Consider the following 72,089-nt stretch of genomic DNA (forward strand, 5'->3'; position numbering starts at 1 on the left):
AGAGATTTAAATCGATTCCATCAACATTCCTACCCACACGTGCCTGCAATATTGCCTGAAAAGAAACAGCTAGTTAGAGCTTACAGCTTACTATCTATATGTTTGACCGTGTATGAATGTGAAGAGAGAGAGCTGCCATAAGCCTACAACCAATGATGCAAGCATCCTACCTCATCATCAGGTTGGATAAGGAGTTCACCAATGAATTGGTAGATAGAACCGACTCGAAAGCTGAGGTCCCTCAAATGCTGAGTGTTGATCTTCAGCTTGGCATTACCATCAACAACTATGGCTATGGCTGTCTCAACAGAATACTCTTGTAACCTGTTGGGATACAAGATATACCAAGAAATCCAATGATGTTATATTATTTAAAAGCAATCAATAATAAAGATAATACATATATATGTTGCAATCATCCAGCCACCGATACAATCACAACCAATGAATAATTGCAAAGGTATTACAGAATTATATGAATCAGTTGACCTTTTCCAATAATTAACATCTGTAAGAATATGAGTCCTATATTTAAGAAATTAGCATCAACAAATGGAATAACCATTATATGCAAGCACATGGAGATTGAAGACACCCATAATTGCTAGCACAGACCAAATAGATCCCTCAATCATAAAGCACACTGATTGGATGGTAATGAGTTACTATTCTGAGAAATCTGTAATTGATTTTCTGATAATTAAAGATCTTACAATCACAATACAAATGACACTACTGCCAAGGATCTTTTTTTTGGTAATTACACACGCATCAAATAGGCCATGAACCCATGATCCCACCCTCACCTTGCTCTTAAATGGAGATGAGGTGTCATTCAGGCTAGAGTTTGTTGGCCATACTGACAAGGATTTTCAATGCAAAAGAAAACTTCAGAATAAGATCTACTGAGGGATAAGATCTATGATGATGAATCTCCAATATTGTACTAGCTTATTTGTTGATGCAGAAGCTCATAGTGTGAAGAATCCCAGATCACCTCAAAAACAGGCGACAATCCACTGTGTGCTGAAGGCAGCGACCGTGTAGAAGGTCCTGATGACTGCTCAGGTTGTTGCTGATGTAATTGATCCGGTGGGGGACCAAGTTGTTCCCTATCTACCTCAAGCTGAAGCGCTTTGATAACAAGATCCTCAAGCCATCAACAGGGCTTCATACTATGCCTTCAGTCACTCAACAGCAGCATTCCTAGCCACCGTCTCCTCTCTCAACTGGGTCTCCAAAATGACAATACAAGCTTGAGCCTGCTCTAACTGAGTCCAAAGCATGTCACATTCCCTCAACCACCAAAATTACTTTGGTGGGCATAATAGTTTGAGCTATTGGACTGTAATGACATCATCCCTCAGAATAAACTACTGGCAAGTTCAAAAAATCCCAATGCACAAGTTTAGAAAATCGAATTTAACATAATAATGCGATAAAGCTTTCCCTCTGGGTACAAATTTAAAATAATATCACAAATGACTAATCTGAACCCAAATGGAAACAAACTATAAATACATTGTGAAGAATGTGAGTCATAGATCTTTTAAAGGATGTGAGTTATGACCAAGAGAACCAAAGAACTCCGGGTGGCTGGCTTTGTAAGCTGTTGCTCTATTGCTGCAACATGCTACATTTAGAACCCCAAACAGACTGGAATCATTAATTGTAAGAAGATCATAGAAATAGTACCCATCTTTTTTCTGTAATATAAGTAAAAACTTTATCAAGAAGCATCAAAAAGGCTAAATCCAATCAAATAATGCCTTCAGAAAGCCTACTTTGATCTTCCCCAGGGACTTCTCATTGTCTTAAACACCTCTTGCTTCCCTCCAATCAGATGCTTAATCAATAAGGCATTTCCCCAAGCAACAAAGCCACCACAAATTAACTTTCTAGACCAGTCTTTTGATAATTGCAACTTGCAAAAAAATATTTCCAGCCTAATCCACCTATACAAATAATATACTATTCTACGTTAGATCCCTTTTTTTTCCACTATGAATAAAGGCCTAAATGGCTAAATTTCAAAACCCTGGTATCACTTAAGCCTTTGCAAACAATATACCATTTTAGTTAACTCCTTCAGTAATATATAACTGTCACCGCCACCACCACCTTTACCATGTCAAAGCTGCCCCATCCAGTGATATTGTTATAATGTCCTCCTTGCCACCAACAATAATACTGCTACTGCCACCTTGCTATCTCATCCATCACTATTATAACCACCATCCAACTACCACCATGCCATATAACTACCTAGTCTACTGCCACCATGTCGGTCACAAGAAAATCTGCTAGGCCACTTCTCCCAAGTCCAATCCCACCTCACCTCAACCATCTCTACACTTATAACACCACAACTAAACCATTACCAGCACCATCACCATCTCCTCTATGCCACAACCAACATCTCTCCAAAATCTCTATTATCACTCCAGTTCCATTTCACCTTTTTCTATAAAATCACTGCTATCAACCTCATCACCTTTATGAACACCTCCTCAATCAACACACAACTTCTCCTGAACCAATATTGCCACCCTCCTCACATTAAAAATTTTCATTACCTAATTTACCATCATCTCTCAATTGTTTTATTTGTAAGTTCACATGCACAAGGTCCACTTTGTTCTTACAAGTGGAGGAGGACCAAGAGCTGCCATTTCAGCTAGAGCTCTTTGGCCTCAATTTTCCTTTCTTTTCATTTCTCAAATCCAATAAAGAAAACAATAGAAGAACACCAAAATTTAAATTTTGTATTCCATAAACCAACAATCCACAGAATTTAAAAGCCCCTAAGAAAACCTCAGGTAGATCCTGATTCCTGTTACTAATGCTTATGAAACTTGGAAAAGAATATAGTCAATATACCACAGGAACAAGATACATATGGAAAGGAAACACTAGAGGAAGAAGATACATATAAAATTTCATGCAGATGACATACACAACCCTCTAATTTAGCACTTACTTTCCAGTAACTCTAAGTGATGCCCCTTGCTTGAAGAATGGAGAAGACTGGTGTAAGTCTTGTAGTGACACTAAAGCCCCAGATTTAATGGCAGATGATTCCATTAAGCCAGACCCTTGGTAAAAAAAGCATTAAATCCTCCCTGCAAGTTGAAGACATGCAATGACACATCAAATTGTACAAATTAACATTTAACAATTGATAAATTATCCATAATGAGCAACACACACACGCGCCCGCATAGAGAACATTTAAAGATTTCTTTTGGTGAAAGATATGCAATCAAGAAAAAGCAAGGTAGACACAATAATGCCAAAATCACATGTTAGAAGTCACATCTAAATGGTTCATTCTAAACATGTAGAGAATTTCTTTGAAAACTGAATTACAGTTCATGAGATGAAAACAAAACTAATATTCATTTTTAAAATAATCAAGCAGTGGTGAATCTGATTTGAGCATCTCTCCCTTTTCACACTTCCAAATATAAATCCAGTACATAATTCTAATATAGAATTCCTGCCAAAAAGCCTAATTTCCACAAAGCATGAGATACAGACAGGGCCGGCCCTTCCCTTAGGCGAGTTAGGCAATTGCCTGGTCTAAGAGATTAACCACAAAACAATCACAAATCAAAACAAATAAATCCACTCAAAACCCTAAAAATTTTACCTTTCACTCTAGTCTGTGCTCTCCGCCTCTCTCTAGTCTCCAGTCTCCAGCTGGACCGCCTCAGCCTCTCTCTGATTCTCTGCTCTCCGCCTCTCTCAAGTCTCAACTGCTCACCTCACTGTATCAGGTTCTGAGGTTCAGGAATCAGGTATAAAATTATAAATATTTGGGCCATTTTATTTGTTAAGAACTTAAGATAACTTTGTTGATTTGGGCCCTCCCTGGCTGGTTTTGTAACTTTGTTTATCACTTATCAGTTTATCATTATGGCTGCCTGGACGCTCCCTGGACTGGGCATTAAGTTTGGGCCTTCAAGTTTTTTTTTTTTTTTTTTTTTTTTTTTTGGTGGGTGGGTCTTATTAATAAGTCTTGTGTCAGTGTTATGGCTGTGCTTAAATTTTTGTTATGTTTGTGCTTAATTGGTTGAAATTTCTAAAAATTTGTTATTGTTTAGTAAAACTACAACAATACTTTTTATACTGGCTTCTGAGCACGCGCTCATAGGCTCTTCTATTTTTTAGGTAAGGGTTAATTTTGAGCATTTATTATAATTTGAGATTATTTTATTTTCCAATCACAAAAAAAATCTAGGGGTGTGATGAAAAAATTAAAAATATCACAAAATCTAGCAGGTGAAATAATTTTTTCATCACACCCCTAGATTTTTTTTGTGATTGGAAAATAAAGTAATCTCAAATTATAATAAATGCTCAAAATTAACCCTTACCCAAAAAATAGAAGAGCCTCTGAGCACGCGCGTGAGCTCGTGCTCAAAGGCTAGTATTCCGTAATTATTATCATTTTTTGCCAATTTTGTTTATGTATTAATCAACGTGTTATTAATTGGAAGATGATGCTATAATTTAGTATTAACCTATAGGGGGAGGAAAAAAAGATCCATTGAATAAATCTTATAAATAGTGCATATAATGAAAATACATAATGAAATCATAACAATAAAACTACTTACAAAATACATGTGGTGACCAACGAAATATTTAACCAAAAAAAAAAAAATGTTATATGTGTAATATCAATCATTCACAAATGTGTAATATTAATGGACAAACATGTAAACTTCAACTGGGTATAAATAGAAAATTATAACATTAAAACCAAAAAATAAAAAAGAGCCTCATCACACGTGCTCCTATATATCATCCAAATTTTGTGTTGCTTCTAATGTGAATGTTAATAGATAAATTTTGAAAACCTTAATATAATTAGAATTTGAAAATGTAGAAGATTGTTCAAACTGGGTTTGTGATTGAAAAATATAAAGCAACAATTCAATATTGTCATGTACTTCATTTTTAGATCTCTCTGTTAAAGTGGCCCAACTTCCTAACAAAAATTACTCTGTAACATATGGAGAATCCTGAAGAATGAAGGGTCCTAGTTAACTTGTTAAAGAACATCGGTAGCATAAAATCTTCCTTTTTTTTTCTTTTTTTTTTAATAAAAAAAAATCACCCACCATACATATGCAGAAGTCAAAATTTCCAAAATAAACATGCAAAGGTAAACAGAAGCATAGATATAAGATTAGGAATTGACAAATAAATAACTTCCCTCTTCATTTGAAAAATAAAATAAAATAAAAATGAAAGAAGGGAACACCATAGGTACATTGTAATTACACATTCAAAAAATAATTCAATTATTTGATTGTTGCTTTCCATGATTCAAATGTAATTACACATTCAAAATTAAGTGGCTCAAATGTGAAACATGAGTAAGAAAAGGAAATGTAAAAGTTTGGTAACTTCTTCATAAAATCTTGGGGTTCATGCAATCTTAACACTTTCGTTTGGCTATAATCTAAAATCCTAGATTGGCATCAGTCATCGATCTATCAAGGTCGCTTTATAGTGCTTTTAGTTGAAACACATATCTGCAAACCACAATGTGAATGGAATAAGGATGTTACTATCTTTCTCAAGAGTTTTTGGTCCAAACAAAGTAAAAGAAAATTTTTGACAGAAAATTTGAATAAATTGAACCGTGCAAACATACCTTTTAGTACATGTTTCCCAATAGTGATAATGCCCATTCATCCTCATCCACCAATTTGAAGCTAAAATCCTTTCATTCAAAATGGAATGCAAAACGTATTAGATCAAATTAGACTCCATAAAATTATTTCATAAAAGTAGAAGGAACAAAAGCAAATATCATAGGAAATAGGAATGAGATCAAACTTGCCAGCACTCTTGAAAGTATAAGAGATTTCGCAAATTGGCGGAGGAAATGACAGACTCTTGAAATCAACATCATTAACAATTTAAACGGTGCAATTAGAATGGAGATGGTAAAAAAAAAAAAAAAAAAAAAAAAAAAAAAAAAAACCTGAAAAAGAACGTGAAAACGTGAAACATGGGAAATAGAGAAGTTTGAATAATATACTCTCTTTTTTTTAATAAAGGTAATTGATTTTTTTTTTTTTGTTTGCAATATCGGCAAATGTGTGTGTTTTTTATTTTTTATTTTTATCAATTATAATGGCAGATATATTCACAAACAAACATGAGTTTGTTTTATTTATTTATTTATTTTTTATAAATAGATAAAGCAATTTGAAAACTATAAAAAAAAGTGGTCCTATTTTGTAGGCAATGTTTTAGTGCAAGTTAAACATATATTTTTACCTGACTATCCTTTACTTTTGTCTCTACTTAAACATAGGTTGTAGAGGTATTTTGGAACAAAAAAAAAATCTAGTCTAAATAGGTGTAACCCCTTAAATTGTAGTATAGATAAATTGGGTTCTATTTCTCATTTACTCTACACTTGAAAGTTTTATTTTATTTTATTTTAGTCTTTATAAATATATTGTTTGATTAGAAATGTCTACTAGAAAATATGCATTTGGATATGAAAAACTTAAAAAAAAAAAAAATTAATTGAGTCTAAAAAATGATCAATGGATAAATTTGTTATTAGTAATAAACAAAATATAACACAAAATTTAGATGAAAATATCACAAATGAGCAAGAAATTCACCAAAATAATTTAGAAGAAAATGATATTCAATTTTGCAATACAACAAATCTTGAGAATGAACTTCAAAATAATTTAGAAGAAAATGAAAATAATGATGAAAAACATAATAGAAAAATATTAAATAAACATTAATTTAATTAATATATAAGTATAAAAAAGACCCCATTTTTAGTTCTCACTTTAGGCCCCAAAATGTCTAGGGCCGACCTTGTTTCCCTCTCATCCTCTCTTTGCCTTAACTCACGTCACACCGTGCTCCATGGCTGACCACCAAGCTCTCCTTCTAAACCTCCATAGCCGGAGCTTTTCAAGCTCATCACCTCCAACCACGCACCACTGCCGAAACCCAGCCAAAATCAAATCACGACGACCACCACGGCTAAAACCCAGCCAAAATCAAATCGCAACAAAAACCCAGAAGCCTACCAAATCACAAATCAAATCACACCCACCGAAATCAAAGTACAAAACCCACAAAACAACCAAAATCACAAAATGAAAACACTAAAAGTGAACCCACCGTTAAAAATATATATATTGGTTTTGTTATTATATTTTAGAAGAAGAATCATCTTGTTGAACTAATTTTAGATCCAAATTAATAAAACACATACCACAAGCAAAAATGATAGACTGAAAGCAAAACAAAAAAATTTGTATTTCCCAGAAAAGTGTTTTTAGAAAATAGAAAGGTTAAGCAAAATATAAAAACTATTTGCTTCATAATCTCAAATAAATAAATAAATAACCAAAAATCACACACCATAATCTGGTGAAGTCTCATGAGTCACAATTTCACCTAAGATGATCGTATGAGTTGAGAGGAAGAGATTTTCATAGTCTTTGACTCGGCAACACAATCTTCGATTTCCTTTCTTGATGTGGCTTTCGCTCGCTCCTCTCCTATCAGCCTAGGCGACATATAAAAAGAAATAAAATGAAGAAAAACAAAGCACCACATAAAAAAGAAGAAAAGAAAAATGGTGAGAGAAGAAAGACAAACTGAGATCAGGTGTACTGTCGTATGTATTTTTTTTACATTTTTTATTATTATTATTTTTTTTAACTTTTTAGCTCTCTTTTAATATATTTTATTTAATGGCTGAGGTTGAAAGTCATCAGAGTATCACACTTGAATCTGAAAAACACAAAAAGACCTACACATACACATACAAATACGTATACACATATACATACACATACACATACATAAACACACATATACATACACATACACATACATAAGCACGCATAAACACATATACATACACATAAACATACATAAATATAAGCACGCATAAACACATACACATACAAATACATAAGCACACATACACATACACATACACATATATAAGCACACATAAATAAACATACACATACACATACATATACACATACAAATACACATAAACATACATACACATACACATAAATATACATATACATAAACATAAACACACATCCACATAAACACGTATAAACTCACAGAAACGTAAATATACACACACATAAACTTAAATATAAACATAAACGCACATAAAGGCTCAATTTAGCACACCAAAGTAACTAACGAAATTGTTTGAAGATTGATGTTAGTTTACAATTTTTTTCAGTCTATATGAGGGTTTAATTTTTCTCAGTCTGTATGTGTGTTTATGTTTATGTATGTTTATATTTATGTTTATGTGTGTGTATTTATATGTATGTGTGTTTATATTTGTTTGTTTTTGTTTATGTTTGTTTATACGTGTTTATGTGTATGTGTGTTTATATTTGTTTGTTTTTGTGTATGTTTGTTTGTGTTTGTGTTCATGTATGTTAATGTGTATGTGTGTTTATATTTATAAATATAAATATACATAAACATACACACATACATAAACATGCATAAACATAAATGAACATAAATATAAACACACATGCACATGCACATAAACATACACATACACACACATAAACATACACATACACATACACATACACATACACATACACAAATACATATACATAAACATAAATGAACATAAATATAAACACACATGCATATATACATAAGTATACACATACACATACACACTCATACATATACACATACATAAATACACATGCACATATACATATTTTTTTAGTTCTCGTCTTAGGCCTCAAAATGTCTAAGGCCGCACCTAAACATTGCAAGTAAACAAAAATCATGAGTAATCGAAAAAAAAAAGTGTAAAATGCAAACATTTATTCATAATGATCAACTATGATAAATTCCCAAAAACATCATGAGTATGTAAAATGAGTAATTCCTCATAGCAAATCAAAGGCAAAATTTGAACATTTAAGATTCAAAAAACATGTACACACTTGAAAAATTGAGATGACCTAGCATAAGATGATGGAGTATACCTGTATGTGTGAGAGAGAGAGTGTGTGTGTGTTTGTGTGGAGCTTTGTCAAAGATGAAGTGTGGTGTTCCTCAACGTTCCTGTGGAGGAGGAAAAGGTTGTAGAGTTTTGGGTTTTTTTTTCCAAAAATTATGTTGTTGCTGCGGAGAAAAACGATGCCGTTTTAATCATCACGTTAACGTTTATAAAACAACTAACTCAAACCGCTTTATCTGGTTTAAGACTGGTCCGGTTTTTTTATTTTTCCTGATTTTTTGTAAAATTTTGGTTTGGGTCATTTTCCTTTTAAAATTTGTTCTATATCATTTTATTGGATATGAATTTTGAAAATTTAATTGTTAGATTACATTTTTTTAATATTTTAATCACACATGTTAACACTTGTTCAAATCAAATGTTATTTAGGCTGTGTTTGGTTGCCGTAAAACGTTTTCCGGAAAATACATATTTTCCGGAAATGCTAATTTCTGGAAAAGGAAAATATTTCTGTGTGTTTGGTTGCATTTCAAAAAATTTTCCGGAAAATATTTTCTAGTGTTTGGAAAAGAAGAAAGGAAAACACAAATCAGAAAACACAACCCAGAACACATCCAGAAAACCCGCCGGCGCGAAGGCGATCTCGCCGGCGCGAACGATCGCGAAGGCGAGATCGACGAACGATCGCGATCGTCGACGATCGCGATCGACGAACGCGCTCGTCGATCGCGCCGCTCGATCGACGATCGCGATCGTGCACCGCGCCGCTCGTCGGCGCGGCGCGATCGTCGATCGCGCCGCTCGTCGACGCGATCATCCCTCTCTCTCTGATCTGGGCTCTCTCTCTCTTTTTCCGGAAGTGAAATGAAGTGAAAATGAAGGCAGAAATCATTTTCCGTGGTCAAACGGAAAATTTGTGGTCAACCGGAAATGATTTTCCGGAAAATAACGTTTTCCGTGACAGCCAAACACCGAATTTTCCGGAAAATCATTTCCGGAATTAGTTTGAAGTCAATTCAAACGCACCCTTACTATTTGATCAATAAACTTATTTTTTAGGCACAATTGCACTTTTAGTCCCTACATTTCGACGTTTTTCCATTTTAGTCCCTACATTTTATTTTTTCCACTTTTAGTCCCTAAAACCAATTTACGCTTTCCGTTTTCGTCCTTTCCGTCAATCAACCAACGGAAATAGCTGAGGTGGCAGTCGGAGGAATTAAAATAATAATAAAAATGCCACATCACCAATGACAAATCAGCATATAAATTTAAAAAATTAATTTATTAATTTTAACAAAATTTAAAAACATAAAAACAAAATTTAAAACATAAAAATACATCAGAAAATCAAACCAAGAACACAAATTCAAAATTAAACCCATTGAATCAAACTAAACCCATTGAATCAAATTAAACCCAAGAACATCCGTCATTAGTCATCAGCTTACAACCCAAAAAATCATCTTCTCTCACTCTTCTCTCTTCTTTATTCTTTCTTGGACTCTCTCTCTCTCGATTTTTTGGCAGTGGATTGGAGGGGCTGTGGATCAGTGGGTCTTGTGATTTGGGTGTAGTGGGTTAAGATTTTGGTCAGTGGGTAGCGATTTGGGTTTCAATGGTGGTGGTTGGCCGATTTGGGTGGTAGTTGGGTTGGTGATTTTCGGTTTGCGATCTGGGTTTCGGTGTGTTAGTCTTGTGTTTCGGTGGTTGCAATCTGGGTTGGTGGTTTTCGGTTTGCTCGCCGTTTGCATGTATTTTGCTCGTCGTTTGCTCACTGTTGGTTTGTTGTGGGTTTGCTCGCCGTGGGTCTGGGTTTGCTTGCCGTGGGTATGGGTTTTGTTTGTTGTGTGTTTGGATTTTGCTTGGTGGAGACCATGGGTTGCTTTTTCAGAAACTACCAACCAAACCCAGAAACTGCCACGCCACCGCCACACAACCCACCTCTACCATATGACCCACACATCCTAAAACTTCCACCACACGACCCACACGGCCCATAACCTCCACAACCCGCCGATCTCCACCATGCCGACGCTGATCTGCACGCCCTATAGAAACCCTAAACGCCGATCTCCACTACGGCAAAGGCCGATCTCCACGCCCCAAATGCCGATCTTCAAACAACCAAAACCTAAACACCAATCTTGACACCATCCGCTGATCTGTAATGAGAGAGAGAAGGAAGAGAGGGAAGAGAAATAATAAGAGTGGGTGGTGGCTTGCAGTGGACTGTGACAGTGGGTCCGGCCATGGGTGGCTCTAGTGATGGTGTTCATGACCATGGGTTTTAGCCTTGAAGAGAATGGGTTTGAAGAGAAGAGAGAGCAACACGAGAGAGAGAGAGAGAGAGAGAGAGAGAGAGAGAGAATGAAGAGAGAGAAAAAAAAGTCACCACAATTCTGGGTTTTTTGTGTGTTTGATTCAAATTGATGTATTTTTATGTTTTAAATTTTGTTTTTATGTTTTTTAAATTTGTTAAAATTAATAAATTAATTTTTTAAATTTATATGCTGATTTGTCAGGGTGATGTGGCATTTTTTATAATATTTTAATCCCTCCGACTGCCACCTCAGCTATTTCCGTTGGTTGACTGACGGAAAGGACGAAAACGGAAAGCGTAAATTGGTTTTAGGGACTAAAAGTGGAAAAAATAAAATGTAGGGACTAAAATGGAAAAACGTCAAAATGTAGGGACTAAAAGTGCAATTGTGCCTATTTTTTATGTATAATTTTAGACAAAAAATTTGAAATTTAAATATTAGATTGATGACGTAGCTATGAATTTTTAATATTTTTAAAATTTTGCAAGTATAGAAGATATAAATAAGAACATGCAATTCAATAGTTAAAATTGCAAAATTTACATTCTACACATAAATATACATATACATAAATATAAACACACATCCACATAAACACGTATAAACTCACATAAACGTAAACATACACACACATAAACTTAAATATAAATATAAACACACATAAAGGCTCGATTTAGCACACCAAAGTAACTAACGAAATTGTTTGAGGATTGGTGTTAGTTTACAATTTTTTCCAGTCTATATGAGGGTTTAATTTTTCTTAGTTTGTATGTGTGTTTATGTTTATGTATGTTTATGTTTATGTTTATGTGTGTGTGTTTATATGTATGTGTGTTTATATTTGTTTGTTTTTGTTTATGTTTGTTTATGCGTGTTTATGTGTATGTGTGTTTATGTTTGTTTGTTTTTGTGTATGTTTGTTTGTGTTTGTGTTCATGTATGTTTATGTGTATTTGTGTTTATGTTTATAAATATAAATATACATAAACATACATACATACATAAACATGCATAAACATAAATGAACATAAACATAAACACACATGCACATGCATATAAACATACACATACACACACATAAATATACACATACACATACACAAATACACATACATACACATACATAAACATAAATATAAACACACATGCACATATACATACACACTCATACACATACACATACACACTCATACACATACACATATTTTTTTAGTTCTCGCCTTAGGCCCCCAAAATGTCTAGGGCCGGCCCTGGATACAGAAACAGGTACCAACAACAACTTTTTAGCTTCAAACCCATATTTTGAGCTTACATATCATACTGAACACTAATCATAAAGCACCAATTTTTTTTACTTAGAACCAATCACCCAATTCAAAATACCATGAAATGCAAACATAGGTGGGCATAAAATTGACAAGGCCCAAATGCCCAGATGCTAAAATCCTAAGTATACAAAGAAATTTCAAAGTTACGTGAAGTATGTACCTCTGTCTTAGTTTGGTCGGATGTGGGAGGGATTACTCTGTGAGTGTCGCTTAATTGGGAATAGTTAAGGTTTTACAAGGGAATTGCCGCGCTGTTGTCTATACAAAAGTAATAATGCACTTGATTCTAAAAAAATTGTTTCTTAAAAAAAAAAAACTAAAAATAAAATAATGCACTGTCGTTGTGACTTGTGAAAATATTGTAAATTTTTTTTTTTTAAGTAACATTACTCTTTCTTTAGGAGAAAGTCTAGAGACCAAATATAAAAGAAAAAAAAAAAAAAAAAAAAAAAAACACAAAAAAAAATTGACACTAAGACTTGCTTATGTGGCAGATTATTAGTAGTAGGTAAAAAATCTAATGTTAGTATCAATTCAACTTGTAAGAAGAAGAAAAAAAAAAACTATAAAAAAAGCTAGTGTAAAAAATATTAACTTTTTCTATGTGTGTATTTATTACTATTTGCTACTCTTTCTTTAGAAGAAAGTCTACAAATACACAAAAATTATGTCACTTATTAATGTGGTTAATTGATAATAATATGTAGAAAAAAGATGTCAACGATAAGCTCAATTAAAAACTAATAAAAGTTTATCAATTCAAGTGAAAAATGTTGTCAATTTTTTTGTGCATTTTCCTTTCTTTAGGAGAAAGTCCAAAGACAAAAAAATTTGACATATTCTATTGTAGTATTAAGTAATAAAATGACATTAGTGATAGGTTCATACGAGAATCGTAACTCCAACTCTTGTAAAAAGTATTGTCAATTTTTATGTGTACTTGGTGTGGTGTGGTGTGGTGTGCATGGTGCTTTATAATCTAAAATGAAAAGAAAAAAAAAATTCCTTATGAGGTGGTCATGTGAGAGTTTTATCTCATAACATATATGGGTCTTATCTAGCCTAGGGGATCTCTCTTTTTTTTTTTCTTTTTTTTTTTTTTATTTTATTTGTTTATGAACTGAAGATGATAAAATATTGGGCTTGATGGGCTTACCTTAATGGGCCTGACGGACTGGGTCTCTTGGGCCTGCGTAAAGATGGTCCCAGCTTTGAAGGCCCATCGTAAGGGCCCATGATCCGAAACGTCCATAGCCCAGAAAAACCCTAAGATCCGGAAATGGGAATCCTTGCTCACCAGGCTTAGAAGAATTGGGAGTAGAGTCCCACATTGAAAAGATGTGGAAACCAAAAAGGAAAAGTCAACCCTTTATCACTATAAAAGGCCTAATACCCACAGAAATCGAGGTACGCTTTAATTGACCCTCTCTAACGTTCTAAGCAAAATAGAAGAATTCTAACTTGACCGTCGGAGAGCCTTTGGCCGGCACCACACCGGTGCTCTCTGGAGGATTCTTTCGATTGTTTCGTCGTGCAGGTTCGATTCGAGTCGCGAGTACGGTGTGACCCATTGGTGACAATTTTCGACGTCATCAGTTGGCGCCGTCTGTGGGAAGAGTACGGTAACGTTATCGCTTCCTAGACAAAAGAGTTACATGGTACTCACGCGCTCGATGGCAACCACAAATGACGTCCAAGAAGAAGCCCCCACGACTGCCCTTGAGAGACAGGTCAAGACGCTCGCCGCAGCCGTGGAGCGCCTCACCAAACAAAACCACGACCTGGTAGAGCAGCTGAATCAAAAGAGTGCGGCGGTGAATAGCCAAGGAGAAGATCAAGAAGGGAACAGTGCGGAAAGGAGAAATAATGACGGACCACAAGAGAGTAACGCCCCAAGCAAACAAGTGCGACGGGACGCTAGCATCCCTTCAGTGACGGATACAGCTCCACAACCCATCATCGCGGAGATGCAGGCGATGAAAGAACAGATGGAAGTACTGATGAACGCTCTCAAGGGGCGAGTGTCCAGTGATCTTGACGACCTTGTCAACCGGACTGACTCGCCATTTACGGCATCCGTCAATTCCTTTCCCCTGCCAAGTAAATTCCGCATGCCAAGTATGGAGAGTTATGACGGGATCAAGGACCCTCTCGATCACCTAGAGACCTTCAAGACCCTGATGCACCTTCAGGGAGTGGCAGACGCAATTATGTGCAGGGCGTTCCCAACAACCCTAAAGGGCGCAGCAAGGATCTGGTTCAGCCGGCTAACACCAAACTCCATCGGCACCTTCAAGGAGTTGAGCGCTCAATTCACTACGGACTTCATCGGAGGACATCGGTATAAGAAATCCACAGCTTGTTTAATGAACATCAAGCAGAGAGAGGAGGAGACGTTACGGGCCTACATATCACGCTTCAATAAAGAAGCGCTCTCGATCGACGAAGCCGATGACAAGATACTAGTGGCAGCGTTCACGAACGGGCTGAAGGGGGGTAAGTTTTTGTTTTCCCTATACAAAAACGACCCAAAGACCATGTCGGAGGTGCTTTACAGGGCCACAAAGTATATGAATGTTGAAGACGCACTATTAGCCCGAGAAGACAGACCCAAGAAGAGAGACAGACAAGAAGACCCCCGACAGGACCAGGGGCGGAAGAAAGGACGGATGGGAGATCGGAGGGAGGAGAGACGTCCAAAACCAATGGGCGGAAGGTTCACAAGTTTCACTCCGTTGACCGCCCCGATAGACCAAGTACTAATGCAGATTAAGGACGAAGGATCCCTGACGTTTCAGGGAAAGCTGAAGAGTGATCCCAACAAAAGGTCCAGAGACAAATATTGCCGCTTCCACCGTGACCATGGTCACGACACGGCCGATTGCTATGACTTGAAGCAACAAATCGAAACCCTTATCCGACAAGGGAAACTGAAGAAGTTCGTCAGTAAGGAGAGAACGGATCAACCCCCACAAGAACAACACCCCCGTCAAGAAAACGAGCGACCAAGGCCCCCATTGGGGGACATAAGGATGATAATTGGAGGAACAGGTGCGGCCGGATCGTCAAGAAAGGCTCGCAAAACATACCTTCGGATGGTACAGAATGTCCAGTTGGCGGGTACAGTGCCAAAGATGGCAAGAAGGGAAGGCCCCATTATCGGGTTCTCGGAAGAGGATGCAAGACGCCTACACCATCCACACGACGATGCCCTCGTCGTCACCTTGCGGGCAGGCGACTACAACATCCACCGAGTGTTGGTCGACAACGGTAGTTCGGCCGACATCTTGTATTATCCGGCGTTCCAACAAATGAGGATTGATAGGGAGCTGCTAATACCGACAAACGCCCCGCTCGTTGGTTTCGGAGGGAGTAGAATATTCCCTTTGGGCGCAGTCACGTTACCGGTGACAGTAGGAGATTACCCCCAACAAATCACCAAGGACGTAACATTCTTGGTGGTCGATTGCTCGTCAGCCTACAATGCTATTATTGGACGACCCACGCTCAACTCGTGGAAGGCGGCAACATCAACTTACCACCTGATGATCAAGTTCCCAACAGAGTATGGGGTAGGAGAGCTACGCGGAAGTCAAATTGCCGCACGAGAATGCTACGTAGCTATGATGGAGGTGGAAGACCAGATCCAGGCCTTGAACATAGAAGAACACCGAACGACGGCAGAACCTACAGAGAAGCTAGAGGAGATAACTCTCGACAGTTCCAATCCAGACCGAACCACCAGGATCGGAACGCTTGCCAAACCCGCAATCCGTCAAGAGCTCGTAGCTTTCTTGAGAAGCAATAAGGATGTGTTCGCCTGGAGCCATGACGATATGCCAGGAATCGATCCCTCGGTCATGGTACATAAGTTGAATGTGTTGCCCTCGTTTCCACCCGTCCGACAAAAGAAGAGAGTATTCGCCCCGGAACGAGACCAAGCAATAGCGGAAGAGGTCCGCAAACTCCAAGAGGCAAGCTTCATCAGGGAAGTCTACTACCCCGATTGGCTGGCGAATGTGGTAATGGTGAAGAAAACGAGTGGCAAATGGCGGATGTGCGTGGACTTCACCGATCTTAACAAAGCATGCCCCAAAGATAGCTATCCCCTCCTAAGGGTCGACATCCTAGTAGACTCGACGGCTCAACACCAATTGCTAAGCTTCATGGATGCTTTCTCGGGTTATAACCAGATCCGCATGCACGAGGACGATCAGGAGAAGACTTCGTTTGTAACCAGTCAAGGACTCTTCTGTTACAAAGTAATGCCGTTCGGTCTGAAGAATGCAGGGGCAACATACCAGAGACTAATGAACAAGATGTTCGCACAGCAAATCGGGAGGAATGTCCAAGTCTATGTCGACGACATGCTGGTGAAGAGCCGGAAGGAGGAAGACCACTTGGAAGATCTCAAGGAAACATTCGGCACACTTCGATCCTACAACATGAAGCTCAATCCGGGAAAGTGCGCATTCGGTGTAACGGCAGGCAAATTCCTAGGATTCATGGTATCTCAAAGGGGAATTGAAGCTAACCCGGACAAAATCCGAGCCATAATGGAGATGGCCCCCCCGAGAAACGTGAAGGAAGTACAGAGCCTTAACAGCAAGGTAGCGGCATTGAATAGATTCGTGTTGAGGGCGACGGACAAATGTTTACCCTTCTTTCGAACATTGAAAAAGTCATTCGAGTGGACGGACGAGTGTCAGCGAGCCTTCGAGGAGTTAAAAACCTATCTATCTTCACCACCTCTACTGAGTCCCTCGCAACCAGGTGAAGAGCTCTTCCTCTATTTGGCTGTCTCCACGGTGGCCGTCAGCGCTGCCTTAATCAGAGAGGAGGACAGGGTACAGAAGCCCGTGTACTACGCCAGCCGGGCGCTCCGCGGTGCCGAGAAAAGATACCAACCTATGGAGAAACTCGCTTTTGCGTTGGTCACGGCGGCTCGCAAGCTCAAGCCCTACTTTCAAGCCCATACCGTGAACGTAATGACCGACAAGCCCTTGCGAAGGGCACTAAGTAATCCAGAGGCCGCAGGTCGACTGACGCTGTGGGCAATAGAATTGAGTGAGTTTGACATCAAGTACCGTCCACGTGTGGCCATTAAAGGACAAGCTGTAGCCGACTTCATAGCAGAGTTTACGCATGACGCGGACAAGGGGGCAGAAGAACCCCCCTAGTGGAACATCTACACCGACGGATCATCCAATAAGCGAGTCGGAGGAGCCGGCATAATATTGCTGTCACCTGAAGGAGACAAGATTGAATGTATGGTCCGCCTCGACTTCCCCATTACCAACAACGAAGCAGAATACGAAGCGGTGGCAGCGGGACTCGACCTAGCCAAAGCCGCCGGAGCTGAAAGTGTGGTCGTGCATTGCGACTCTCAAGTCGTGACCAATCAAGTAAACGAAGATTATGAATGCAAAGGGGAAAGGTTGAAGAGATATCTTGATCAAGTAAGGGCGAGAGTCGACGGGCTAAAAGCAATGTTCGTCCAGATCCCCAGGGGAGAAAATGAGCTCGCCTATCGGCTAGCCAAAGCCGCTTCAGCAGAACATATGACGGCATCGGGTAAAGTACTTTCCTTTGTTCAAATCTTTCCGCTAATAGACCCCGACAACATGCAGGAGATACGCTCCGAAAGAAACTGGACTACGCAGATAACTTCATACTTAAAGGACGGGATATTGCCGGACAAGAAGGAGGCAGCGAGAAAGCTAAAAGTCCAAGCGGCAAGGTTCGTCTTGATAAAAGACATTCTTTACAAGAGAGGTTTCTCCCGTCCTTATCTAAGATGTCTCGGGGTTGAAGAGGCAGACTACGTAATGAGGGAAGTACACGAAGGAATATGCGGGAACCATTCCGGATCGCGCTCGTTAGTGCACAAACTGGTACGAGCTGGGTATTACTGGCCAACCATGCAGAAGGATGCCGAGTCTTACGTTAAAAGCTGCGACAAATGCCAAAGGTTCAGCAATTTCATCGGACAGCCAGCTGAGGAGCTAACCCCTATAACGGCTCCATGGCCGTTCGCTCAGTGGGGACTAGATATCATGGGACCTTTCCCAACGGCAGTAAGGCAGCTGAAGTTCTTGGTAGTGGGTATCGACTACTTCACAAAGTGGGTAGAGGCGGAAGCCTTGGCCACCATTACAGAAAAGAACATTAGAAGCTTTGTCTGGCGGAGCATCGTATGTAGGTTTGGTATTCCTAGAGTTCTTGTCTCAGATAACGGGAGGCAGTTCGACAACGGCCACTTCCGGGATTTCTGCACACAGCTAGGAATAAAAAACCACTACTCCTCACCCGCCCATCCTCAGGCTAACGGTCAGGTTGAGGTCACGAACCGATCCCTGCTAAAGATTATCAAGACTCGGCTCGAGGGGGCAAAGGGCATATGGCCGGAAGAATTGCCGAGTATACTGTGGGCATATAGGACAACGGTGAGGACTCCGACAGGAGAGACACCATTTCGACTGACATACGGGAGCGAGGCAGTCATCCCAGCAGAAGTTGGGCTCACAAGCTACAGGGTTCACAACCACGACGAGGGCAGGAATGACGAATCCATGAGGCTACAGCTGGACCTTATAGATGAGGTCAGGTCGGCAGCAGAACAGAGGATCGCTAGATACGAGGATCGCATGTCCAGACATTTCAACTTCCGGGTCCGACAAAGAAGCTTCCAAGTAGGAGACCTCGTACTCAGGAGGGTCATGGGTGCAACTAGAGACCCTACACAGGGAAAACTCGGCCCCAACTGGGAAGGACCTTACAGAGTTACGTCGTGGAAAAGGAAAGGAACATACCACCTGGAGACAATAGACGGAGAAAAGCTACCGCATCCGTGGAATGCCGAGCACTTGAGGAAATACTTCCAGTAATAGTGACACGACAACCAGTTTTTCTTTTAAGACTTTTTGGCATTATTAACTTTTCTTTTAACTGTTTAACTATTTTTGCTACAATATTGTCGTGCCTTTTTAAGCCCGGGGGGGCAGGCACTTTTCCTTTACGCATTTCTATCAACTTTGATTTTCTACTTGGATGTCATTACAATTGCCCACAAAATAACTGAGGTCCACCAAATGTACGGATGCAAAATAAAGTCCATAAGATGGACGGATCCTTCTAAAGGATGATCACTTGAAGTCCACAAGATGGACGGATACAAAATCAAGTCCACAAGATGGACGGATAAGCCTACGAGGATTATCACTTCCACAACGTGGACGGATCACTAAGGTGATGAAAAACTGTCTACAAAGTGGACGGATCACTAAGGTGATAAAAAACGGTCTACAAAGTGGACGGATCACTAAGGTGATTAAACATGAGTCCACAAAGTGGACGGATCACTAAGGTGATGAAACGTGAGTCCACAAAGTGGACGGATCACTAAGGTGATGAAACCTGAGTCCACAAAGTGGACGGATCACTAAGGTGATTAAACATGAGTCCACAAAGTGGACGGATCACTAAGGTGATAAACATGAGTCCACAAAGTGGACGGATCACTAAGGTGATGAAACCTGAGTCCACAAAGTGGACGGATCACTAAGGTGATTAAACATGAGTCCACAAAGTGGACGGATCACTAAGGTGATAATATAAAACCGAAAAGTGGACGGATCACTAAGGTGATGAAACCTGAGTCCACAAAGTGGACGGATCACTAAGGTGATTAAACATGAGTCCACAAAGTGGACGGATCACTAAGGTGATGAACCATGAGTCCACAAAGTGGACGGATCACTAAGGTGATAATATAAAACCGAAAAGTGGACGGATCACTAAGGTGATGAAAAAACTGTCCCCAAAGTGGACGGATCACTAAGATGTTGTAATACATGTCCACAAAACAGACGGAGATAATAGAAGAGCGTGTAAGCGAAGTGAACAGACAACTAGCTACGTTAAAATTTTCTACAAGTCCATTAAATACGCGATATATTTAAAAATGATGTACAACGCCACAAAGTGGACGGTCCTCTTAATAAACCTCTCAAAACAGACGGAAAAGGAAAATCCTCACCGATGTAAATGCTCAATCAACACAAGATAACAAGTCTACAATGTGGACGGAATATCACAGAAACAAATATTCTCACAAAAATCCTTCCTCAAGAAGGGAGACGGAGCTTTAAACAGAGTACCAAACAATTAAAAAAAGCATATGTGAACATTAAGCCAAAAGCCCCAAAGGCAAATGTTTAATACAATTAAAAAGGACGGATTGTCTTAAAATGTGGATAAAAAAAAAAAAAAAAAAAAAAAAAAAGAATAGACGGATTGTCCTCAAAATGAATTACATAGACGTTAAGCTTCCTTTGGTTCAGCAACTTGGACATCCTTCGACGGGACGGACTCTCCGTCTCCTTGAGCAGCACCGTCGCCAAAAAGGTCCTCCTTATTTTCGGAGGCGACGGGGAGGGCAGAAGTCTGGGCTTGGTCCTCAAGTTTGACCATTGACAAATCCAGCTCTGGATAGGCCTTCCTGACTTGACGGAGAGAATCATCGAAGCCTTGAAGGAAGGAGTCCGACAGCTCGCCCAAACAGGACTCCGAGCATCGGTACTCCTCGACGGCTGCCTCTTTCGCCTGACGGATCTCTTCTTTGAGTTGTTTGATCTCCGCCTCTTTATTCTCTATGGCCGTCAGCGCAGTGGCCGTCTTCTCCTCCAGCTCCTTCCTCGCCTTTTCCGAAAGCTCCAGCTTCTTCTCCATCTTGGACCTCCATTTATGGAGTTGTCCGAGCTCTTCCTCCGTCTGCTCCGCCTTCGCGCGCACCCGGTCCAAGGTACTCTCACGGTTGAGACACCGGTCCAGTAGTCCCTTCATCATGACCAAGGACTGCGAATAGAAAAGAGACCGTCACATAATGTAAGTAACAACAAGAAAGAAAAATAAAAACTTATTTGACGGACATAACCAACTTGAGCGACGGCAAAGAGGCCCGTCTCCCCCATGGCCTCCGTCGAATGGTTTCCCAGGTCTTCATAATCTTCTGCTGTGATGATGGACGACAGCTTCTCCAATGCATACTTGGAGTCATCACGGAGAAGGGAAGGAGGTCTCTCTTGCTTACCGTCTGGGACCGTCATCAATCCCTTACCCTTCCCCTGCTTCGCTGGGGTGACGGTCTTGTTACCCTCAGCCATTAAACCAACCACAGGTTCAAGAGAGACCTTTGGTTGCTTAAATGGACGGTCGGATTTTGTTGTCAGTTTCCTCTTCGGGACTGAAGCCGACACCTTAGGTACCTCCTCGCCGGATTCCCTCTTCTTGACGGCTTGGGACTTGATCAAAGCTCTCCTCTTTGCGTCATCCATCTCTGCAAACAATGACGGATGAAATTAAAACAAAATAAGGCCAGGTAAATGGCAAAGTAAAGTCGACGGGCTTACGTCTATGAACTCGCTCGTCGTATCTAATTGCTTCTTGGGCGGGCTCAAGACCGTCGCAGTACCAATGTATGGTCCTCGGGTTCACCAACTTAGCCCAAGTCCTTTCCTCCGGCGTAGTTTTTCTGCAAACCTTTTCAAGGAAACTAAACTCCTCGAGGCTGACTTGTGGGCGCCGTCTACCTGCAAAGAAAGATGATCAAGATATACACATAAAACTGGACGGATATGAAAAGCAGTACAAAATTAAGACGGATGCATACGTGTCTGATTTATCACTGCCCAAGTTGTGTCGACGGGCATGTACTCCGTCTCCCCTGGATGGTTCATCCATCTGTCACCCTCCAGGAAGAAGTACCGACTCTTCCAGTCTCTATTTGAGTCTGGGGTCTCAAAGATCACCTTCAACAAGGGGCTCCGACTAGCAAAACTATACATCCCCCTTGATCCAGAAATCTCGTCTGGACGGTAACAGTGAAGAAATTCACGGACCGTCAATTTCCTTTCCCCGTTTGACATTGCACCGTAAAGAATCTCCATGGCTATGAAGACCCTCCAGGCGTTAGGGGATATCTGGGTGACGGACAACCCCAGATACTGTAAGAGTTCCCTATGAAGTGTAGAAAGCGGGAATCGAAGTCCAGCCTTCAATGCCTGCTCGTACACTCCGACACCGTCTACCCCTTCATAGTAACACTTCTCCGACGCATATGGTAGACGGATGGAAACATAGTCTGGGATTTGGAAGTTGGTCCTGAAGGTGCTGAAGTGTTTCTCCCTGATGACGGATGTAAACCTATGCACCGTCCACTCTGGCAACATGATGAACTGCCTTAGTCCATCAGCGCCTACAACGGACTCCAGTGCTTGATCCCCGTCGTCATCGAAACCCTCTATTTCAACTATCTCCACATCCTCATTTGTTGAGGATGAAGAGGAGGCAGACGGACTCCTATCTTCGCCGGGGCTCTCTTGGTCTTTATGACCGGACGGGTATACATCCTCGTATTCCGTCCCATCACGAACCACCGACTGGTTACTTGACGCACTAGACATTTCCTACAATTGACAATGAAACCTAAGACCGACGGGTTTGAAAGTGTTGATGGGTATGGAAAGCCTAACAACAACGCATGGATGGAAATGTAACTTGACTATAGTAAATTAGAAGCACTTACCAAACTTATCAGAGGATAGGTGACGGTTGGTGTAATCAACAGATATTCGTCCTCGACGGATTACTCTGACAAGGTTGACGGCTTCGCTCTGACAAATGTTTTTTGAGTGAAAATTGAAAAATGAGAGAGTGAGGCGCCTTATATATATAGGAGGTGCATGGAAGACGAAGCGACACTTCGATCCTATACAACGACCATTCAGAGAGTGATACGTGGCATACTTAATAAATGCTGACAGCCTGTCAGTACGTACCAACAGACTTGTACCCGTCATGTCACCGTCAACGTGATGAATCTTACTATGACGGGTTGATCTATCTGGAACCGTCGTCCTATCTTGCCTGAATCCGTTATAAAATGACCGTCATACCCATACGTAAGGACCGTCACCCCATTGATCCTTTGACCCAAAAGGTGACGGACCATTGGGGTGAAGGGGGCAACTGAAGATGATAAAATATTGGGCCTGATGGGCTTACCTTAATGGGCCTGACGGACTGGGTCTCTTGGGCCTGCGTAAAGATGGTCCCAGCTTTGAAGGCCCATCGTAAGGGCCCATGATCCGAAACGTCCATAGCCCAGAAAAACCCTAAGATCCGGAAATGGGAATCCTTGCTCACCACGCTTAGAAGAATTGGGAGTAGAGTCCCACATTGAAAAGATGTGGAAACCAAAAAGGAAAAGTCAACCCTTTATCACTATAAAAGGCCTAATACCCACAGAAATCGAGGTACGCTTTAATTGACCCTCTCTAACGTTCTAAGCAAAATAGAAGAATTCTAACTTGACCGTCGGAGAGCCTTTGGCCGGCACCACACCGGTGCTCTCTGAAGGATTCTTTCGATTGTTTCGTCGTGCAGGTTCGATTCGAGTCGCGAGTACGGTGTGACCCATTGGTGACAATTTTCAACGTCATCATGAACAATCTTGGGGATCTCATTAGATACTCTCTCCTGCCAAAGATATTGTGCCAACAGATCAATTTGATCGAATTGGGCCTAACAATGGGGTTGGCTTGGTTTGTTGGGCCTTTTTAATCAACTCCCTTGCTACAAGTTTCATATTCAGATGACTCAGATCCACCATCTTTTAGACCAAAGTGTGTGTTCTGAATATCTTAGTTATACTTAACAGACAAGTTATGAAGCTACAGTCCTAGAGAGGGAGAAAGAGTTTTAGAATAAAAAATAATATTAAAGAATGAGTATTTACTGTTGATGTGTTTGGAGTTTGGACCCCATTTTTTGTATCAAGCCACGTTAAGTGTCTATTTGGATGGCTTATTTTTTGCCAGTATATTTTACTATTTAGCTTATTTTTATTATTATTATTTATGGGCCCCACTACATTTTTCAATATTATTTATAAATCTCACTGTACTATTTCAGTTAATTTTTACCTTTATCTATAATACTTTCAGTAAAAGCTTTCAGTTTTAACAAAATAAACAGATCTCAAACATCCCCTAAATTGAAAACAAGCCTACACAATGAGTAAGCCCAAATCATGAGGGCCCGAGAGAAAATCAGAAGCCTAAGTCGAAGTATTGGCATAAAAGATCTCAGTACATGCAAGGGGTCTATCGCATAAAATGATATACACAGCCAGTGAGTCTAATTGGCAACCCAGGCCTGTAAAGGAGCCCAGTTCATTACTAATGAACCCAGGGAGGTAAAGTAAAGGTAGGAAAGGGAAGAATAAATTTTGCCAGTCATTGTGGCCAATTCATTGGTAGCCACCTCCAGTAGTTGATGGCAATTTGTTTCTTATTAGTCAGTTTTTTACTTTTTAGAAGAACCCTACTGCTCTTGGCAATACTTGGCATTAGATCATCAACAAAAAAAGTTTCTTTAAAAAAAAAAAAATTCTTACCTTGAAGAATCAAATTAATAAGTTAGCTCCGTTAATAATCCCGAGTTTTTTTTTTTTTTTTTTTAAGAGATAATTACAACATGTTGTTAACCCTGCAACTTGAACCCTTTCTCCCCTAAACTCCCAAGCACTTTGTACATGGGGAGGTACCAATTCAGCTACAAGTTAACAAGTTAGTAATCCCGAGGTAGTATAACAAGTTAACAACCATCCAATCAAACTTGATTCTAAAGTATGATTGGGTGGTTGTTTTAGGAAGATTTTCTTTAATGTTATATAGTTTTACTTAAGTTCTTAACCATATCTTATACTTAGGTTCTATTACAAACAGAAAGCTTACCAACATTTACCAAACCAAAATGACAATCTTCTTATGAGCACTAACCAATAAAATTCAAGAACACATTAGTACTATAGGAAGTTTGAAGTTCACATAAAATAAATAAATAAAAAGAAGTTTGGAGTTTGATGGATCATTTCGCAGAGTGATAACTCTAGCACAAGTACATAGAATAATAAAAAATGAAAAAAACTTATATATGATTGAATATCTTACAAAGAATATGTTCACTCTTCAAGAATGAAAAAAAGAATGTATGTACATTTTCTTTTTCTACAACTAGTAGTTGTAGCTGTACAGAGATAGCCAATGTGGCATTTGAGTAACTTTACATGACACTCACACATTTCTAGAAATATTATCAGTGCCATCAATTTTCTGTTAATGGTTTCTGTTAGTGCGTACATGTTTTCTCTCCCATAAAGGAATTATTATCTACAATGGTAGGTGATTTTTTTTTTGTTGCTAACAAGAGTTTCCAGAGCTCTTTGAGCACTTGATTATTCTTCTGAATGTGTGCAGTACCCTCACCTCACATACACCGCGTACTTACAGGGAGGAATCCCTTGGGGTTCGCCCCCTTATATATACTTAATGAAATACTTGAGGAGCTGCATAAAACTCACTCTCATTGAATACTGGTCTCATGTTGTTTTCTTGACACATGAAATCTAAAGGGAAGGAAACAAGAAATCCCCTTATAGACTTCAATCTCTCCAATGGATCTGTTAACTTGAGTTCTCCATGCTCATAGGATTCCAGCTTCTCAGGGGCTATTCCTAAATCAATAGTGGTATGGCCAAGTTTCTCCTTCCAATGGGCCATGCTTTGCCTGAGAGCAGCTCTGTGTTTGATAGCAAAATTATACAAAGTTATAAACATATGAGAGAGCAGATGGTGCAGTAAAAAGGAAAGAACAATCATGGTTGTATCTTACCTGGAGTGTATGTGATCATTGGGAATGCAAGAAAAGACATCTTGGTAGATAATGGTATTTTCCTGTCAGATATTATAGCATGTTCATTAGGTGCATGAGAAGCAACATAAAGCAATGATTGAGACTGCCTAGTGTCCCACATAAAGATTTCTTACAGTACATATAGCACAAAAGAAACATATCTTGCAATAGAAACTACACTGTAAAGCTAGAAGTCTTATTTCTTCCATGAGTTGCATGGTGAATAAAGTAGTCATTCAACCTAGAAAATGGCTTTTGCTCCTTAGAAAATATGAAAGTTCCTACGACGTCAAGGTCAAATTCTGCCAGAAATTTTCAAATAAAATATTTATGTAAAGCTGTACACATGTGCCTTTGCCTGCACACGTGTGCATATGAGTATGATTACAATTCACACATGCACATCAGCATTAATATAATAATGGATGGTTACAAATACAACACAAAATACAACAAACACCCCAAAGAAACTAACAGAATCTTTTTCCCAAAATCTGGCCAATCTCACCTTTGCAGTTGCTAGCCACAGATCCTTGTATGTTGAGTCTGCTACAGGATCACAGATTTGACTGGTCTGAAAAAAGAGAGCATATAGTGTCAGTGCGCCATATAACATCACAATGTAATTGATGAATTATAAATATATGCATGAACTACAAATGATAATGGAGTTACTTATAGTGTAAAGGATAAAGAATCCGGTTCAGTTTTATCCGCAAGTAGGCCTTCAAATATTGCCTACAAAGTTTTGTGGAATCAAGGGAGTGTAGAAACAGTCATATTTGGTCAATGTTACTAACCTCTCCAGCCGGGATACCAAGGTGCTCAGACCACAGGGAGCACCGAAGACTATATGCAAATTTCCCAGCCTGCCAAGGCTCTCCATTCATAGATGAATCAAGAAATTCTTTATCCTCAATAACCACCCCAATCTGAAACGGCAATGTTAGAGTCAAATTTCCTTTCCTTTTCTTTCTGACAAAATGAGGAAGTAATCAAAGGATTACGTTGACACCTTCATATAAAAGAATTGATGAGACTTAACTTCTTGTTTTAGAGATTATTGAAGTATTATTTTCTCCAAATTGTATCTAACAAAACAATATTCCTGATAGCATTTTTTAATTCATGCTGCATATAGAAGAAGATATCTTCCCACCCCACCCCCCTAATTTTTCCAATAAATGAGGCAATGTTATCGGCTGCATAATCCAAAAGAAAGTTACTTCTATATAAAATAAACCAGATAGATTGCTAGGAGAAACATATTCCTTCTCTAAAAAGAACTCAAAAAAATAAAAAATAAAAAAATAAAAAATCCTTTTACTATATTATTCTGACAAAAAACCAGTGATATCACCAATGCTATTTTTTTTCACAGTTATATCTATTATTTGGATTTTAAAATTTTAAAACAATAAAAATAAAAAAACTTGCATTTTTGTTTAATGATTTGAGTTAACAGATGAATGAAGCATCACAGCTATCTGGAATTTCTATATCTAGAGTAACAGCTTTATTCTTGTCATAAGTCAACAAGGAATAACTCTAGCAAAGACATTTCAAATATGCACTCCTTTATATGATCAGAAAAGTAGTCCTTGAGTCTAAATAATACCTCAGAGTCTCTTGATCCTAACAAACTCCTATCATTTATATTGGACGATCCAATCAAGGCCAGGCGGTCATCTATTATCATCAATTTGCTGTGCACATAAACCTGCATAAGAATGAGAATCTGCAATGAAAAACAAGCTAAATATTTGTGGGAATCATAACTGTTTGAAAAAGAAAAATGAAAAAAAAATCTTGATTTGAGTATTAATCTAGGCCTTATTTGTTAAGTATAGAGGAGCAGTTTTGGGATGAGACAAAACCTCAACCCATTACAAGGATCATAGGGACAGAGTCTGGAGGTTCTACAATTGATTGGTGGTCCAGTTGTAAAGCATCCTACACCACTGGCCTTTTGGTCCAGTTGCATCTATACTGCGCTTAATTGTGGGAGGTTTTGGAATCCAAATAAAGAGGTTATCTTGCCTCAGTTGGTCTGTGGTAACCTTTCAAAAAAATAATATATGCATGTTGCATTGCCAATGGGCTAGATCAGGAGACAAAAGGCTTCATAAAATGGAGGCATGTGATGCTAGACATTACCTGACTTGTAGCCACAGGACCACCATCGAAAAGTCTACCATATGATCTAAGACCACAGAAAGAAATATAATCATGGGTTTTAGGACCAAGCAAAACGTTTAGATGATGCAGTATTGAGTGCTTTTCTCTAGAAATAGTACGATATTGCCAATGCATTAAAGCTCTAACAGTTGCTGCATCACTATCATCCAGACCCCCCTGTAATGAAAATTCACGACAGAAGAAAAGGCATAAGTATCTAAATTTATTATTAAATTTTAGGAAATAAAACCAAGAAGAAGTACCTGGAAGCCAGGTAAGAGTGGTATGACGACAATGACCCTGAAACACTCTTGTTCTTTGTGTGCTTTCGCAATGCGCTTGTATAATGCTTCCAGGACACGGTTTTGAATTATCTCATCTCCTGAAAGACCTGATATGAAAAATTGATTCTGGAAGCAAGAACAGTAATGATTGTCAAATGCTGTCTTTAAAAGATGATCAAAGGGTTCCATGACTACCATTTTTCCCAATATTCCACCGGTTACCATATCAACATGCTGTGTGCAACTTAAAATTTTAAGCAGGACCAAATTGTATGTCTTAGGTAGGATCATGGGAGATACAATTCATACAATTCATTATTAACTCAGTCATAATTAAAAAAAAAAAAAGGTGTTCAATATTAGACAAAGTTTTGTTACCTCAATGTAGATAAAATGCTTTGCTTTCTCAATGAGAGAACAATATGCACTATGAATGCTATCTTCAGGTTGACTTGTTCCAGCAGACCATTGGCTGACACTTCTGATAACCTGTAGCCAACATATTCATTCAATAAGAAAAAAGAAAAAAGATTAAAAAAAATATATGTGTTGGGGGGGGTGATTGAGATACATCAGGATGAAAGTAGAAAATAAAAATACACAGGCATATGCTTTGACTTCCTATCACGAGATGGTCTTCTATTCCTGTTTTGTGGGTTATGGTGTTTTGGTGGCAGTACAAAATGCTAAGCATATAGTGCGATGTTTTATAATATCTATCATTACCTTGCATTGACAATGTTGATATTACTACAAACAGGATACAGATTTAACTAGTCTGCATGAAGGAAATATATTTTGATGCTTGGTGCTTTGCAGAAGTGGATGGCTAAGACTACCCATGAAATATAATCTGATCTCCTACTTCCTAGAAAAATTCACTTTTACATAGAATCCATGAGGCAAAGCTAACCTGAGCACAGCATGCAGTACGTGGACCAATACAGTCATCATGATCGCCTTCATTGGGACTTTCCAACCCCTCATCTGACATGTTCATGCTATAGTGTGCCACCACATCTGAATCCATTTCACTTTGAAGATGCATAGAGTCAAGGTCATCTGCACTTTGTGAATCTGGAACCAATGCTTCAAATTTTGGCTGATCAAGAAGATTCTGATTCATGTCCGGGCCATTTAACTTTGAGTCTACATTAGAAGCTGCTAGTCCATCAGCTTCCTGAGGTAAAAGCAATGGAATATCTTGCACTGGTGAGGTAAAATAATCCTCCCTTTTGATGCCTTTCAGGTTTTCTTCTGAGTTCTTGTGTTTGATATCTATATTTCTACTTCCCATGTAATGAGGGAGGACCATGTGGTGGTGAGGCATGAGTAGTGGAATTGTTTGTTCATTTGGAGCTTTGTTTCTCTGGATAATTGCTTTACCATGTCATTTATACCCAAAAAAAAAAAAGACAGGAAAAATAAATAGCAGAAGATTAACCTTAGCATGGTTCCAGCGCTGGACAAAGTGCCTAGCAACATCACGACAAGGTGGTCCCCAAAGGGCACAATGGACATCATGCCATGGCATACGAGGATATTTTTTACGATCCAATTCATCTCTCATTGTGTCTTCCCAAGAATTTGGTTCAGATTCTCTACACCCACCCACCAAAAAGGGGAAAAAAAAAAAAAAAAAACCCCGAAAAGAGAAATGAACATGATTAATAACTTATAAATCACTGACCAAAATCTGTAGCTTCTTAGTATTGGATTTCTCTAATTACTTTAGCCAATGAAAATTTCCTCCCTTCACTATTTAAAAAAAAAAAAAAAAATACAATAACAATAACGATAACCAAACCTTAGTCCCAACATAGTTTAGAAGACACACTAATCTGTACAAATTATAGGTCATGTTGAAAGTTTAATATATCACTGGCACAATTCTGAAGATACTTAGAAAATCTACAAAGAGCTACTGCATAATATTTGTACCATTAAATGGGTTTAGTTATTTCATTACAACACAATTTATTCCCAATAATAAAGATTATCATTCTTGTCGTAATTCTCATTTGGTGTACCAAACGTGCCCTAAGTATAATTAGTATTAAAACTTCAACAACAAAATGTTATGAATCATTTTAAAGGTAATCAGAGAGATAAAATACCTTGGGTTATAGTAGTCCTTTCCAGGCCATATAAGAGGAGGGCAATCACCTACTTTGTGTTCATTTGTGTCGTAACGGCCAAAGCATAAATCTAATCCTCCAATAAAGCAAAGCTGGTAATCAACAATAACAAGTTTCTCATGGTGTGACCTGTATGTAACCAGAAATTCTTTATGAGCATCAGCAAGAAACTGAACTAATTCTAATTGCTAGGTATAGGAAGAAACATATATGTCAATAAGAATGCTTAGTGAGTTCAATCCATTCACAGCATACCAATAATAAACGCCAGTGGTGATATGGTCTGGATAACGCAGTACTCTCACATTCTCATGAATGTTGAGGAGCCTTTTCTTACTGTACATACTATTGATTTTTAAAGCAATAGGTACCTCCTTGTAAAGAAGAATGTAAATCTGAATAGACATAACTTAGAGTTAGCTCTTAATTATGCTTAAATCCACACAAAATAGGCAGAATGTATTATGGAATTAGGAAGAAAAAATAATAAAAATATAACAAAAAAGGGAAAATAGGATGAATTGAAAAAAATAATAGAGAAAGATATCAAACATTGGAGTTCAGCTTATTAAAGTTGAATCATAAGTGATAAACTATTTGTCTCAAAAGCTTAAGCTGTTAGAAGGGTGAATTTAATCATGTAACCATTATTCTAACACTCCTCCTCATGTGTGGGTCCAAACCATCCCTTGGTAAGTGGGGCCCAAAACTTGAGAGTTTTAACTTTTTAAATGGGAGAGAGTGGAGACAGGATTCTAACTCAGGACCACTTGTTCTAATACTATGATGAGCTACTGCTTGTCCCAAAAGTTGTTAGAAGACGGTAAATTTAATCACTTAACCATTATCCTAACAATGATGAACCTCAAATAGTCATGGTTGCAAGCATTTGCAACTCATAGTCAATGAAGAAAATCAGTGTATAACACATGAATGCACTAAATTGGAGAGGATAGATGACAACAAAAAGAGTTTGTTCTAATACCATTTATTCATAGTAAAATGGCAATAAAACCAAATACTAAAATGCACATAACAACTGAATGTTATCAACTCTAATATGAAATTAATGACCGGACAAGATTACATCCAACCATCATCCCTTCATAACAAAAGCAGATACTGACTGATGCAAAAATGCTTTCTTTTACAAAATTCATCCTACTTTTAAGTACTTTTCTCAAGAACAATATTTACACACGCACAAGCACTATAAGTTACATCATCCTGAGATGCAGCTTTTCAAATAAAATGGCCTGGGTCTACAGTTTGATTGTATAACTAAAGCATAATTTAAAACCCTAATATATATTTAGTTTATATTGATTAAAAATTTATGAGAACCATGATACAATCAATGCTAATTTGTTCCAGAAATTTTTTTGGCTTTATATGAGACTATAGCAAAATTATATGTATTAGGAGAAAAAAGAACAAAATTATATTTCCAGGTCCTAAAAGTAGACATAAACATCAAGAACACCCCAATACCAAAATACTACATTATCAAGAATAAGGAAGAATTATTTGCGTTTGCACCTGAACCCCTTGCTTAGCTTTTTCTTCTAGTAATGCATCAAGCCGGAAGGAAGGATGACTAGGGAAAGGGCGTTTTAGATACAGTTCTGGGCAAAGCCACCAGCCAGTAATAAATATCTGCATAAAATTTTAAATTCTGTATAAAGAAATAGACACTAGAATGAATTGAATGCATTCTGTGTTAATACAGAGGAAAAATAAAATAAACCTCTGATTTTGCATTCTCTATCGAAGAAGCAATTGCTTTAAAGGCTGCTTGCCCATCTATGAACCATTGAGCTTGGCTCCCATCTTCTGTCAAGCCTCTTTGAGGAGCAAAGGAAACATAACGGTGAAAATGACACCAACCCTCTAGAGGCCTTAGACCAGCATCATTGATTGATGTAACCCATTCTTTAACTTTAGCACTGCTTGAGGTTCTTAACTCTGTACTCCGACCTCCACAAGTAACCTTCAATATTTCCAAATGTTTATTAGAATCGATTTCTTTAAGGTCAATTGAAACTAACTGTTATCAACAAAATATGTTTCTATATTGTTTATGACACTTCTAAAGACATAATTTAAGAGAAAACAATCAGAAAAATAATGTACATTCAAAACCACATAACCTTGTAGATATGAAATTGGCCTCGTACTGGTTCAATTTCTTATACTATCTAAATTTGTTGCAGCACAAAGTTCAATTGCTTGAGAAATAGATTACCACAACTATCAGAAAGCATTTTTCATTAGACTAAATAAAAATGTTCAAAAGAAGTAAACCAGAAGCAAATACTGTATCAACCCAAAAGTAACATCATAATTAGAGACTTTAAGAGTTGGAAAAGTAAAGATAAAAATAGCTCACTCACCTTAAATGAATAACGTAAAGGATTACGTTCCTTTATATGATTTGCTAAATGTACTTGGGTTCTCACATTTTCACTGGAGGCTGGCAGTACATCAAAAACAATTATGTCTAAGAGTTTGGTGTCAAAAGGATCATCCAGCAAAGCCAGGAATCCAGGCTTTAAAATAGCCCACACCTGCATGCAGATAAAGCATGTAATAATCTAAATTATAGTTTAATAAGTAACCAGAAATGACATAGGTTGCAGGAAACAAAATTTGATATTATTCTAAGCGGGCTTTATTGCATTGTAAAATTCTTTACATTTTTGCCAAATAGTGTAAACAAATTAATTCCTGGAAGCCAAGATCAAGAAAAATATGTATGATTGAGCTGGTACATTGTGCATATAAACTAACCAAGTGAGCTATTTGAAAGCAATTAAGGCTTCAATGTGTAGAGGACTGAAAATATTTGAATGATCAAATGAGAGGGCGCTGATGGCCCAAATTTTCCATTCTAAACCTAAAGGAACCATTCACCAAATAGGGGAGACTTTTGAAGGGTTAGTTAGCATGTATATATATCCAATGAGAAGGAAACTATGTGGTAGCCTTTGGTCAGGATGATAATTCGTTCTCCAATCCCTACTGCAGTTCCTGTTCCCATTATTCTTTAGTGTAAGATATTTTTGATAAACTATTACTTATCCCAAAATCTTAAGATATTAAGAAATGGTGAATTTAATTATTTATCCATTAGTTTAAAACTCCCCCTCAAGTGTGGGCCAGACTCCTCTTGAATAAGTGGACCAACAAGTGAAGTTTTAACTTTAAATAGGATGTAGTGTGGAGACAAGGTACGAACTCAAGATCATTTGCTCCGATACCATGATAAAATACCACTTATCTCAAAAGCTTAAATTATTAGAAAATAGTGAATTTAATCATTTGACCATTAGTCTAACAATTTTCATTGAACTCTTATACAGCCAGCATACAAAGATCCCAAAAAACCTAATATAAGGTCATCTTCAACATTTGGTGTTATTAAGTTATATTTGTCATAAAACCTAATAACAAACTTAGTAGCTGTAGCTGGAGAGTGAATGCAGACACATCTAAAACAAAAATTCAAAGTGATGACTAAACAACTATAGTCTTGAGCATTTGGTATATTCCAAATTTAAGATGCATTATTTGAAAGTTTTTTAGCTGAGGGACTTATTCCAACAAGTCTGGATTGTTTGTATTACATATGGGATAGGGCTGTGCATCTGGTGCTGCATTCTTACAACAAAACTGTAATCTTAATTGTCATCACAAGCTCTCCACCCCCTCCAAAAAAAAATAAAAATTTGGTCACAAGGATAAAAGTTCAGCAAGCAAACCTTTTTCCAATTGTGTTGGCACCAACCGAACCAATGCTTACAACAGTCCAAATCTGAGTCAACCCCTGGAAGCTTTGCCATAACATAACCTTCTTTCAACTTTGGACCATACTCCCGTAAAAATGATAGCTTGGAGACTTCCAAAAATTTACAGACCTACAATCCAAAAGCACTTCTCATGATAAATGCTATAAGCAGCCAGTAAAGAAACATCAATGGACAAACAACAATAATTTCAGTAGTAATTAAGCGTTGTCAAACTCTTTTCCTTTATTTCAAGTTCAAAAAGAGTGTTGCCTAATCCAAATCCCCCTCCACACACACCACCCCATTCCCAATAATAATAAAATAGAAGTCTTGCCAAATCCATGTTCCTAGAGTTTATCAAGCATGGCTTTTGGGGCTTTCTGTAGAAGCAGGCATAACTGTCAAATGACCAAACCAGAACCTGGAAAGGGATACATTGATATACACAACCCACATTCCTTGCAAAGTAGCTAAGGAGTGCAAATTTAAAGAAATCATCTTTCTGTCAAATAAAAAAACTAAAAGCCAGTAATCATATTCACATGTAAAATATGTGATGTGTAATGTAGGAAAGACCTGAACCTAAAATATATAGCATACGTTGTTTTTATTGATATAAAAAACCATCAAAACCCCAATAATTTTTCTTTGAAGGTGAATATGACTGGTTATTAGTTAATCCAACCATTAAAAAAGACCATAATCCAAGTGAAAAGAAATTATTAAATGCTCACCTCTCGGGAATTCACAATATCCATATTCCCCAGAAAATGATTCAGATAGCCCTGCATTGCCACCTTTGCTCTGTCTGAAATGGACTGCTGCCCTCCTAGTGCTGGGCGAATTATTGGCAAAGCAGCAAGGGATGGAACATTTCTGCATAATGAACCAAAATCCCAGAAACCTCCTTTTTTAGGCCCCAAAAGAGACACAAGAACAACAACTATAGTAGAAAGGGCTTATATTTGGTTCGAAATACTAAACATAACAGACAATATAGGATTAAAATTCACTTGTTTCTAACACTTTCTTCATTATGCAAAGGAACAGCTCCATCATCAGGTTCCTCATCATCTTGCACTACTGCCGTGTGATCCATTATTCCTAAGCTTTGAAGCCATTCTCTAACCTTTCATGAAAAGTTCAAATCAGAAGTTAAATGATAATCATGACAAAAAAAAAGGTACACAATGAAAGAGAATGGAACTCATCAAAACTAAATTCTTACTGCAAATCTACATTTATTGCAAGATCAAGTTTCAAATATAAGGAGTTAATAATGAAAACAACAAAAAATGAAGGGCAAGCCTACTGATCAAGAAATGTTAAAAAATGATAAGGATGTGTGATGTATAATAAATCAACCTGCTCTTGTTTCCCATATAAATCCTCAATAAATGCACGTTTCTTCAAAGCAAAATGTAAATAGAGAACTTGTGATGCCTTCTTCACTAAACTCCACTTGAACTGTTCAATACGAATGCAGTCATTAATTGCAAAAATCTTGCAGCAGGGCATAATCTTATGATACAATATTGAACAAATCATATAGCTCAAATGAATATGAGACTTAAAATTCGCTTAAGATAATATTAAGAGGGAACAAAGATTGCATGAGAATTTTCGTAATAATATAAATGCTTTTCAAAAAAAAAAATCTAAACCATTGGGCCAAAGACTGCACTAGATAAACCAAACTAGGCCATTTCTTTTATTTGTAACTTATAAAATGATTCTATAATGACTAACTCCCGATTCCAATTAAAATCATCACTTTCAACATTAATCAAACAGTAATTTTTCATTTAAGTTGCATTTATCATTTTTTTTTTCTCCTGGAAATTTTTTAAAGGGCAATAATCCCCTGAAGGAAACTTCGCCCAAGTTCTTCAGGTCAATAACAAACCACATTCTAGCTGCCAAGGATTCAAAATCTTAGTCATCTCATTACAACGACAGCAGAGCCAAAGAAAGAAAGGGGAAAAAGAAAACTTACAGTGCCTTAATTAATCTAATATGGTCCTATTATAAACCAAAAAAATTGCCAGACTCCCAATTCATCATTGTTTGTCAGTTTTGCAGTTACACACAACCCAGAATTTCAATTCAACTGATCTCCTTTTTGTTGCTATATATGTACTTGTATAAACATACAAAGTTGCCCATATATATAACACACAAATATTAAAAAAAAAGAAACATAGAAAGCCCCACAATCAATCTATGCCCTCACACAACTACACTTAACTAAACTCAAGCTTTTCCTCATGTTAGACCCCCCAAAAACAACAAAAACCACAAAACAACATAACACCCAGGTACCAATTTTCTGTCTTTACCAACATTTTCTCAGCAAACAAAGCATAAATCCATTAAAGAAGAAAAAACCAGATAGATAGAGATAGAGTTGGTGCTTGCCTGTTTGTACTGAAACTCAATTGTATAAGACAAAAGCATGGGGCTTATATCCCCAGTTTCAGGCCGTGAAACTGACAAGATAGTTGCCTTTGGCAACTCCTCAAAGATCCACACAGCTTCACCACATTGCCTGGCTGAGTGAGACCTGGACATAACTCCCTCTGACCGTACCACACCACTGGCAATAAGCCTCTCCGTTGACATTTCAACAACTTTCTTTCACGCAAACACAAACTCTTCACCTTTTGCATGTGCTTTTGGAAGAGACACAATTATTAAGAAAAAAACACACACAGAAAGAGAGAGAGAGTTTGGGTTGTGAACAACGAGAGAGAAGTTTTGAAGGACAACGTAGCGGTTTTTATAGTTTTTCGAAAGTACAAAGGTTCTGACCTGAAACATGGTTAAGATGGCTTTGGTCACATACTGTGACACGGGTTTTCCATGTTGCTTACATAGGATGGAGACAAGTGTCCAAAGTAATGGTTTTTATAGGTTAATAGAAGTGTTGAATAAACCCATTTTAAGCAAGTTCTTGGTAAAATAAACTAAACTTATTTTGATGTTATGTGGATTTTGAATTTTCATGGTGTGTGTGACAGTGTGTGTGAGAAAAGTTAAATGGTTTAATAAACAATTTGTGGTTATATTGTTGATGAAGATTCCAACTTTTACATGGTTCTATCTCCAAAGTGGAATGTCTGAATTACCCTTACAATGTTACGTGTATCTGACCAAAAGTTGGGCTTTTCAATGTGGCACAACAAATTAGTAAACAAAGTTTGATTTGATTTTCACTTCTGCTAATGAAGTTTTGATCAGACTAATTAATTATTATGTAAGCTTAAAGGTTTTTCCATCCATGGTGGCACATGGGCCAACCTTGAAATGGTCCATCAAAAAGCATATTTTATAGGAATGGACATGAGGGTGATTCGGTCAAGTGGTTAATGGGTGTCACTTAGGTCCCGTGGAAGCCACAACTGTGATATGAACAAGGCATATACCAAAGCAGAATCACTAAAAGAATATCCAACTCTTTTTGTGCTAACCACTGAGAGAATATGCTAACATAGCACTTGTGATTCTTTGTGTTGCAATGATACCCATCTGTCTAAAATTGCAGTATTAGTTAGCACTGAGAATATGCTGAAATAACATTTGAAATGATACCCATTAACCATATTTCTAAAATTATACTTTCTAATTGTGTGCTTATTATTACCAGTTATCTGACTTGAACTTTGAGTTGGTGACTCTGTACTTAATCCCAAAATAGTGAATTCTAGTTAGTTCAACTGGTAAAGTCTCTTATGGTTAAATAAGAGATTTAGAGTTCAATCCCTACCTATACCAAAAACCAATTGGTAACTTAGTCTAGTGAGACGCCATAGATTGAAACTCTCTTTAAAAAAATGGTTTGACTTACTTCTAGTACTTTTTTAATTAGACATGTTTTTTTGTTTTAAATATACAATGAAAAATAGTAGCAGATTTTAAAGTGAATGATGTAACAAATTCTCATTAAATCAAAAAGTAAAAAAAGTACCGGTGAGCCAAACTCCCAAAAAAAAAAAAAAAAAAACACTTAACCCCAAAATAAGCACATTAAAAACAGAATAATAATAATAATAAATTATTGAAATCCAATTTTCTTGTCGTACACGACTAGATTATCTAGGTCTTTGTGAAATAAACACTTAGATTATCCAACTTTTTGTTCAATAAACACCGTCGAATTTGGCCAGGTGGCTTAGGTTTGCGTGTTTATAACATTTCATTTTACTTTAATATATATGGCATGATATTTAGCCAAACTGTTTTTTTAATAAAGCAAGTTATTATCATCTTATTATCAAAATAAAAAATAAAGCACGTTATTATTATAACGGTAACACTGAACTCTTATGGTATATAGACTTTGATAACGATGGATATAAATTAGGGAAGCAATTTAAGAAAGAAAATGTGCTTCTTTCTCAAAAAAAAAAGAAAAAAAAAAGAAAGAAAATGTGCGTGTCCAAACGGAGCAAGACACGGATACTAATAGTCTAATATGGACATAACATGACATGGCACATTGTCAGCTTAAGTGTGTTAACTGTGCATATCATTTGTCGCATAAACATTTTTATTAGTGAATTAATATTAGGGACCAAATTGACTGCAATGCGAAAATAATATAAATCAAATTGACTTGCTATTAAGATGTAAAAATCAAATTGACTTTGACTCTAAAATGTATGGACCAAAATAATATTTTTGTGTTATTTTATTATTCTAGACATATTATATGTTTTCAAAATAAACAATAGCTACAATAATATATCAAAATATTTAAAAATATATCTAAAATCAAAGAACTTAAAAAAAAAAAAAAAAAAATCCCCCAACATATCGAAGAAATGCATATAGAGTATAATGGCGTGTCTGACACGGACACATCAAACTTTTTTGGAAAGTTAATGATTTTTAGGTGCAGATATATTTAAAGATAAAATTATAATAATAATAAAATTAAATTAAAAAAAAAAAAAAAAACATAACATATCTTTAGCATGATGGTCACTTTACAAGTAAAAAGTTTTTATAGGGTAAGATGTAAAGGCTGGGGTTCAAGTCTTCAGGAAGACTTATGCACGCATACACTTAAATTAGATTAGTAAAATTTCTATATTGTAAAAAAAAAAAAAAAAAAAAAAAAAAAACCGTTACCGAACAACCAAAGAGAGACCATTATTCCGCCTACTGAGGCTGTTATTTGCTCAAGCCCCCTCAGGCCTCAGGTTTTTAGCTTAATTCATCATTTTGATAAACTTGAGAAGTATTCAACGTATGGCGTATAAAACAAAATTTGAAAGAACCATGACCTACCAAACTAAAAGTCACTATTTACACCATTTCCTTTATACAATGTATCCTTTGGTATTGGAACATAGGTATAATCCTCAAAATGATGCTTTAATATCAATAAAGAAGAGGATGCGGCATATTAGAGAACATGACAAGGTCACAAGATAAATGGTTGTAAGTAATTGTCAATTGTGACTTAAGCAGGCACAAGTCACAGACTCAAGAGTGTCACACTCAGTTTTTCTGTCAAGATTCAACTGCACATGTAAAGTTTAACTCAAGTCTTTCACTAATATTTTGGTGCAAGGTACTCTTTCTCTTTCGGTCTAAATTTGATCTACATAGACCCCAAGTTTCAAGTGTCAGTTGTTGCCCTTGTCCATAACCAGTAGTACATAGAAAATGAAAAGACACCAGCTTCATGCTTGTTGATGCTGCATCCGGAAGCAAATAACAACTTGGTAAAGAAGAGTCCTATCAGAGAAAAAAAAGAAAACTTGGTAAAGAAGGGAGTCCTAAGAAGGATCTTAATTTGTACTCAAATTAAGAATGGCAAATTTCCAGGCTCATGCTTGTGGACATACTAATTATGGCCTGGATATTGAGAGTTGAAGAGGCAAAAAAAGAAAAAGAAAACTAAGAGTATTTAGTTAATTTCACAGTTTGTGTATCTCTTGCTTTTAGTTTTTGAAGCTGAGTTATGTCATTATCCTCTAGTCTATGAACCACTTTAAATTAAGAATAGATATAGCAGCAGTACAATCATAGCCAGTAACCACTCTGAAAAGATATGTAAACCCAACTCCAACTCCAATTAGAAAATCAACAATTTTCCTGCTTATTTGCAAGTTTGGATTTTTCTTGACTTAAGCTACATTTTAGTTGTTCCTGTCCTTGTTAGAAGAAAGAAACATTAGGAAGGGAGACCACAAAGAATAAAAGAGACGTTGGAAGAGGAGCAAGTTGGAATTTGTTAATTAGCAAGTACTAGTTTACACCTGCAAAATCTGTCTCTTTCTCTATGTCTATATCCCCCCTTCCCACCCACACACACGCATGCACAAAAAGGTATGTCTTAAAAATCTCTCTTTCTCTATGTCTATATCAAACCCCCCCCCCCCCCCCCCCCCCCCCCACAATACACACGCATGCACAAAAAGGTATGTCTTAAAGCAAAGTTGTAGGGGCACAAAAAATTTGTGCAGCAAGTTTCTTCACCTATATTGCAAGCAAATTTCTAAAAACCATATGCTAACCATACACAAATATTTGAACAATGCATACAATATTAATTATCTAATCTATTGTCAAGTATCTATGACCGCTAGGCCAAGGAGCAGTTATATATTTTTTTCATCATAAACTCAAATAAATGACAGAAAACCAGATTTTGCTATGAAAATTTCCCAGCCGGGCTGCTAACAAGCTGAAAACCCTGCCGGAGACAGTTGTATGGACCCAATATATATGACCAGTGCTACATGGATCTATATCCTATACTACTCCAAATCAATGTAAGAAGGAAAAAGAAATCTAATTTGAAATGGAAATTTTTTAATACAGTTTTTCTTTTTTTCTTTTTAGATTGTATTAATGCCTAACTGGTGTAAACACCAGATGCAGCCTCCGATTTGGCTGGATGATGGAGACCCACTGCCAGTTGAGCCTAATTGATATTTGTTAGAACTTATTTAATTTAGGGATTTACCTTTATTTGCTTTTAATAAACTATCGCTACTATTAAAACCTTAACTATTAGAAAATGTTGAATTTCTTTATATAATCAATATTCTAGCACCCGCTCTCATGTGTGGGCTTAGACTCCCCTCAATAAGTGGTACCTAATATGTGGAATTTTTAACTTTTAAAAATGGGAAGTACAATGGAGTCAAGTGAGAAAGTTACTTTACGTCACTTATGTATCTTGGGGATCCTATTTAAAATTTAAACGCCCCAAGGTTCGGTATTATTATACTTGACTAGACTAATAAAATATTGTTGGAATTTTTCCAATGGCTTGGTACCGATTCAGGGTAACTCTAAATGCTGATTTATAATTTTTGTTTTGTTTTTATGTTTGTTTTTACCTCCCACTTGGTGCTGAATCCTAAGTTTGTCTTCTCTTTTTGAGTTTTTGTTCTATTTATTTTCATAAATTTTCTTGACAATATTGTGCTGCATTAACTTTGGTATCAGATCTTATTGTTCTGCATCACTAACTAAACTCACCTCAACAAAGCCTTAAGATAAATATTTGTTAGTAGAACAGCCAAACTTTTGAAGAAAACAACTTCAAGCATCAGGCAAACTTTTTAGTTGGAGCTCCAATTTCGACAAAGACAGTGAACCCTAGCAAGTGAAGCCATATAATCATCAGACCTGAAATAAAAAAATGCTATTAGATTCATCTAAGTGTATGGTTGGATTACTGAGAAATGTTCATATTCTGAATTCAAACCTCTGCCCGTAAGGAGATTGGCATGCAGCAAGTACGTGAAGCTTGGCCGCATCAGCTTTTTTCTGCACAGATTATAATGCTGAACTGTGGTCAAATATCCACAAAAGTAACTAAGCTTAAGATGAGATCAGAAAGTGACCTTCCAAGCATTCACCCACAATTAAAAGATAGCATCAGTATAATTTTTGTAAAAAGTTGTCAATAAGCTCATTAGTAATCATGTGCCCTACATGATAACTCAGTTTACTCTTTTATTGTAATGTCAAGGGGTCATCATAACACCAAGGTTAGAGAGAACGGAAAAATAAATTCCTGTTACCAAATGAAAATGGGATCAATTCCTTACTCCAAGTTATCACCAAGAATTGCTAATATAAGACTGCAAAAAATGTCCCCAATCTCCTTTCATAATCCCTTTTTTTTTAAATTTTTTTACCACATGAAAAAATGAGTGCTAGATTAATAATTCCATGGAACCTCAATTTTACCAACTCAGTTCACCCTCATTGATAACTTCCCTTATGGTGACTACCTGACATAACTGATAAATGAATTAACTTAGGCTACTGAGGGAGGCTGAAGGGATGTAGGTGATAAAAACTACCCCTTTAGTATTTAATAGTAATAGTTACACTACTTGAAACAAAGCTCCTTTGTATTTCTTTTCAAGGAGAAAGGAATTCATTCCCACAAGTTTGCAGAACAAACCTGAGGACTTTGTCTACATCCAAACATCCCCCAAAAAAATGGACCAAATGACATATATATATGATTTTACTTCAATCATCAAGAAAAGTACACACTAATCAGTCAATCTGGCCTTGTTTCCTTTTGATTTCTCTTTTAAACCAGCAAAGGGGATTTGAAGACATATTTCTCTTGCTATTGAGCATAGAACCAATTTCATTATAGGAAGCCCATCATAAACCCATATTTTTCCCTATTAAGCATAGAGACTCAACATCCAACCAGTTGAACCATAATCTCAAATATCAGCTTGAAAACTAGGAACACCCAAGTTATAGTTATATATATATATATATATATATATGTGGGAATACGCAAATTATATTGACCAACTATGCATTCGATATGTCTACGAATATTAATAATTAATTGCCTAACTGAAATACTGAAGCACAAAATAACGAGAAAGGTTTAAATGCTGAGAACAAACCTCAGATTCATAATAAAGCCCAGCATACAAAGAAGCATAGAAGTACTCATTCCCCTGGCCATTAGAAAATGCAGCAACAATCTGTGCAGTAAAACCAATATTTGAGTCAGATGAAGTTCTTAGATTATATACAACCATAAAGACCTTAACGGGGTAGGTTTTAAGTTCCAAACATGCTTAGGTAGACAAAAAGGAAATCAGGAAACAAAAGAGAATCAATAATTTTTAAGTCAAAAGCATTAGATTACACCTTTTCAGGATCCCCACCAATTTTCAACAAGTTATAAGCTTCCCGCATAACTGGTCGTGGGTCTATGCCAACCTGCATTCAGTAAGTGATGAAATGGATTTTACTTATCTTTCCACAGTTCACACAGTCACATGGAAGTTCTACTACTATAAAATGGACAGAAACATCAAATCCCCTCCAATAAGTCACTTTGTTCCGGCTACCAGGACCTTTACCTACGGATACCGATTAGGCAGTGAAATTTATTCTTAAATCAGAATGTAGCCTATTCAGCCCTAAAAATAAAATCATAATGTAACCTACTTTACCATGTCAGGTTATGGATCACCTAATCAATTTTGCACAGATACACACACATTTACATATATTTCAGTGTCTTATGCATAGGGAAATACCCATTGGTTGTTTAGCAGGTGATTAAGTCTTCAAAATCAACACATGTAGGCTATGGCCTAATTCAGGTAATCCTATTACATTTCAGTGAAGTCAGTGATGGTGTTCCTTCTTTAACAGTGAACATTACCTCAAGAAATCGCTTCCTTGCTTCAATAACTCCATATAATTGAGCTTCACAAAGAAAGCACCATATGGACTCCTCCATGTCATTTGGATTTTGCGCAACATCTATCCGGAATTGCTCTGCCCCTTCTTCAAACCTATTGAGAAGTGAATAAAAGCAACATGTTTTTTCTTAATTCTAAATTTCTACTTGTTATTTCTTTGCCTGAATTTTCTCAACAACCAAACACAGGCACAAAGAAACTAGAACCACTAAAGAATTAGTACCTATCAAGATAGTACAGTGATAATCCCCTTTGCCAAAGATCTGAAAACAACAATCACCAATTCAATCTAATCCAAATCAACAAACAATACAAATACAAATCCAAATCACAAAAATGCATTATAAAAAAAATTCCCTACAACCTACATGCCTTTTGACGAGGGTCCAACTCAATTGCCTTATCGAATTCCGCTACAGAACCAAGAACATCACCCTTAACAATAACAAAACATTCCAGATTACACAGACCCAAAATACTTATAAACCAAAAGTACATAAACACAAAGATAGAAACTTTAAGAACTAAAGTGTGTAACTACATGAAGCATAGCATTTATATATACCTGCCTAAAGAGCAGCATTCCACGTCTAATGGCAAGTATGGCTTCACGAGCATTGTTACCACCAGTTACGGCGTCCCAGATGCCAGAAACAGAAGGTAGGAACAATCTTCTAGACAGTGTTGTTGGTGGTGGAGTTTGGTGGCTGTAAATTCTTGAAGGAATAATGGTGGTGAACAAGTGTGAGTTAGAGTGGGTTTTGAATGGAGATGAAGGTGAGTGTGTAGAGTGAGTGAAATGTGAATAAGGGGACATGGAAATGGTTGGTTTAAGGATGTGGGTGATGGCCATGGATGAAAGAGAGACAACCTTAAAAATGGGTAACTGAGAAATATAAGATTGGGAGTTGAAACTTGAAACTTGAGCTCAGTGGGAGTGGGACATGGAGACCAGCAGTTAGGGACATACATTTAAGTGATAAGGCGCCAATGAGAAACAAATCTATGGAATAGAGTAATTAAAACAATTTTGATGATTATATTGATAAATTCTAACTCTAAAGCCGTTAATCCTTTTATCTAAAAACAAAGTGGGGAAAAAAAAAAAAAAAGAACTCATTGGATTTTAGCATCTTTTTTAGAGTGTGTATTTTTAAATTTGGATGGAATTTCATTGCATTAGAAAAAGAATTTTTAAGTTGCATGCTATTAGTATTTTAATTTTTTTTAAGAAGATATTAGTATTTTAATTGATGTTATTATGAACTATTGTTTGTATAAAATTTATTTCTTTATAATTATTATAATTTAAGTGCTTACAAAATATGTTCTCAAAAAAAAAAAAAGTGCTTACAAAATATTAAAATATGCTACTCATTTTGGGTTATATTCTTAAAATATATTAAAATGTGTGGTATCTATGACATGTCAAGTGTCAACCTAATATAACTTATTTATTAAACAAATTGAAATTAGTTATTTATATATCCACCAAACATGAATGTTAAACTTGTTACATGAATCATGTCAAGTCAATTTGTTTAATAAACACATTATGTTAAAATTAAGGGGTTTTGACATAATTATTAACAGGTTAGGATTTTTTTTTTTTTTTTAGATGAAAGATAGAAACAAGTTAGGATTGAAGTGGTGGTAATAGTATAAACATAGCAAACCCAAACCCATAAAGTATAATGGATTTGTTATCTACTTATCAATTGAGGCCCAACAATGATCCCGATCCACCTGGTTGGTTCAGAATCAATTTTAATACTGCTATGAGGCCCAATAAGATTAACTTTGCTGCTACTTCAAAATCATTTGGGAAAGATCACATATGCTTAGATTAGTGTGAACACTATTATGGCGATCGATCCTTATCTTTGAAAGTGATTCCTTCTATGTCATTGATCCCATCTTGTACTTCGCAAATTTCTCCACACTAATCTCTATCCTCCAAATATTGGTGACATCAATATATATTGCTTCTAAATCCTTTCCCTTAATTTTGTTCTTCCTTTTCACATCTAATAATTAGAATTAATGAATAGTGTTTGGACTCACTTTTGTACCAACATTTCACAGGGAAGAACAGGAAGAATATTGGATGGAGAGATTAAATGATGTACCATATCCGGATATCCCATCAATTTGTACATATTAAGACCGCCAGAGACTTTGCTGGGTCAAAGTCTAAGCCATTCCACGTGCTTAATAATTCATTATACTACTAGCATTATAATAATGGATATACGTTAAGATATTAATGGCTTCGTGTGGAAAGAAAAACTAACATAGTCCAATAACAGCTAAAGCAATGTGGTCCACGATAAGTTTAATTTTTTTTTTTTTTAATGGTTTTTCAAGTTTTGACCTCATATATTTAATTATTAAATCAATGGGTAATCTAATATTGATTGATTAGTGGCTACAGGCTACAGCGGAAACCGAATTAATGTTTGATATTTGGTCTAATATGGCTGATTGATTAGTGGCTACAGGCTACAGCTAAATTTTGTTTGACACTTAGGGTGTGTTTGGATAGAACTTATTTTGCTGAAACTGAAAATTGAAAACTGAAAACACTGTAGCAAAATAATTTTTAAATGTGTGAATAGTGCTGTGGGACCCATTTTTAATGAAAAAATTGATAAAAAAATGAAATTTGTGGGTCCATGAACAGTGCATATATACACTGTTCATTGCAGAAAGTCAACATTTGCGGTTACTATTCATTGAATAATAACCGCAATACTCCAAAACGCGTGAAAACCAAAAAAAAAAAGAACAAAACGCAGCTTGAAAACGCAGACTTGGAATCCAAACACACACTTAGAATGTGCTAATCTAGCCAACACGTTTGAAACTTTTTTTTGTCAATGAATGTATACATCACGTTTGAAACTTGGACCAAAAAGAATATCAACTTGAAGCTTTTGTAAATATATATATATATATATATATATATATTTATATATATTATATATATGATATATGCATCATCCAAAAACACACACATAAGTTCAATTAAGAGCAAGAAACCTGAGAAAAGGACTTTGCTTTTGATTATCAGCTTTCGCCGGGTGTTGCATATATATATCTTTGCTAGTACCTTCTAAGATTGTTATGTCAAACTCAATGGGAGGATTTATTGACATGTTGCCAAGAGATTGTGTATCCAAAATTCTTTCTTTCACCTCTCCTGCAGACACATTCAGATCTTCAATGGTGTCATCCATGTTTCATTCTGCGGCGGAGTCTGATGTTGTTTGGGAGATGTTCTTGCCAACTGATTATATGGATGTTGTGTCAAGGCTGATCACTCCTTTGACATTTACTACGAAGAAGGAGCTTTTTGTCTGTCTGTGCAATCCTGTTCTCATAGATGTTGGTAGAAAGGTAGGTTTCAAATGATTTCCAAACTCTCCCTTAAACGTTTCTCATGCATATAGTATTGACACGTTAGGTAAATAAGTTACTTGATAGAATTAGTTCCCACAAGTATATTCTATTAATTAAATTGATAAAGTATTTTTCTATCGAACAAGTAACTTAGAATTGAATTCCACGTACACCAAAAATATAAAAAAATCATATCTTGTTCTTATGGTAAAAAAGTCATAGTTATTACGAATTCTTTGATAACAGATAGATTAACTTAAAAATTGATTCAACATCACATGGCATAGTTAATTCATTTTTATTTTTTGTTTTATATTCCCAAAAACGCAGAGCTTAAAGTTAGAGAAATCATCTGGCAAAATATCATATATGTTGTCAGCAAGAGAACTTTCTATAACATGGAGCAATGATCCAATGCAATGGAGTTGGAAATCAATACCTCAATCAAGGTTACTTTTTTCATGTTCTTTAAAATCACCTAGAAATTTATAGTATAAGAGTATGATACATATTGTTCTACATGGTAACTTCAATTTTTTCACTATTTATTATAGTGACAAATTTTAATCGAAACGTCTTGTCCATTTGGGCCCATAATTGACCCTACTTATATTATGCACTAATTATAATAGAGTATATTGATGGTATGAAATTTTTTGTGTTATTAGATTTATTAATTGTTTCATATGATTGGACAAAAAAAAGAGAGGAAAATGAACTAACCAAATCTTTCAACTTTTTCAAATTTTCTTCCATAGGTTCTCAGAAGTGGCTGAGCTTAGAACAACTTGTTGGTTAGAAATTCATGGCAAAATTAGAACTCAAATTTTATCACCAAACACAAGATATGGTGCTTATCTTATAATGAAAATTTCTAATCGTGCATATGGGCTCGATTCAATACCGTCTGAAGTGTCAGTTGAGGTGGGCAATGAAGTATGTCATGACATGACTTATCTACGTCATGAAGATAGAAAGAAGCAACAAATGGAGTGCATGTTTTATAGGAACCGTACAGAAGTGTTGAGTAAGAGAGTGATAGAGGGCACTGAAGGAATTTCAAATGAAAGAAAAGATGGATGGATGGAAATTGAGCTGGGAGAATTTTTTAGTGGTGAAGCTAACGAAGAAGTGAAGATGAGTTTGATGGAGGTTAAGGGTTATCAATTAAAAGGAGGAATCATAATTGAAGGAATTGAAGTAAGGCCTATACATTAATGAAGGAATGTTTGCGTTAAACTGAGGGACAAAAAGGCAAAAAGAGTACAACAAAGATGATACTAAACAAAAGAAAAAGATAAAGGTGTTTGCTTTTCCCAGTTTATGTGTGTATACTAGATTTGATTGATTCTTTCATTTGTTTTACGTTTTAAAGTGCAAATGTATAAGGTGAAGGAAGATAGTTGAAAATAAAGGATTTTAATTGTAGAGAATACATAGTACAAGCCACACTGTATAAGATCTCTTACTAATTAAATTTCTACGGACTCCATTTTCTCGTGGTCCATTTCCCTTAAAAGGGGTAAGGTATCCCATAGAATTTCTTCCTTATTTAAATGTTATATATTTATTTGATTTAGCTAGTTGCTTCAAAAGTTCTATTTCTTTCAAACTTGAATCAAGCATGTGTAAATTTAGTTAAAGGAACCAATATTTCAAAATGAACTATTTATTTGTACTGTGATATTATGATATATGATTAATTCATTATACAATTTGACTATACTCTAGACCCCGCTAAAAGTGGTTTATGTTGACACATAAACTAATTTCTTTTGAGACATATACAGGCTTGCACATAATTTTTTAGTACCTAACATAAACACTAAGTATTTATAGAAATATTTCTTAGGGTGACCTCAAGATGCTTGCTATACATATAGAAGTTTTGAATGGAGTACCTTATAGATATCATGAAGCCTTAAAAACCATTAGATCATTCTTTTGGGGATAATTTTAAGCAAGGCCAACTCTATATGGTAGGCATGTGAGGCAATTGTCTAAGGCACCCAAATGTAAAAAGGTCCCCAAGTATTAACCAATAATAATGATATATCTTTACTTGTAAATGTGTTCATTAAGCCTCTATTAGTCAATAGAAAAAAAATTATATAAAAAAATGAAAATGCTAAAGCAAGTACAATTTTTATCAATCATCTAATAAATGATTTGACAATGAATGTGGTTGGTACCCCTAGATCCTAGCAAATGTTTTGTTTTGTTTTGTTTTTTTTTGGTTTGATTGGTGACATGCATATATCACTCTTACAAAAAAAACAAACATAGAAAAATAAATTCTCTACATTTAATGTATAACAAATGACTAGTTTTCTTTATGTTAAAGTATAGAACTCATAGTTTTCCACACACAGAAACTAGAAAATCACTCATTATCTCTTTTTCTCTCGACAAAACATAACTGAAATCAGCATATTAAAAAAAAAAAGAGTAAAGAGTTGCTTTTCTCTCTCTTGAGAATGTCTTCACTTTAACCAAGCTTTCAATTCAACCAAGCTTTCGACAGCGCCTCTTCACTGCGGCGCTCTACCCCATACCCCCCTTTTCCTTTTCCCGATTATTTTAGTCTTCCTTTGTTCCTTTCTATACTCCTATCACCTTCCTTCTATTTATTTCTTACCTATCCCCATACTTCTTTTACACTGTTTCAACTACCAGGACCCATCTTGTGTGTGGTGGATTGTGGAAATCTAGAAACACATTTTACTTTATACCTTTTGTTTGTACTAAAAAGTGTAGTTGTTTCAACCTTTTTCTCACCTGCTTCCTTTTGTCCTACATTTCCTTTCTTTTGATTGCGTGTCTCTTTTTTATCTCGTTTCCTTGTTTTTTTCTCTGTTTGGTATTGTTTGTCTCCTGCTTGTGCTGACCATAGGGGACCACTTTCCAGCTAGAGAGTTTGGCTGGACTAAGAGTAGTGGGTCCGAGATTGGTGTTGGTCCCTTTGTGGAGGAATGTGATGCTTCTTCACAAGAGAGTGAGGGCAGTGAAGTGCCTTTTGCTAGGCATGGCCTTGTTTTGGAAGCTGACGCTAAAAACCTTCACATGCAAAGAGATTTTTGGAGCCATTGTGCCATTGGGTTCATCTTGGATTATCGAAAATTCTCCATACATCATCTCCAACAAATAATCAACTCTGCATGGTGGATTAGAGGGGTGGTTTCAGTTATAGGGCGTGATTCCTTATTCTATCTGATACACTTTGAGGTTTTAGAGGATTTAAACCACTTTTGCTCAGAGAGGCCTTGGGCGGTGGATGGAGCTTTTCTAGTACTGGAGAAATGGAGGCCAAATCTGGTGCTTAATAGACTACAGTTGAACTTTGTCTCTCTGTGGGTTTAACTGCATGGTCTTCCCTTAGAATACCAACATCCAAAGTTGGCTAAGTGCATGGGAAAGATTATGGGTATTTTGGTAAAAGTGGACTGGGAGGATCAAATACCTAGGAACATTAGATTTATGAGAATCAGAGTTCGAATTGACCCTTGGATGCCACTGATTGCAAGCTTCATGCTCCAAATGGATGATGGTTCGAGGACCTTGGTACAATGTAGATATGAAAGAGTCTATAAATTGTGTGTCCGATGTGGTTTGATTGGCCATACTAGAAGCCAATGCAGTGAAAGCATGGATGAGATAGAGAGGATGCTCATCAGACAACGCAACCGAATCCAACGCGCTCATCAGGTGTAGTTTGGATTTGATTCTTTAGAAGCTCACTTCCTTAATGAGCTTCGAGCTTTTCACAATAGACAGCGTTGATGGACTACCCAAGTCAGGTATGGAAACCTTTAAACCTCTCACCATTCCTACCTTCACAATCCAAACCATCATCTTCATCATGCCCCACCTCAATCCAACTCCTTCTCTCATTCTCAGGAGGATGATCAATAGGTGTTTCCTGACCCTAAGACACCCCACATCCCCAATCCCTCAAGTATTCCCCTTTCCAACCCGTTTCCCCCTACCTTGAACTCTAAAAACGAACATGCATCATTAAATTCTGGCTTTTTTCCCCTATCCTTAGGTACTTCTATCATCCCCCCCCCCCCCTCCTCTCAATTCCCCTATTTCATTCCTTGCTCAGACTAACACCATGGATCACCCTTCCAACTCCTCACTTGATCAATCCCCTATTGACCCCACTGACAATGTCCTTAACACTGAGAACACTGCTACCTTTACCATGCAACCTCTTGGGGCCATCCCCTCTGATTCTTCTCTTCATTGGACTTGGGTAGCTAATAGAGGACCCTTTATGACAAATGGTGTTTGGCGAGATAACTCCAAGGCTAGTTCTGAAACTGACAATGATGAGACAGTGGTGATGTTCAACCTTGATAGACTTAATGAAGGACGTCTTGAATGGGTACGTAGGGATGCATAGGGAGGAGGGTAAATTCCTGAAGACCCTGAACCCCTTATTGAGGCTTTGGTCCAACGGGTGGATAGAGACAGATTTAGATGGAAAGTGGGTGGATCTAGTGATAGGCCTCAAATACACAGACTTCAAACAACTAGCCAAAACCTTGATGGGCCTCACTTTTTTGTCTGACCTTTACCCACATCACATTGTTCATAGTCACTCAGTGAACCTGGATACTGGGTTCAACAACATACTACCCTCTGAATCGGTTGACTTTGGCCAAGGACCTCCTTATTCACCTTCAATTGCTTCGGATCCTGGTACCTCAACAAATTTGCTCTGCGAGGAATGGTTGGATGGGAATCAAGCTTCCTCCAAGAAGAGAGTCAGATCAGAACTGGGAAGGATTGGAAGGAACATAAGACAAAAACTCTTCTGTGGATTCTTCTCAAAAGAAGGTAATCTTAGTCCATCACTTGATTCCCCCTGTTACTTTGTTGAAACTTCTGTTTGTTTTACCAATGGAATTACTCCCTCATATCCAAATGGGTGCTGGGAAGCTGACCCTAAACAACTTCCCCAGCAGCCATAAGGATCTTAAGCTAGAATTGCAAAGGTTTGGGCAATCCCTTTACAATTTTTCAATGTCAACAAAAAGCCCGCGACTATAAATTTGATTTTATGTTTCTTATGGAAACCAAATTAGTTCAAGGGAAGGGTAGAGATATTTGGCATAGATGTGGTTTCACTGATGGTTGGGAGGTTCCTAGAGTGGGTCTTAGTGGGGGGCTGCTCCTTGCTTGGATGCCTAGGCAAAGTGTTAGTATTATTTTTGAGTCTACTCACCTTATCCATATCAACTTCTTGGATAATAAAGGTTTACCTACTTCTATCACTTTTGTTTATGGTCACCCTAAGCTAGCTAGGAGGGCAGAAGTTTGGCATCAGCTATTAGCTTTTAAAACTAAAGCACACCCCCAATGGATTTGCATTGGGGATTTTAATCAGATCCTAACTAGGGAGGAGAAATTCTCTTTCACACAGGGGAGTATTGCTTGTGCCAATTTCCTTCAACAAGTTATTTTTGTACCGAACTTATGTAGCTTGTCTGCCTCTGGACAAAGGTACACCTGGATGAACAATAGAGATGATACTAACTTGTTATGGAAAGATTAGATAGGGCTTTTGCAAGTATTGATTGGCTTAATCAATACCCTTCCTACTCTCTGAGGAATCTGCCTATTGTTCGATCGAATCATGGCCCTATTATCCTGGATTTTGATAACCTTACTCCTTTTAGGAAAAGGCCCTTTAGGTTTGAGCATATGTGGACTACTCATCCTTCATGCAAAAACATGGTCCAATAGGCTTGGCTATTTCAGTCTCATGGGTCTAGAGCTGAACAATTATGGAAAAAACTTCTTAAAGTTAAAAAGATAGCTTTGGCTTGGAATAAGCAGGTGTTTGGGAAAGTTGAGAGAGTTATTAGACTGAAACAAGACCAATTGCAACAAATTCAAAATTCCATTTCAACAATTGAGGATGTTAGGTTGGAAAGATGTCTTAGGAATGATTTAGAAGAGCTTCTAAACAGAGAAGAGTTGATGTGGGCCCAGAAGGCAAGATCAAATTGGATTCTCCAAGGGGACAGGAACACTAAGTTCTTTCAGACTGTGGTTGGACAAAGAAGGGCTCGAAATAGAATCATACAAATCAAGAATGATCTTGGGTGCTTTACTGAAAATTCTAATGAAATTGAGGCCATCTTCACTAATCACTTTAGGTCTTGCTTTCAGAATTCAATTCAGTTAAGTTTTGATAGCATTGTTAAGGAACTTCAATCCCTCCCTATTCCTTCTCTCTCCCCTCAACAACTTGCTTCCCTCAACAAACCCATTACTGCTTCAGAGATTGAAGAATCTATTTTTCAAATTGGTGCCCACAAAACTCTTGGGCCTGATGGCATTCCTGCTTTTTTCTTCCATAAATATTGGGGCACTATCAAAACTGAAGTTATTAGTACTGTCTTAGCCTTCTTTCATTCAGGTTCTTTGTTTAAACCCCTCAATCAAACTTTTATTACTCTCATTCCTAAAATACCTTTTCTAGAAGAGGTTTCTCATTTCAGACCTATTAGCCTCTGTAATGTTGTTTACAAAATCATCTATAAGGTTTTGGTTAATAGGTTGAAGCCCCTGATGGATAGCATTATCGCCCCTTACCAGAATTCTTTCATTAAAGGGAGAAACATTTCTGATAACATCCTCATCTCCCTTGAGATCATTGATACACTAAGAAGGGAAAAAGGGAGGAAGACCAATTTTGGAATGCTCAAGATTGATATGAGCGAAGCTTATGATAGGGTAAATTGGACCTTCCTTAAGGCTGTCTTAACAGTAATGAAATTTGAGGACAAGTGGATTAAATGGATCATGGAATGTGTCACTACAGTTAGCTACACAATCCTTGTCAATGGCAATCTGACTTCTTCCTTTAAACCCTCCCAAGGGTTAAGACAGGGAGACCCTCTTTCACCCTATCTATTCCTTTTCTACGCAAACATCCTTTCTATCTCCCTATCTCAGGCACAGAACCTTAAGCAGATTCAGGGTGTGAAGGTTGGTAGAAATGGACTCTCCTTTACTCACCTCTTCTTTGCCAACGACTCACTTCTTTTCTTCAAGAAGGATAACAAGACTATTAAGAACTTGCAACTTATCCTGGATTGGTATTGTTCCATTTCTGGTCAGAAAATAAACCTTGCCAAATCAGACTTGTATTGTTCTCCCAATATGCATGTTGAAGATCAGGAAAGCCTTGCTCAAACCCTTCAAGTTAATCTGGTCCAAAATCCAACCAAATACCTTGGAATGCACTTTAAGCTCAAAGGTAATAGATGCATTGATTTCCAATTTGTGGTGGACAAACTCCAAGCTAAACTCCAAAGTTGGAAGGCAAGATTGCTCTCCCAAGTTGGCAGAACTACCCTTATTACCTTTGTCCTTCAATCTTTGCCTCTATATACCTTTGCTTGCTTTCAGGTTCCTGATACCATTTGTAACAAAATGGATTCTATCATTAGATCCTTCTGGTGGGGCATGAGCAAGGAGAGAGGAAACTGCATCTGCTAAATTGGGATAAGATTTGTAAACCCAAGAAGTTAGGTGGCTTAGGTTTGAAAAAGTTTAAACAGTTCTAGAAGTTAAACCACCAACCTCAGTCCCTGTTTGCTAGGACTTTTAAAGCAAAGTATCTCCTTAACTGCTCTATCTAGGATTGCTGTCCCAAACCACACCATTCTTGATTTTGGAAAAATATTATTCATAATGATCACCCAGCTTTAAGGGAAGGGAGATGGTGGATTAGGAAGGGGTTTGATATTCCTCTAAACCATTCAAGCTAGTTCCATTGTCCTTCTCTATACCTACCTGATCCTAGGTTGCCAACAGGCACAGTTGGTGACCTCATTGAACATAACACTTCTTTTTGGAGACTTGGCTTGGTCAAAGCTCTATACCCCCCACAACAAGCAAATGACATTCTCCAAATTCCAATTCCCAAATCTAATTCTGCCCAAGATAATTTGAAGTGGAAACATTCTAGCAGTGAAGAATACCAGGTAAGCATTGCCTATGACCTCATTAATAGTGAGACCTGGAACAATTCTAGATCTAATACGTTGGATCAGGTAATCTGGACCAAGGTTTGGAAAGTGCAGGTTCCTCTCAAAGTCAATACTTTTATTTGGAAGTTGTTGCAGGATTGCATCCCTACATTTTGTTGCTTAAGACATAGAGGTATTCCTGTCACTACTTTGTGCCCTCTCTGCAATGAAGAGGATGAGACTCCTACCCATTTATTCCTCCTTTGTACCTTTTCTAGAGCCTACTGGCATGGCTCCACTCTTGCCATACATGCTTCAGACTTTCATGGTACTTCTATTCAGCAATGGCTAAGCATCATCCTTAGGAAGCACAACCTCAAGGATGAAGTCTCTATGGAGTACCTGCAAAATCTGTTCACAGTCCTCTGGACCATTTGGAATCATAGGAACAAAGTAATACACGAAGGATTATCTCCTAATCCGATGCAAGTAGTTCTAACAGCTCAATCTTTATCTTGCAGGTACAAGAGCTCATTCACTGCACAAGAATCTCTCACCAGTCTCAAACACAGATGTTGAACCCCAATCTGCAGCAGGATCATGACAACTCATCCTAAAGGTTACTGGTTTCAGGAATAAAAGGAAGAATAGATGTGCATATGTATATGAAGCTGTTAATCTACAAGGAGCATGTGTGCTTTTTGGTGTCAGCAGTAGTGTATCTAGTACAGCTCTGGGAGTATTGCTTGAAGCTGTGGTGGAAGCATGTTTCATGGCATCTAATCATGGTCTTCTACAAATTTTGATTCTAGGTGATAGCAGAGGCCTGCTCAAAGCTTTTAATAACAGAGGAACCTCTAGTTGGCAGGACAACACTAGATTTGCTGATCTTGCTCTTTTGTTTCAAACTGGCTTAGTCTGCAAAATGATCTTAGTCCCCCCCTTTGCTGGGTTAATCCAGCTCTTTTGTGACTGTTTGTGGTTGTACTCCCTGTTTGTGGTATCCAAAAAAAAAAAAAAGTCTTAAACCCTTTTTTTTTTGCATTTATTCTGGAAATTTTTCCACTCCCTCAATTTAAAGCATAAAAATAATTTTTTAAGCTTCTTAATTTGTAGCTGTGTTGGACCTTCTTCTCCGTTCCTTTCAATTTTGGCTCCACTTCTGATTTGTCTTAAAAATATCCCTCTCTCATTTGGCTGTTCTTATAGGTCATGAAAACTAGCTTTACTTTGTATTTATTTTATCCTTGGTAGTGGTAGGAGGCAGAAAAAAAATCAACGTTTTATTCGGATAAAATAGAGTTATTCAGTGACTCTTGTTTAGCTTAACTTTAACCTTTACACAGATCATATTTATTATTTTGACTGTCATTCATTATTTTTGGTATAACTCATTCTGTTATTCATAGTGTGGGGTGGTGTAGCATGGGTTTTATGAAAAAAATAATAATTAAAAAATAATAATATAGGTGGTCATGTCTACAATTCTCTTTCTTTGCCTTTTTTTATTAGATAGAACTTCACCTCTTCTTAAAAATTAAGAAGAAGATAGGTCTTCAAATAAAAATTAATATAATAAATTAAAAATTAAATTTGAGAAAAAAATTCAAAAAAATATGTATCTAATTTCTAGTTAATGAATATAATATATTGAAATAAACTAAGAGAATTTACTATATTATTAATTTTAAAAGAAATGTTAAATGACTTGAATACAAAAATTTAATTAGTATTTTTTCATCTAAATAAGAAAGTATAATAGATTTTATATAAAAATTACTATTTAATAGATATTTAAATATATAAAATACCTCAATTTAATTCCCACCTTAGGCCCAAATAAAATACCTGGAGCCATCCTTGATTCTAAGCCTAGTCACAGAATTAGTACGACTATTTTCATAAAGACTATCATGCATATGAATTTCATTTGGAATATATACATTTGAAAAATTCAAATTATATGTAAATTTTTTCAAAAGAATTAAAATATAATTTCTAGGCTAATGAATTTTATTGCTATAAAAAGTAATTTATTTTCACTTATATTTTTTATTTAGTTAGTTGGAATTTTAGTCATTTACTAAGCTGTCAAACTCAACTCATTGGCTCCTTTTTCCATTTCAAATTTTAAAGAGTAGCAAATTTGGGACTTTTGTTATGGTTGTATTAAATGTTAGACACATTTGTTTAGTAAGTTTTGGAAGATATATTTTAAATTGGAGAACTTTCATGCCAATTAACTATAATTTGCTTTCGATTTTTATTAGCTTTTGATTTATAGGTGATTGGATAGAATATTTTGGCAATGTCAGCTAGATTGGAGTTGTTGATGAGAATGAGTTTGGTTTACCTCCAATATTATTTTAACTGGACATGTGCTTTTGTTTTAAGTATACAATGGCAAGTAGTAGTAGGTTTTAATCTCTACTTTTTATTTAGTTAGTAGATGATGTGACAGTCTCTTATTAAAACTAAAAGAAATTCTTTTTTAAAAAGTACTAGAGGTAAGCCAAACCCAATAAAAATATCTCTTTAATTTTTTAAAAGACACTAGTAGACAAAAACACTAACAGACAAAACTACAAATCTATCATAAAAAGCACAGAACTGTCAGAACATCACATGGCATGGGTGTTGTGTTATACGGATTCAGATCAGGTGCAATACCTAAGTATTGCACCTGATGCAATAGCAATACACGGTTAAGATTGAAAGTTTAAAAAAGAAACATTCAATCTCAACCATTGAATAAAAAAAAGTTAAAAGGAAGTTGAAAAAGTTAAAATTAAAAACTGAAAGTGGTAAAAATTAATGTGAGTGGGTGTAGTGTAATTGCAACCGGTGCAATACCCTAGGTATTGCATCAGATCCAAATCCTTGTTATACAGTTCACATTTGTTAGTCACTAGAGACGATAAGACACCACTTGTTATGAACTATTGTTTGTATAAAATTTATTTCTTTATAATTATTATAATTTAAGTGCTTACAAAATTTTAAAATATGCTAATCATTTTGAGTTATATTCTTTAAATATATTAAAATGTGTAGTATCTACGTCAAGTATCAATCTAATATAACTCATTTATTAAACAAATTGAAATGAGTTATTTATATATCCACCAAACATGAATAAAGTTAAGCGTGTTACATGAATTCGTGTCATGTTAACTTTTTTTTTTTTTTTAAATAACTTGTTTAACAGACATATCATATTAAAATTAAAGGATTTTGACACAATTATTGATAGAAATGGTATCTAAACATATCAAATCCAAACCCGTAGTCCGTGGAGCATAATAGATTCGATATATGGGCTATCTTCTTATCAATTTAGGCCCAACAATGGTCCCTGTCCACCTGGTTGGTTCAAAATTACTTTTAATACCATTGTGAGGCCCAATAAGGTTTACTTTGCTGCCATGTTAAAATAATTTGGAAGAGATGACACATGCTTAGATTGGTGTTGACTATTATTAGTATCTTTGGAAGTGATTCCTTCAATTGTCATCGATCCCACCTTGAACTTTGCACTTGCTTCACACTAGTAACTAGTCTATGGGTGTGTTTGGATAGAACTTATTTTGCTGAAACTGAAAACTGAAAACTGAAAAAACTGTAGCAAAATAATTTTTAAATATGTAAATAGTGCTGTGGAACCCATTTTTAATGAAAAAATTGATAAAAAATGAAATTTGTGGGTCCGTGAACAGTGCACATGTGCACTGTTCACTGCAGAAAGTCAACATTTGCGGTTACTGTTCAATGAACAGTAACCACAATACTCCAAAAACGCGTGAAAACCAAAAAAAAAAAAAAAAAAAAAAAAGAACAAAAATGCAGAGTAGAAAACGTGGACGTGAATAAGTTGAATACAAACACACACTATATCCTCCAATATAGGTGACATCAATATTGCTTCTAAATCCATTCTCTTTTGTTCTTCCTTTTCACATCTAATACTTAGAATTTATGTATAGTTTAGCCCACACGTTAATTGTTTGGAGTCACTTTTATAATTGTCTTAAGGCTTGAGGTTCTTTCTACCGATTTTTCTCAGGGAAGAAAAGAATATTGGATGATGTAACAACAGAGACGCGATCACAATTTTTTTCACAATTATGATTACAATTTGTTCATGTGACAAGTTGTGAGTGATAGAATAAAAGTGATGAGTCCATATAAGTTCACAACTCTATCACTTACAATTTATTATGTATATAAAATTTGTGACAAAATTGTGGCAAAAGTTATACTCTTGGCATTAGTTTGTACTCTGTACCATATTCCATCAAAAAGTAAAACATGTAGCTGCTTATTTTGTAGTTGACCATACGTATTAAACACGCCAGACTTTGCTTGGTCAAAGTCTAAGCCATTCCACATGCTTAATTGATTTCACTATTATTAATTATAATAATGGATATACGTTAAGACATTGGCTTCATGTGGAAAGAAAAAGTAACATAGTCCAATAACGAATATTGCAATGTGGTCTAAGACAATTCTTTTTTCGGTTTTTCAACTCTTGACCTCATTTATTTTAATCAACTCAACGCCTAATCTTTCCCTCCCAAAAAAAAAAAAAAAAAAAAAAAAAAAAAAAAAAAAAAAATCCTCAACGGCTAATCTAAATATTGCTAATTAGTGATTAGTGACACCAATTAAGTTCATGTTAAATACATGGTCTAAAAGTGGCTAATTAGTGATTAATTACCACCACTAAGTTGTGTTAAACACAACTAAGTTATGTTTGACATTTAGAATGTGAAAATTATAAATCTAGTAGACACGGCTGAAACTTTTTTTTTTTCAATGAATGTGTACAACACGTTTGAAACTTGGACCAAAAAGAATATCAACTTGAAGCTTTTGTGAAAATATATATAATAAATGCATCATCCAAAAACACACATAAGCTAGCAAATTTAAGAGCAAGAAACCTGAGACAAGGACATTGCTTTTGATTCTTAACTTTGGCTGGTTTTGCATATATACATCTTTGCAAGTAGTTTTTAAGATTGTTATCTCAAACTCAATGGGAGGATTAATTGACATGTTGCCAGGAGATTGTGTATCCAAAATTCTATCTTTCACCTCTCCAACAGACGCATACAGATCTTCAATGGTGTCATCCATGTTTCATTCTGCAGCGGAGTCCGATGTTGTTTGGGAGATGTTCTTGCCAACTGATTATAAGGATGTTGTGTCAAGGCTGATCGCTCCTTTGACATTTACTACGAAGAAGGAGCTTTTTGTCTGTCTTTGCAATCTTGCTCTCATAGATGGTGGTAGAAAGGTAGGTTTAAAATGATATGCAAACTCACCTTTAAACATTTCTCACACATTAAATATTGACACGTTAGGTAAATAAGTTTTATTTTATTTTATTTTTTTTTGAGAATGAGGTAAATAAGTTACTTGATAGAATTAGTTCTCATGAGTATATTCTATTAATTAAACTCTATTGACGTTTCTAAAAAAAAAAAAAAACCTATCGATAAAAAATAATATCTTGTTCTTGTGGTAAAAAAGTCATAATTATTACAAATTATTTGATTTAAAAAAAAAGATTAATATATATATATAGCAAACTTATAATCTATTTTATAATTAATTATTATGAATTATTCCAAAAATATGTTTGAAATAACTTATTGGTTAATTAGCTTATTTATTGAATCTAATTTTAAGTTAACCTTTATATATATATATATATATATATATATAGAGAGAGAGAGAGAGAGAGAGAGAGGTTGACATAAAAATAGATTCAACATCACATGACATAATTAATTTTTATTTTTTGTTTTATATTCCCAATAACGCAGAGCTTCAAGTTAGAGAAATTATCTGGCAAAATATCATATATGCTGTCAGCAAGAGAACTTTCCATAACATGGGGCAATGATCCAATGCAATGGAGCTGGAAATCAATACCTCAATCAAGGTTACTTTTCTCATGTTCTTTAAAATTGCCTACCATTTGATAGTATAAGTGTATGATATATATCGTTCTATGGCTATGGTAACAACAATTTTTTTTCTTTACTTATTAAAGTGACAAATTTCAATTGAAACATCTTATGGTTCACATGTGCCCAAAACAGTAAATGTGCCCGTGACTAACACTACTTATATTATGCCCAATTTATATATAATAGAGTACATCGATAGTATGAATTTTTTTGTGTCATCATTAGACTTATTAATTGTTTTATATGGTTAGACAAAGAAAAAGAGAGGAAAATGAACTAACCAAAGCTTTCAACTTTTCCAAATTTTCTTCCATAGGTTCTCAGAAGTTGCTAAGCTTAGAACAACAAGTTGGTTAGAAATTCGTGGCAAAATCAATACTCAAATTTTATCATCAAACACAAGATATGGTGCTTATCTTATAATGAAAATTTCTAATCGTGCATATGGGCTCGATTCAATACCGTCTGAAGTGTCAATTGAGGTGGGCAACAAAGTATGTAATGGCATGGCTTATCTACGTCATGAAGATGGAATGCAGCAACAAATGGAGTACATGTTTTATAGGAACCGCATAGAAGTGTTGAGAAAGAGAGTGATAGAGGGCACTCAACGAACCTTAAATGAAAGAGAGGATGGGTGGTTGGAAATTGAGTTGGGAGAATTTTTTAGTGGTGAAGCTAACGAAGAGGTGAAGATGAGTTTGATGGAGGTTAAGGGTTATCAATTAAAAGGAGGACTCGTCATTGAAGGAATTGAAGTAAGGCCTAGACATTAATGAAGGAATGTATGCGTTAAACTGAGAGACAAAAAGAGTACAGGAAAGATGATACTAAACAAAAGAAAAAAAAATAAAGGTTTTTGCTTTTCCCAATTTATGTGTGTATACTAGATTTGATTGATTCTTTCATTTGTTTTATGTTTTAAAGTGCAAATTTATATAAGGTGAAGGAAGATAGTAGGAAATAAAGGATTTTAATGGTAGAAATTACATAGTACAAGCCACATTGTATAAGGTCTCTTACTAATTAAATTTCCACTCCCCTTGACGTTGTATTAGCTTCTGGTCCATTTCCCTTAAAAGGGATATGGTATCTCATAGAATTTCTTCCTTATTTAAATGTTATAGATTTATTTGATTTAATTGGTTACTTCAAAAGTGTCTATTTCTTTCAAACTTGAATCAAGATGTGTAAATTTAGCGAAAGGAACCAATAAAAACTTGTCATGTGTTTTTTTTTTTCAATTTTAAATTTTGGTTATTTTATAAGGAAAGTTATATAAATACATGACAAGTTGTGATTGGTGAAATATAAAATAAAACACAAAAAATAGTACAAAAGATTTGTATTCTAAGCAAGCACTCTATTTTAAATAAGCGTGCAAATATTATTGATGAGGAACAAGGTACAACAAGCCACCAAGAGGGTTTGATCATACTAGAAGACTGAAATTAACATATTTACCAGCACCAACTAACACCGAAGGATAATAAATACCAAACATCAATCCACACACACCAAATACTAAACCAGCACATAATCTTAAGAGTTACATTTACGTAGTAGGCTTATTATGTAATAGTACTTCTTAGGGAGGCCGTACAAATATACGGTCCAAAAGATTTGACGACGCTTACTAAACTTCCACTCCCATTGTTGACCATATATTAGTTTATGGGATCTATTGTCGAGGAAGGAAGATAGATCCCCCAACTGTTCTTACAATTCTTTGGCAAAGTAGGACGACCAAGAGAACAATTAAGTAGGACCCATTCTAGATTCCAATAATCTGTTATGTTGGCACAGAAGCGTATCTCGAACAAGTTAGATATCTTCAATCATAAATAGAAATTACAAGAAGTTAGGAACAAAGTCTCTCTATAAATAAAAAAAAAGATGTATACAACTTTTACTTTTCTGGGCAAGCATTGGAAACGGGTCAAGTTGCTGCACCATATCAACAGTGAGTGCCAAGTAGTCATTTTGACTTCGGAAGAAGCAAGAGCCATGCTTGTTATATTCAGTTTCCCAAAACCCTTGATTGTTATTTACGCTCGTTGTTAGGTTGAGCCAGTATAAATTCAAAGCTCGCACGAGCCATGGGTCTTGTAGTAGCTGGAAAAAAATGCGCAATATTAAAAAGATATTAATAAAAGTTTAAAACCTAACCTAATGTAAAACCCCATTTTTGCTCTTGCTAATACCAACTTGCTCAGGCGAACTCTAGGATGAGCAATAAAACTATGATGTATTGGGTTTGAGTAGTCATACATGCATTTACTCCCTTGGGGTTATTGAACTGGGAGAATTTAACAACCTCTTGAATTACCTAACGTGTATTTGGGGAAAACTCCTTGCCGAGGGCCTATGCGACAAAGTCCTAGTGCCAATAAAAAAAAACAAAAAAAAAACGAACTTGCCAAATCATAATATTACGAAGTGTTGAATAGAGGTTACCACACACACAATTAAATCGCATGAATCCAAAAAAAAATCAGTAAAACCCAAACCCACGTCGTTCTCCTAAAGAACAGCAGAGCCGGGAAGCCGCCAGAAACCCACACCAGTCTTTTAGCGAAAGGCCATGCAACTTTTCAATTTTCAGTTCTCACGAGTTTCACACTTTCACTTGGACTTGGGAGTGTCACGTGAGTGTAGACAAATAACACAGCCTTCTTCAGCAGGGGCTACAAAAGAGAAAAAAAAAAAAGCATAGTCTTCTGCCTTCAATCTCACAGACATGCATGTAACATTGAGTTGTCATTATCAGGTGGCGGGGCGGCTAGGTTATATACTGAACACCAAAACACCATGATAGTATAGTATGACATTGTTTGTAACATAGAGTTGAATCACAACTCACAGCAACCATACAGAACCAAACCAAACCTAACCAAATTGATGTCCGTTGGGGCAACCATTTATCGTTCCATATGTCAAGATTCTGCCCATTCCCGACCTGCCACCAATGACCTTGCCGAACAATTGACTAAGCTGCTAAAATACTCTTCAAAGCATACGAAGGGTGGTTACCCAGTTCAGTTGAAAGATAGTCCCCGTTAGGAAAATATCGTGCCTTGAAGACCTTGTGAACTAAAGAATTGGTATTCGTTTGGAACCACCAACCTTACTTGGCCAAAAGAGGAAGATTGAATGCCTTTATATCCTTGAAAACCCAATCCTCTTTCATCTTTAGATAAACACATTTTTTCCCAACTTAGATAAACCATTTTATTTTTTTCATTAGCTTGACCCCATCAAAAATTGCGAATCATACTTGTCATCTCATCACACAGGGTGTTGGGAAGCTTGAAAACGCTTACAGTATAAGTCGGAACAACCTGAGTAATAGTTTTGATTAATATCTCTTTACCAGCATTATATAGCAATTTTTCTTTTCAACCTAACAGTTTATTAAAAAAAAAAGTAAAAAATGATGAAATTTTAAGATTAATAAAAATGGGGAATTAAATTTTCAAATATTGACAGTTTTCACACCCACACAATAATAATCCCTAGTGACTAGACTGAAATTAACCAACGGATGAAAACTACCAAACTTCCACACACCAAATACGTACTAAACCAACATATATATATATATATATATATATATATATCTTAAGAGTGACAGCTTATTTTTGTATATATTTTTAAGAGCTATTTGTGACCTTTTATTTCAGCTTATTATTATTATTATTATTTATTCAACATTTCAATATTTCAGCTCATTAGTTTTCTTTGTTAGCTAACTTGTTACTTTATTGTTATTTGAACGTAGTGGTTGATTTAATGGAAAAAACTTCATGTTGCACTCACATTAAAATAATTTTCAATGTATTTTTGCAGTGTTTGTATGACACATTATATATGTGCACTAGTTTTTTTCCCTTTAACTTTATACAAACTTTAAAACAGTATCTTTTAGTATTGGAACAGAGGTATAATCCTCAAAATGATGCTTTAAGCCCAATTAAGAAATTAAGAAAACAGGATGCGGCATATCAAAGAACATGACAAGCCACAGTTCCACACTCAGTTTTTCTGTCAAAGTTCAAACTGCCCATGTAGAGTTCGACTCAGTGTTTTATTAACATAAATCCAAAGTTTCAAGTGTAAGTTGTTGCCCATAACCATTATTATATAGAAAATGAAAAGACTCCAGTTCCATGCTTGTTGATGCTGCATCCGGAAGCAAATAATAATTTGGTAAAGAAGAGAGACCTATTAATTAAAGATCTAAATTTGTACTCAAATTAAGAATGGCAAACTGCTAGGTTCAAGCATTTGGATCTGCTTCCATATTAATAATGTGGATTTTTTGAGTTGAGGCAAAAAACTAGAGTATTCAGCTAGTTTTACAGTTTGTATCTCTGGTTTTTAGTCTTTGAAGTTGAGTTATAACATTATTCTCTAGTCTATGAACCATGTTAAATTAAGAATGAATATATAGCAGCAGTACAATGATAGCCAGTAACCATACTGAAAAGATATGTAAACACAACTCCAATTACAATATCAACAATTTTCCAGCATAATTGCAGTTTAGATTTTCCCTGACTTGGCCTACAATTTAGCTGTTCCTGTACTTGTTAGAAGAAAAACACTAGGAAGGAAGATTGCAAAATATAAAAGTGACGTTGGATTTGGAAGATGAGCAAATTGGCTTTACATTTGATTACAGATGAGTGTGGCATATAACAATTGCACTGTCCAAACAAAATCTCTCTTTCTGTGTCTCTCTCCACCCCACTCCCTCCCCCAACACACACACAAAGGTAATGTCTAAAAGCAAAGTTGTGGGGGCACAAAAAATTTGTGCAGCGAGTTTCTTCACCTACATTGCAAAGGAAAAATATTCCACAAACCATATGGTAAACCGTACGTACATCGGTACATGACTTGATGACTATTGGAACAGTGAATTTGATTACTGCAATTAGGAAGATAATGTAAAATCTGAAGTGTCTGTAACAACTAGGCCAAGGAAAGGTTATATTTTTGTTACATCATAAAGGCAAATAAGAGACAGAAAACAAGATGCCATTGCCCACAAGATGACAATTCTGCTGGAAGCCACTTGAATGGATACTGCTACTGCTACATGGAAATGAAAATGTCCAAATCTATGTAAGAAGGCAAAAGATATCTAATTTGAAATGGAAATGTGTAAATGCAGTTTTTCTTTTTAGATTGTCTTAATGCAGACTCTGATTACATGGCTGGATGATGGAGGCCCACTGTTAATACGTTGAGCCTAATTGATAGTATTAGTTAGAACTTATTTAATTTAGGGATTTAATTTTATTTTCTTTTAATAAACTATCACTACCCCAAAAATTTAGCTATACTTATCCAAACATCTATTGCTTAATTTGGTGTGCAAAGATGATAAACGGAATCTATTACAGCCCCCACAGGAGTATAGTAGCTAATTAGCAAATAAACTTAAATAACGATTCGTGCTTTAATAATGATTTCTTGATTATCAACGTGTATATATATATATATATATTGGTGATTTTGTCATTTTTTTAGACTAATTTAATACTTAACACAAATTAGGACTTTGAAGGGTTTCCGTTCTCCAATATGTCCTAAAATTTTTGGTGATTTTGTCATTTTTTTAGACTAATTTAATACTTAACACAAATTAGGACTTTGAAGGGTTTCCTAAGGTTCTCCAATATGTCCTAAAATTTCTTTTAAAGTTCTTGTATATGATAGTCCCGAACATATCTTCGTCCATAGAGAAAATAGTGGACGAGAGTAACTCCAAGATTCATCCAACTGGTAATAACCGACATGCGAGGACGAGTTCATCCACCCTCAATTATTGATGAAGCGTTACAAAACAATGATGAACCTCCATACCGTTGGAGAAATATCTCACCATTAACACCCTACAGAGGTGTTACTAAAACGGGAATGAAGCCACAATTAAGGTAGCACCAAACAGCTAGGAAGAAACACCTATATATATAAGCCAACTGATAAGGCCTGACAAAAGGTACACACAAAAAACAAACTCTAGTCCACACACTAATATTCTAATATTTCTCATTTGAGCAAGTCTAACTTTAGCATTGGAGGCTTTGTGGCAGGCACCACACCAATGACCCACATTTCTCCCTTTCGCCATCAATTTTCTCAAGATCAGGTTGCCTGTGGACAACTCCACTTAGTTGGATGATCATCTTGATTGACGATTCGAGCATCATCCTGTGGACGACTCCACTCTAGACGATCATCTTGACTGACGATTCGAGCATCATTAGTATATAAACTAGTGAATCAGTGAAAATTTCTTTGAGACACATTTTTTTCTATTTCTTGGGGAAATGGAGGCTTCCTTTCTTTGTCAAAAATAAAATTAACCCCCACAACATGCAAGAAATTAAATCATTATTTTTTTATTAAATAGTCAAATGTTATTGATACGAAACAAAGTACAAAGGACACCAACTTAAAAAGGATCAAGAGGGGGGATCCTCTACAAACAGTGCTTAACTATATCAAACAACAGCAAACCACAAGACTGAAATTACAGAACCAGCACCAACTAACCCACAGATAATAACTGCCAAACTTTCTCACACCAAATACAAAACCAGCACATCTTAATTATAACAGCATTAGACAGCAGGCCGCATATACTATACACGGTCCAATAGCCCTCATGATTTGTCTAGTGGTGCAAGTGTTAGCGTTATGAGGGACAATGCCTTTTGCAAAAAAAGGGAAGTCCAATTTTAGCTATCTTCAACCGTAAATCGAAATTACAAAAAGTTAGAAACAGAGTCTCGATATAAAATAAAAATATATACAACCTTTTCGTGTAAGCATTCGAATCGGATTAATTCGAAAATTCTTCACTATCGTGATAGTGCGCTTGAAGTAGCTATTTTGACTTGGGGAGACGCAAGAGCCATGATCACTTTCCCAAAACCCTTCATTATTTTTTGTGCTTGCTAGGTCCAGCCAATTCTCACATTCAAATACACCAAAAAAGTATACACCCTGCCATTCACATGTAGGTAAGAAATAGTATCTCATGTGCTAGGTATATGAAACTATTGTCTCGCGAATAAGTGGGTTCTACACAGGCGCATGAGACTATTAATGTCTCACTAATAAGTGAGTCCCACACAACGTGCATAAACTATTTTTCCATGTAGGTAGAGCTAGTGTTGTACTTGTAGTTGTATGAGGGTTAAGAAGAGTTTTTTTTTTTTTTTTTGGGGGGGGGTGGTGGGGATAATCAGGCTAAAAAAGAAGTGTTTTGTTTATACTTTAGATCTGCAAAACATCATCATGGATATAGTGTCACAACATTTTTACAACACATTTATTTTCAATTGTGGTTGGTCACAATTTCATATTTTATTATTTTATTTTTACTTATGAAAAATGGACACCTCAATAATTGCGAAAATATTGTAAAATTTGTTGTTTCAGTATAACAATATATATGCGGGTTCTTATGAATATTTAAAAGAAAAAAAAAAGTACAAACGGAAGACTGAAAAAAAAAGAAAAAAAAGAAAAAGAAAAAAAAGAAAAAAAAAGGGCACTGTAGCAATAGTGTCACTTGAACAAACCAAAGTGGCACTGTAGCAACTGTTCAAAACTTGAAAAAAAAAAATCAATAAACCAAATGTGTACTGTAGGGGCATTGCCACTTTTTATATAGCTAATAGAAGTTCTTTCTTTCCTTTTGTGCACATGCCTAGAACTTGATTTTTTTTTTTTTTTTTTTGTTATTGAATCTCTTTTAGAGAAAAATCATTGATATTTACTGAGACCTTGAACACTTATAAGTTACTATTTTGGGGGCACTGGATCGTTATCACGAGCTTAACTCAAAATTTTGGGTGGCATGCAAGAGTAAGTGATTGAGACTTGTTTTAGAGAGTTAAAATTGAGTTCTTACATGAGAGGGCATAAATTAGGTTCTCTATAAGAATATTTTGGGCGATTTCCCCATTTTTTTAAGACTAAATTAATACTTAACACAAATTAGGATTTTTTTTAAGAGTTCCATAAGGTTCTCCTAATGGCCTGTTTGGAAGTTAAAAAAAGGAGGGGGAGTAGAGTAAAGGGAGGGAGAGTAATTCAATTACCTTATTTGGAAGTTTTTTAAGGAAGGAGGGGGAGGGGTTTGGAAGGGTTTTAACTACCTCTAACTTCTTATTTTTAATTCCCCAAAATTGGAGAGATTTGGAGGGAGAGTAGAGTAGATAATTTATTGACCAAATGAATTCTCTAATTTACTCTTCTAAATTAACAAAATTACAAACCAATTATATAAATAATCTTTGTTTGTTTCCTGAGAAAATTAAACACTAACGTAATGATTTGTTTGGTTGCCAAGAAAATGATTAAAGATACAGTAAAATTCAAATTATCTCTTCCCTAACTGAGTCCAGATTCAAATAACCGCACACATCGAGATAAAATTTCAGAGCTCATAATCAAATTAATTCATTCAGTGAAAACTCAAATTATTCAAAATTTTGAAAGAAGAGGAGGTACTCGAGTAATGAAGGAAAGAGGAGACGACGGTGGATGAGGCGGAGGAGAAGAGCATCAACGAGGTGTGAAGGCAGGTGCTCTAAACTCTGCCTCTGTACGCCATTTCTCCACGCTCTCTCGGTTCTCGCACGCCGCTACAATGCCCATCAGAATTGATGGATCGTAGTGCTTGAACACGTTAGGGAAATGAAGGCGGCAAACTCGGTCAGGGAAATGAAGCCGTCGTGGTCGGAGTCAAGCTTGTCCATGACACAGTGGAGCTCGTCCTCGTCAGAGAAGGAGGAGCCGAGGGAGCTGAAGACGGTGCCAAGCTTCCTATATGAAGCTTCTGGAAAATTTTCCATTAATAAAGAAAATTTATTTTTATTATAATTTTTTTTTGAGGTAATAAAAATTATTTTATAATAGTTAGTAGTAGTTTTATACTTTTATTAGTGGTACTTGATGGAATGAGAATATTGATTAAATAATTATTTAATTTAACAAATTAATATCAATGTTACAAGTTCATTTTCAAATAAGGGTAAATTTGTCTTTTTGAATCATTTCCTCTTATTTCCATTTTAATTTTTAAGACATCCAAACAAGAAGAAGAGCTAATTACTCATTTCCCCCTTTCTAATTTTAAAAACATCCAAACAAGGGGAAGAATAACCATTATCCTCTACTCTCCTCCCTCCCTGAACTTCCAAACAGGCCATAAGTGTCGATTTCTCTAAAGTTTGTATCTACCGTTTTCCTATATAATTTAGTAAATGTAGCTCTAGGGGCATAAAGGCTTTTGATTAAAAAAAAAAAAATATATATATATATATATATATATTATAGAGACTTCCTTTTAATTTTTCTAGTGAATTTCAGAACTCTTTTTATTTTTAATCCCTTTAAGGATCTACGAATTTATTCATGATTGAGACACGTGTTCTATTTCTCGAGGGAAACCGAGGCTTTCTTGGTTTCTCCCCAGCTATGTCAATGGTAAATAAGCTCAACCCCACAGCATAGCTATGTCAACGGCAAAATAAGGTTAACCCCACAGCATTCCAGGAATTAAAGATTTTAAAAAAATTAATAATGAAAAACTCAAGGCAAATATTATTGATGAGAAGCAAATCAAAAGTACGAAAAGAGTACAACCAGAGACACCAACAAATTAAACAAAGGAGCAAGAGGACTGATGTTGCAGAATGACATTGGCCACTGCACGACCAAGTACGAACAATCATAAGCCACTGTTTTGCCTTCGGTTACAGATACATTATTCATAATAAGAAGACACCAACAATTAAACAAAGGAGCAAGAGGACTGCATCAACTAACAGCAATAACTTCCAAATTTCCACTGGCATTGTTGACCTTATACTAGTTTAGGGTCCATGCCGAGGACGATGTGGCTAAGGAAGTTTGATTTTGACCTTCCCATACCCACACTTAATATTGTTTGGCGTTAACTTACTATCACTGCAATTATACAGAAATTTGGATTTGTCGAAACAGAAGTATATCCGGAACAATCGATTACTTCCATTTCTTTGGTAGCATTCCAGCTTCGGGATGAATCCAGTGGCTTTAATAATCTTTTGTTGGAGATCCTTATACAAATGAGATGTACCAGGGCAAATGCCTGTTTCGAAAAAGGGA

The 72,089-nt window shown here is 36.2% G+C and overlaps 6 protein-coding genes across 11 annotated transcripts in view; 2 read left to right on the forward strand and 4 right to left on the reverse strand.

Moving 5' to 3' along the window:
• Nucleotides 1-3,867, reverse strand: part of LOC126716891 (CST complex subunit TEN1) — a 4,108-nt gene extending 241 nt beyond the window's left edge. The window contains exons 1-4 of the mRNA XM_050417933.1: nt 3,653-3,867; nt 2,981-3,122; nt 171-324; nt 1-55 (exon numbers count right to left, since the gene is read on the reverse strand). The exon at nt 1-55 is cut by the window's left edge and continues 241 nt beyond it. Of these exons, the coding sequence (XP_050273890.1) occupies nt 1-55; nt 171-324; nt 2,981-3,084 (313 nt within the window). The 5' untranslated portion in view covers nt 3,085-3,122; nt 3,653-3,867. The remainder of the gene's footprint in view (nt 56-170; nt 325-2,980; nt 3,123-3,652) is intronic.
• A 21,783-nt stretch (nt 3,868-25,650) lies between these two features.
• LOC126716892 (phospholipase D zeta 2-like) lies at nt 25,651-37,765 on the reverse strand. The gene is made up of 20 exons (XM_050417935.1): nt 37,242-37,765; nt 36,189-36,290; nt 35,837-35,952; nt 35,558-35,699; nt 34,797-34,952; nt 33,429-33,602; nt 32,783-33,025; nt 32,575-32,691; nt 31,291-31,430; nt 31,015-31,164; nt 30,342-30,498; nt 29,811-30,266; nt 29,276-29,386; nt 28,877-29,023; nt 28,593-28,790; nt 28,054-28,155; nt 27,236-27,367; nt 26,944-27,009; nt 26,415-26,476; nt 25,651-26,321 (listed from the first exon to the last, which is right to left on the reverse strand). The coding sequence occupies exons 1-20, from the start codon at nt 37,443-37,445 to the stop codon at nt 26,069-26,071; spliced, it is 3,228 nt and encodes a 1,075-aa protein (XP_050273892.1). The 5' UTR covers nt 37,446-37,765; the 3' UTR covers nt 25,651-26,068.
• A 2,293-nt stretch (nt 37,766-40,058) lies between these two features.
• LOC126716894 (uncharacterized) lies at nt 40,059-45,509 on the reverse strand. Of its 6 annotated transcripts, none has more exons than XR_007652323.1 (9): nt 45,108-45,509; nt 44,911-44,977; nt 44,766-44,805; nt 44,503-44,635; nt 43,980-44,051; nt 43,730-43,810; nt 42,553-42,631; nt 42,324-42,473; nt 40,059-40,528 (listed from the first exon to the last, which is right to left on the reverse strand). XR_007652323.1 is itself a non-coding variant. In XM_050417937.1 (8 exons), the coding sequence occupies exons 1-8, from the start codon at nt 45,393-45,395 to the stop codon at nt 42,394-42,396; spliced, it is 840 nt and encodes a 279-aa protein (XP_050273894.1). In that variant the 5' UTR covers nt 45,396-45,509; the 3' UTR covers nt 42,196-42,393. The 6 variants fall into 6 exon arrangements, 2 of the variants coding, with proteins under 2 accessions (XP_050273894.1, XP_050273895.1); XR_007652322.1 differs by having other exon boundaries at nt 40,059-40,568; nt 45,108-45,508; XR_007652325.1 differs by having other exon boundaries at nt 42,553-42,614; nt 45,108-45,505.
• A 2,049-nt stretch (nt 45,510-47,558) lies between these two features.
• On the forward strand, nt 47,559-49,470 carry LOC126716893 (F-box protein PP2-B15-like). Its single transcript, XM_050417936.1, has 3 exons — nt 47,559-47,941; nt 48,275-48,393; nt 48,703-49,470. The coding sequence occupies exons 1-3, from the start codon at nt 47,669-47,671 to the stop codon at nt 49,160-49,162; spliced, it is 852 nt and encodes a 283-aa protein (XP_050273893.1). The 5' UTR covers nt 47,559-47,668; the 3' UTR covers nt 49,163-49,470.
• Nucleotides 49,471-60,869: 11,399 nt separating this feature from the next.
• Nucleotides 60,870-62,972, forward strand: LOC126716895 (F-box protein PP2-B15-like). The gene is made up of 3 exons (XM_050417940.1): nt 60,870-61,234; nt 61,767-61,885; nt 62,230-62,972. Exons 1-3 carry the CDS (start codon nt 60,974-60,976, stop codon nt 62,687-62,689), a joined length of 840 nt encoding a protein of 279 aa, XP_050273897.1. The 5' UTR covers nt 60,870-60,973; the 3' UTR covers nt 62,690-62,972.
• Nucleotides 62,973-71,516: 8,544 nt separating this feature from the next.
• LOC126716896 (ribonuclease S-7-like) overlaps nt 71,517-72,089 on the reverse strand; it is a 1,540-nt gene continuing 967 nt past the window's right edge. Inside the window, exon 3 of the mRNA XM_050417941.1 lies at nt 71,517-72,072. Within this exon, the coding sequence (XP_050273898.1) occupies nt 71,843-72,072 (230 nt within the window). The 3' untranslated portion in view covers nt 71,517-71,842. The remainder of the gene's footprint in view (nt 72,073-72,089) is intronic.

Source organism: Quercus robur, chromosome 3 (assembly GCF_932294415.1).
Source record: "Quercus robur chromosome 3, dhQueRobu3.1, whole genome shotgun sequence".
Classification (NCBI taxonomy): Eukaryota; Viridiplantae; Streptophyta; class Magnoliopsida; order Fagales; family Fagaceae; genus Quercus; species Quercus robur.

What these genes read in the sequence shown, in the direction of transcription:
- LOC126716892 (XM_050417935.1), bottom strand. Translation starts at nt 37,445, where the DNA reads ATGTCAACGGAGAGGCTTATTGCCAGTGGTGTGGTACGGTCAGAGGGA. An exon ending in ACCACTGGCGTTTATTATTG is followed by an intron (nt 31,165 to 31,290) that starts GTATGCTGTGAA and finishes GGTTACATACAG; the next exon opens with GTCACACCATGAGAAACTTG. An exon ending in CACTCTTACCTGGCTTCCAG is followed by an intron (nt 28,791 to 28,876) that starts GTACTTCTTCTT and finishes TTTTCATTACAG; the next exon opens with GGGGGTCTGGATGATAGTGA.
- LOC126716894 (XM_050417937.1), bottom strand. Translation starts at nt 45,395, where the DNA reads ATGGCCATCACCCACATCCTTAAACCAACCATTTCCATGTCCCCTTAT. An exon ending in TCACTGTACTATCTTGATAG is followed by an intron (nt 44,636 to 44,765) that starts GTACTAATTCTT and finishes ACTTCTCAATAG; the next exon opens with GTTTGAAGAAGGGGCAGAGC. An exon ending in TTGGTGGGGATCCTGAAAAG is followed by an intron (nt 43,811 to 43,979) that starts GTGTAATCTAAT and finishes TTTACTGCACAG; the next exon opens with ATTGTTGCTGCATTTTCTAA.
- LOC126716893 (XM_050417936.1), top strand. Translation starts at nt 47,669, where the DNA reads ATGTCAAACTCAATGGGAGGATTTATTGACATGTTGCCAAGAGATTGT. An exon ending in TCATAGATGTTGGTAGAAAG is followed by an intron (nt 47,942 to 48,274) that starts GTAGGTTTCAAA and finishes CCAAAAACGCAG; the next exon opens with AGCTTAAAGTTAGAGAAATC. An exon ending in AAATCAATACCTCAATCAAG is followed by an intron (nt 48,394 to 48,702) that starts GTTACTTTTTTC and finishes TTTCTTCCATAG; the next exon opens with GTTCTCAGAAGTGGCTGAGC.
- LOC126716895 (XM_050417940.1), top strand. Translation starts at nt 60,974, where the DNA reads ATGGGAGGATTAATTGACATGTTGCCAGGAGATTGTGTATCCAAAATT. An exon ending in TCATAGATGGTGGTAGAAAG is followed by an intron (nt 61,235 to 61,766) that starts GTAGGTTTAAAA and finishes CCAATAACGCAG; the next exon opens with AGCTTCAAGTTAGAGAAATT. An exon ending in AAATCAATACCTCAATCAAG is followed by an intron (nt 61,886 to 62,229) that starts GTTACTTTTCTC and finishes TTTCTTCCATAG; the next exon opens with GTTCTCAGAAGTTGCTAAGC.